This window comes from Schistocerca americana, chromosome 5 (assembly GCF_021461395.2).
Source record: "Schistocerca americana isolate TAMUIC-IGC-003095 chromosome 5, iqSchAmer2.1, whole genome shotgun sequence".
Classification (NCBI taxonomy): domain Eukaryota; kingdom Metazoa; phylum Arthropoda; class Insecta; order Orthoptera; family Acrididae; genus Schistocerca; species Schistocerca americana.
In genome coordinates, this window is record NC_060123.1 from 296,295,101 (window position 1) to 296,367,189 (window position 72,089).

The 72,089-nt window shown below is 43.4% G+C and overlaps 1 protein-coding gene and 1 pseudogene across 1 annotated transcript; one reads left to right on the forward strand and one right to left on the reverse strand.

Annotated features, from left to right (window-relative positions):
* Positions 1 to 15,451: 15,451 nt before the first annotated feature.
* Positions 15,452 to 45,544, forward strand: LOC124616051 (ejaculatory bulb-specific protein 3-like). Its single transcript, XM_047144285.1, has 2 exons — positions 15,452 to 15,657; positions 44,428 to 45,544. The coding sequence occupies exons 1-2, from the start codon at positions 15,453 to 15,455 to the stop codon at positions 44,658 to 44,660; spliced, it is 438 nt and encodes a 145-aa protein (XP_047000241.1). The 5' UTR covers position 15,452; the 3' UTR covers positions 44,661 to 45,544.
* Positions 45,545 to 56,322: 10,778 nt separating this feature from the next.
* Positions 56,323 to 56,439, reverse strand: LOC124617292 (annotated as a pseudogene).
* Between the last annotated feature and the right edge of the window lie 15,650 nt (positions 56,440 to 72,089).

The window sequence follows — 72,089 nt, forward strand, 5'->3', positions numbered from 1 at the left end:
TTGAGGAGGATCGAGCTTGCGTGAGGTGTACAGGATCCGTATCCTTTCAGGGAAAAGGAGGAGGTGGGGGAACGGAATGAGATCGTACAGGATCCGCGTGGGGGAGGGGAGACGGATGCGATAGGCGAGGCGGAGAGCATGGCGTTCAAGGATTTGGAGGGATTTATAAATGGTAGGGGGGGCGGAGATCCAGGCCGGATGGGCGTAACAAAGGATAGGGCGGATGAGGGATTTATAGGTGTGGAGTATGGTGGAGGGGTCCAGACCCCACATACGGCCGGAAAGGAGCTTGAGGAGACGGAGTCGGGAGCGAGACTTGGCTTGGATTGTCCGGAGATGGGGAGTCCAGGAGAGTCGACGGTCGAGGGTGACGCCAAGGTACTTAAGGGTGGGGGTGAGGGCGATAGGACGGCCATAGATGGTGAGATAGAAATCAAGGAGGCGGAAGGAAGGGGTGGTTTTGCCTACAATGATCGCCTGGATTTTGGAGGGATTGACCTTGAGCAACCACTGGTTGTACCAAGCGGTGAACCGGTCAAGATGGGTTTGGAGAAGATGTTGGGAGCGCTGCAGGGTGGGGGCAAGGGCAAGGAAAGCGGTGTCATCGGCAAACTGGAGGTTGACGGCGGCGGCATGTCCGCCGTATATAAAAGGTACAGAAGGGGGGAGAGGACGGAGCCTTGGGGCACACCGGCGGAGGGAAAAAAGGTGTAGGAATCCGTGTTATGGATGGTGACGTAGGAAGGACGGTGGGAGAGAAAGGAGCCGATCAGACGGACGTAATTAATGGGAAGGGCGAAGGTTTGGAGCTTGAAGAGGAGACCGGAATGTCATACGCGGTCATAAGCACGTTCGAGGTCCAGGGAGAGGAAGATTGCAGAGCGACGGGAATTAAGCTGTTCGGAAAGGAGATGAGTGAGGTGAAGGAGAAGGTCGTCGGAAGAGAAGGACGGCCGAAAGCCACACTGGGTAACGGGAAGGAGGCGGTGCTGGCGGAGATGCTGGTGGATGCGTCGGGTGAGGATAGATTCCAGGACCTTGCTGAAGACCGAGGTAAGGCTGATGGGACGGTAGGAGGAGACGGCGGACGGCGATTTACCGGGTTTAAGGAACATCAGGATACGGGAGGTTTTCCACAGGTCGTGGTAGTAACCGGTGGACAGGACTACACTGCAGAGTCTGGCCAGGGTGGAGAGGAAAGAGACAGGAGCTTCACAAACGTGACGGTAGGTGACTCGATCGTGACCAGGAGCGGTGTTGCGTTTCGTGCGGAGTGTCCGCGACCAGTTGGCAACTAGGAAGTAATAGCAGTCCAGCAAAGATACTAAGAGAGGGGATATATCGATACGCGCTGCTAACGCCGCTCAGGGCCAGGCAAAGCAGCAACTTAGTAACAGTAGTAATTTAGATTAACTTAGTGGGGGGGGGGGACGTCAAAAACAGGGTGTAGAATACATGATGGCGGGAAGAAGAGCCACGCACGGCTCAATTTCGTCGATATATATAAATGGGGACAGTAAAACTCAAAGAATAACCAGAACCCCAGCAGAGACAGCACAGCTCTAGCCGTCACTGACTGCTACAACTGAACAGCAGCACTACTGAGCCGCTACTGGATTACTGTTTATTCTTCGTGCTTTACTGTTCCCGTTAATATATATCGATAAAACGAATGACGGACTACACTAATTTGGAAGCACTCTATCGAATGGGAACGTTAAATTTTCATTTAAAAGTAATTTATTTCTAGTGGAAAACAAACCAACGCTTTCTGTTGACAGTGGACGTCGTATGAAAGACATGATGAGAAGTAATTATTTGAACTGAGTCAAACTACACAATGAAAAAACGAAATCTTAGGTAACACAGCCGATATATACTCAACATGCAACTATGAAGTACATGGCTGAGAGTATGTCGTACAAATATTAGCGACTCTGTTCGTTTCCGTTCCCATGGGGAGCGAATGAAAAATGTCTACCTACACAGTATATCTCAGCAGTTACTCTAATCCCGCTTATCCTGTTCCCTCGGTCTGTAAGTGCGACGTGCTGCGGCAGCAGCAGAAATAAATTGTCCTCTGATACAAATTCTCTGAGTATACCCAACAGGATTCCACGAACAAAGGAATGAAAACTTGTTTCACTTTCGTTTGGGCAGTGCCTAATGATCTCTGAGCCTCTTCTCGGAAGGAAGATAATGAGTACAAGGGCAGGTAGTACGCTGTATAACTAGAATATTGAGCTCTCCGCAAGCGGTTGGAGTCTTTCCCGTTCAGAATTAGAACATTCTCCTTCAGAGACTGTACTAGAAAATATAATAAGAAAGAGGAGTAAAAAGAGTTCAGTCAGAGGCAAAAAAAGACGAAGTGAATACATAGAATCAAGTGTAATAAATCACCCAAAAAGGAACCGAGGAAGTAATCAGTTCGAGAAGAAAAAGTGGGATGATGTTGTGAGAAAAAGATCAGTAATTACCGAAGGAATATAATGAGCCTTGTACAAGTCACCTTTGGACATTTGTTTTACACAGACATGTTTCAACACTTTTCGTGCTATCGTCAGTGGGTTACTTTATTCTCTTTCTTACGTGAAGCTACTAAATGTTTATGTCGGTAGCTGTGAGTCTACTACAGAGTCTGCAACTTGTCATAGCTCTGATGTTGTGGTGTTTTTTTCGTTTGTTTGTGATGTGTCAACAGACTGATTTCTACCACTTTCGTCGTTTCACAGGCATTTTCTGCTATTTTTCGAATTTGTACAGGGTCTTTGCCTGACATTTGATTTTACTGGAATAGGATCAGGTGTACTAGCCTGTATCTCTCGAAGTCCAGTACAAGACGCATCCACCACTACGTAAGAGGGCTACGGAGCGTGTCTGAATGCTGGTCTCCAAATGGGACGCAAAGTAGGCACTTCCGTCTCCTATGACAGCGACAAGGCCATTGTCAGAATATAAGTGACAGATGCTCCGGTCCAAGTCAACGAACTTTTAGCAAGATGTCACTTTACACAGGTCTTTCTTTATTTATTCTGCTTGTAAAATAAGTCACAAGGCAGCTAAAGTTTTTAAAGAGTGTATAAGAAAGAGTCCTGCTAAATAGGCAGCTGCGTTTGTGAGCAGTCTCTAAGAATGAGTACTGGCAAATACATTGCCGGACAAAAAGTGAAATGCCCACAAGGGGACGAGGTAAAAAAAAATAAATTCACTGGCTGAGAGGTTATGTGAGGTTACAAAACCGAGCAAAACTTACAAACAACTTGGTTCACCTTATCGGTATGATGTTGCACCCTCTCCAGCCTGGCTGATTCCATCAGACTGGGAGGGTGTAGTGCCGTTGTACCCTCTCCTGAGGTAACGTTCCGCTCATATTCTATCGGGCTTAGGTCTGGGGATCTTGCTCGCTAGTACCTCAATATCACCAGGACAGTTCATAGAGCCACATCCTACGTGTGGACGACTATTGTCATGTTGAAAACTGGCAACCCGATACTATCGCACGAGATATACCGCATGAGGATCCCTGTTGCCCGTCAAGTACTGTTGTGTACAACAGGGCCACAAGAGTTGCCTCAATCACGACCAGAAGTGATCTTCTGCCATAACCGATGGCTCCACACGCCAAGACGTCGATAGTAACTCCGCTACGCTTCCCTATAACACTGCAAGAATGGAACCTGTCATAAAGTCTCCGCCTCAATCTCCAACGATGGTCGTCCGGGAAAATGCATAACCGCGATTCATACTTCAACACAGTGCGACCCCATTCATCAACAGTCCCACCATCCCGGTCGTGGCTCCACGGCACCATTTATGTTGGGGTGTTAACGGCAAATTACTCATGGGAAGGTAATTGCCTACCATGGCTGCTGCTAGTCTCTGACCAGTAGTATGGAATGAGAATATAGCAAGGAGCTCATTCTTCGTCCTCGGATGCCGGGTGCAGAGGTTAAGGGACTGCGAAGTGTGGTTAGACTTGGTCGACGCGTTTGGGTACCCTCACCTCCCTGTGCAGCGCAGAATAGAGCCAATGTCACATCAGGATGCCCCATAAATGTGAATATTACATGATTCGACCAGTCGTCCGAATGGAGACCCCCAACCAGGTCCTTCCAATCTGTCAGGTGCTGTCAACGCTCTCTCACACGAGTCCACGGCATCTCCGTGTCCTTCACAGTGATCAATCAACATTTGACGCTTTTCTTCGCCCCTTACAGACCCTATCAGGCCTCGTAATAGCATTAAACAACAGCAACACTAATACAATTTGTTACACAGAATTTCAACGCTAATAATAATTTAATCGTAGCTGGTGTGTACGTGTACGAAGTTGCATTGATGTCGGACTATGACGGGCAATATGGTTGATATCGATCTGTTGTAGTATTATGGAACATATTTTATTCTCAAAATCAACGACGTATTTGAAATATGAAAATTTCCTCTATAAAAATCGACATGGATACTACAAAGAGAGATCTTGCGAAACTCATCTCGCTCCTTTCTCCCACGAGATCCACAGCGCTGTCATTAACGAAGCTCGCGTTTGTGCCGTGTCTTTGACTCCAGGAAGGCATTTGATGCCGTCCCGCACTGCCGTTTAGTGAAGAAAATAAATACGAGCTTACCGAGTATCGGACCAGATTTGCGACTGGATTCAAGACTTCCTTCCAGAGAGCACTCGACACGTCTTTCTTAACAAAACAAAATTGGCAGATGTTGTTCCCAGTGTATATATGTAATCTGGTAGAAAGCGTCGGATGATACTATTGTCTATAAGAAAGGAGCAACGCCAGAAGACAGTATCTATTTTCAGAATGACTTGCAGAGCTTAGGTCAATGGTGCGGGCTATGGCAGCTGATCCTGAGCGTAAATAAATTTAACATATTGCGCAATTATAGGAAAAGAAATCCACTACTCCACGACTGCACTACTATGAGAAATTGGAAACATCTCGCAAAAGACAACGATGAGCAGTTCCGATGAACTAGAGCTGATACAGCTCTTTCTTCCCACGCTCCTGGAACAGGGACGAGGATGATCAGTCAGTGGTACCAGAAATACCCTCCGCCACATACCGTTAGGCGGCTTGTGGAGTACGATGTTGATATACACTGAAGAACGAAAAACTGTTAGACCTTCCTAATGTGGCGTAGAGCCCGCAGAAGTACCGCAACACTAGTGTCATGGACTAGACTAATGTCTGAAATAGTGCTGGAGGGAACTGACACCACGAAATTCAGCAGGACTGTCCATAAATCCGTAAGAGTACGGGGGGGGGGGGGGGGGGGGGGAGGGATCTCTTCTTAACAGCACGTTGCAAGGCTTCCCACATTGCTCAATAATGTTCATATCTGGGGAGTTTGGTGGCCAGCGGAAGAGTTTAAACTCAAAAGAGTGTTCCTGGAGCCAGTTTGTAGCAGTTCTGGGCGTGTAGGATGTCGCATTGTCCTGCTGGAATCTCCCAAGTCCGTCGGAAAGCACAATGGACATGAATGGATGCAGGGTATCAGACAGGATGCTTACGTACGTGTCACCTGTCAGAGTCGTATCTAGAAGTAACAGGTGTCTCACTTCACTACAACTGCTCACGTCCCACACGATTACAGAACCTGCTTCCCCTTGACCAGTCCCCTGCTGACATGCAGAGTCCATGGACTCATGAGGTTGACACCATACCCGTGCACGTCCATCCACTCGGTACAATTTGATACGAGACTCGTCCGACCAGGCAACGTGTTCCCAGCCGTCAACAGTCCAGTGTCGGTACTGACGGGCCCAGGCGAGGCGTAAAGCTTTGTGTCGTGCAGTCATCAAGGGTACACGAATGGGCCTTCGGCTCCGAAAGCCCATATCGATGATGTTTCGTTGAATGGTTCTCACGCTGACACTTGTTGATGGCCGAGCACTGAAACTTGCAGCAATTTGCGGAAGGGTTGCACTTCTGTCACGTTGAACATTTCTCTTCTGTCTTCGCTGGTCCCGTCCTTGCAGGACCTTTTTGCGGCCGCAGCGATGACGGAGATTTGATGTTTTACCGCATTCCTGATATTCAGACTGAGCGAGGTGGTGCAGTCGTTAGCACACCGGACTCGCATTCGGGAGGACGACGGTTCAGTCCCGCGTCCGGCCATATTGATTTAGGTTTTCCGTGATTTCTCTAAATCACTTCAGACAAATGGGGATGGCTCCTTTGAAAGGGCACGGCCATCTTCCTTCCCCATCCTTCCCGAATCCGATGAGACCGATGACCTCGCAGTTTGGTCTCCTCCCCCAAATCAATCCAACCCTGATATTCGCGGTACACTAGTGAAATGGTCGTACGGCAAAATCCCCACTTCATCGGTACCTCGAAGATACAGTGTCCCATCGCTCGTGTGCCGACTATAACACCACGTTCAAACTCACATAAATCTCGATAACCTGCCATTGTAGCAGCAGTAACTGGTCCAACAACTGCGCCAAATAGTTGTTGTCTTATATGGGCGTTGCCGACCGCAGCGCCGTCTTCTGCCTGTTTACATATATCTGTGTTTGAATGCGCATGCCTATACCAGTTTCTTTGGCGCTTCAGGGTAGATATCTTCTGGCTGCTTCACTCTTTTGTCAGGCAATGTGTAAACAACAACTGAATTACATTTTTAATTCCCACAACTATCACATACGGCAGCAACTGCTCGCCACTCAATGCAATCCAAGAAGATTTGTTGGAGCATTGTTATACAGTGTTTTAAGACATTCAGTATGAGATATAACTTTGTTCTACTGACCTCTGTATTTTTTGCACATTTCCACCCATCAGAATGACGAGCCGCTGATTGCGTTTATTTTCAACTACCTGGGTACACGCACCCGGCTTCGCTCAGGGAGTGATATGAGATTGTGTGGTTGATGGAATAAAAGGGTAAATTTTAAAGTATAAGAGGTAAAAATTGTTTATTGAAGATATATTCTAACTATTTACAATACGTGTTTTTTTTGTTATCCAGGATATATGTGTACAAATTTTTTTAATTACCTACTCAGGAGCAAGATACGAATAGCTGACCGTGAAAGAAGCAGGGGTCTTTCAGGCTGACGCCGCAGTATTTTAAAGTGTGTCCTTACGCTTTGTTAATTGTAAAATTGTAGGCTAAATTTATTGGAAATTGTAGTCTTTTAAATTGGAATGGTAGTTCAGTAGAGATCAGTGATATTCTGGGGATAAAAAGTGTGTGTCCTCTGTACATTCCAGTCATAAGTTCGGCTTCGATGATGTTATTCGATAGCTGTTTGATGGTCATCTTTGTTCCATTACATAGTTTTGGTGAGTTGATATTTCTGAGAAGTATGATCGGAGATGCAGTTTTAAGTCGAAGGTAGCGTAACGGGATTCCTGGTACTTGCAACGGGTTTAGAAATTCTATACGGAAGTTCATGTTTGCTTCAACGTTTTCCATCATGTCGATCGATTTGTATATTTTCTCAACACCGAGAATGTTCTTTTGAATATCAAAGTTGATATCGTCGACAATATTATTTTTAGTTGTCAAAATTGCCCTTTCAAATAGCCTGTCCGGATTGGTATAGTTGTGAACAATGTTTGGATGAATTTGGTCGATGAGTTCGTTTTCAGCAGAGGGTATGTTGCAGAAATCACTGTTGAGTTTAATGAGGCCGGTCGTCTGGTCGGTAGGATGTGTGCCTTCGCCTATTTTTAAAAGGGCGTTGTTGAGCAAAATGTGCTGTTGTTTCGTCTGTCGACAGTTCAGCTATGCTTGACCAGAGAAGTGACTTTTTAGGCATGCGTTGATCTCGTCTGCTGCTGTTGACTTACGGATAATTGGAAGTGTTTGTCGAAAATCTCCTGAGAGTCCCATCGCTTCAGTTTCCCAGGAAATGTTCTGTCCGTGATTTCGAGTGATTTTTTATGTTCTATTGTGCATCGTCCCAGAAGATAATTTTAGCTTTCTTTAGAAGTTCACCCCGTCCAGATGTTCTTGAGATTTTACATACCAGAACTGTTCTTCGGCAATTCTCAACGGTAATTGTAGGGCGGAATTGGCAGTTCGTCCACCCTCTATATATGTGGCTGCAATGCCGAATGAAGCCAGAGAAAGTGTGATGTGTTGTTTAACACGCATTTCCGCCAGCTATGGATTTATTAGAAACGTTTTCTTCGTGCCGCCTGGGGCGTCCAAGTTAATAATTCCGCCAGTGTTGGTGTTGATCCTGTCCATAATAACGTAGTAAATTTCCTATGGATTGCCACTGAGAAGTGGTTTGTTGTGTGCAATGTATTGTAAATATTTTCCCTTGTAATTTTGAATTTTGGCACACTAATAGCATCTTTTCGTGGTGTTTGCATCCCGAGTTGTACTAAGGTTTATTGCTAAATATTTACGATCTACGCGAATGAGTGTTTCATTGATGATGTCGTCGTTGTATTCGATGGTCAGTTCAGGACGAGATTTCGAATTTGGTGCAGTATGCCATCACTCATACCACTCATACTCTTGAATAAGTCCTGTAACGGTTTTGGATTCGAAGGGTTACGTGTTGTTAGAATTAAGGCGAATAAGTGTCTCATATGTTCGGCTGAAGCTGTGAGTGAGGCTTCTTGTACTGTTAATTCCAAGTGGTTGTGAATCTCCAGTAGTCTTGGCGTTTTTTTACTGGATTTTTTCGCGTTGTAAAATTGGCAGATGTTATCTATTATTTCGATTACAACGTATTTGTTTATGTTATATTTTTTCGTCGGGCAGTTGTGAAATGCTTCATTTGTTAGGTTGTACTGTTTATTTGTCCTCGTCCGCTCTACTCGTAGGGCGATATTTTCACGGCTGGCTTGAGTTCTAAGTCTTTTATTATAAGATTTTTTCGCAATTCTTGATTCTTTAATCTTTCCATTTCGTTTTTCTTCGGTTTCTCTGCTGCTCATGGTGCTCATTCTCGTTCGTTGGAAACTTAAACGCGCTTTACGCTCTTTGTCTGTTTCGTTTTTTCGCTGTTCTTCTTGTTTTAGCCGTTTTGCTTCAGAACTGGCAGCATCTCCTCCTCTTTTACGTTTGGGCATTGTCTAAAATGTAAATGAAATCAACTTTTTATGAAGAAATACACTAAGTGCACATTACACATTTTTCACACGTATTTTCCGTTTTTATTCAGTCACTGTATCGCATTTACTGGTCACACTTCACTGTTTGCTTTTATTCAGCCACTGTACTATTTTTTCAGTTCCTCCCTTCGTCACTGATGCGAATGGTTCAAATGACTCTGAGCACTATGGGGCTTAACATCTGAGGTCATCAGTCCCCTAGAACTTAGAACTACTTAAACCTAACTAATAACCTAAGGACATCACACACATCCATGCCCGAGGCAGGATTCGAATCTGCGACCGTAGCAGAATGAAGCGCCTAGAACCGCTCGACCACAGCGGCCGGCCACTGATGAGAAACTGATGTTCGAACCAACGACGGATCTTGCTTTATATATCCCTACCAATGGGTAGCCCCAGCACTGGTTAATTCAAGAACATACCATAAAGGCTTTGAATGGTCCATAATGTTCGAGAACATTCCACAACATTGGAGAGTGTTCTGGATTGTCCCACAGTGATCTGAGATGTTCTGAAATATTCTATAATATCCTGGAATCTTTCTGAATTTTCCACACTATTACCGAACAGTCCAGAACATCCCAGATCATTGCGGAACATTCTGGAATGATGTGGGATGCTCTCGAATACTCTCGAATGTTCTGGAATATTCTCGAATACTCTCGAATGTTCTGGAATGTTCTAGAAATTTCTAGAGGGCGAAACTTCCCTACCCTTATATCTTCAGAAGCACGCCTTCAGGTAAAAACGGGGACGTTCATGTATGGGGGATAGGAGGGCTACCATACCATACAGCTCCCTTGATCCTACCAGGATTTCGTTTGTGAGTTTTAGCGCCACGCACTTTGTACACGTACTTTTATAATATTGGTGAAGAATTATGTGGCTTATAACGTATATAATAGTGACTGTAAGTGTTATGCTCCACGTATCTTACGCCGCTTTAAAGAGCTATCTACAAATGGTCGCTAAGACAACAGATACGACTTTAGTCAACGCCATCGCTCAGCAACGATCCAGTCGCAAGAATCCAAAGCTGTAATTATTATTATTGTAAACAGTCACAGCATCCATTTTGAAGTTCTCTGAAAGTTTTTTGGTAGGGACTCAAGCCCTAACGATCTCTTAGAATACGGTAACAAATAATATGCTGTATATTTATGTTGATACGAGGGATGGCAGGAAAAGGAGAACGTTTCTCAGTCGATGACGCGGTGTTTGAATATATTTCGCAAACTATTGTGTAAAATAATAGTGGGGAAGTTGAATGCAGGTAAGAAGGCAACGCCTGAAAAGGGCGAATTACGTTTTTTTGGTAGGTGTGTAAGTGCCAGAGCAACCTAGGGTTACCTCCTATTTTTGTTTTCTTCCTTTTTAGTTCAAAAAATGGTTCAAATGGCTCTGAGTACTATGGGACTTAACATCTATGGTCATCAGTCCCCTAGAACTTAGAACTACTTAAACCTAACTAACCTAAGGACATCACACAACACCCAGCCATCACGAGGCAGAGAAAATCCCTGACCCCGCCGGGAATCGAACCCGGGAACCCGGGCGTGGGAAGCGAGAATGCTACCGCACGACCACGAGGTGCGGGCCCTTTTTAGTAGGAAGCATCGGATGAAAATGTTAGATAATCACTGAGATTATCAGGTTCTCTTTAGGCTCAACACCATCCCAACCACTGTATTAATTTGGTTGTGTATATTACTAGTGGTCCAGTATACCGTGTTCCGTATTTGACACTTATGTTGAGTATTTGCGGAGTGTGGCTTCTAAGAGTCGTCGGACGCATTTTCTCTGGTATTTCAGCATAAAGGCTTTTAAAGATGATACTAATATTTAAATAAAAATAGAGTAATTTAACATAATTAAAATTTAGTCAGATGCGAAAGAAATTTTAAATAACAAAGGGTTCACACAGAGTGTTCCAGGTAGAATAATCAGTATTAAGAAATATGACACGAACGATCATTCGAAGCAAAATTGTCCAATAAAGATGGACTCTAAAAAGCGTACTTTAAGAACTACGAGCTCTTCGTCTTTGATACTGTGAAAGAAATCTCTTCTACTGCGAGTTCTTTGCTTTCCATACTTCGGGAGGTGATATGGTAGTATAGACGAAAACAGGAAAAATGTGTCCAATAAAGATGGGCTCTAGAGTGCATACTTTAAGAGCACTTGTTCATCTTCGCTACTACAAAATAAATTCCTTCTGAACAAGTCCTCCAAGTTCTTGAGGTTGCTGGAGTTGTTTTGCTTCGAATGAGCGTTCCTGTCACTCCCTAAATATTACGCATTCCTTCTGGGACACCCTCCATGTTCTTTCAGTGAAATAATAAGTGTTCCTTTTTGTGTGACTGGTTACGCTGAGATATCTCTCAAGGCAAAGATAACGCACAGGAGACAGCTGTATATTACAAATTAATTGTCATTCAAACTCTGATTAGTTTTTAAATTAGAAAGTATCATCTATTTACCTTTATAGATAGAACTCAGAGTCCTACATCTACATCTATGAATTTACTCTGCACCATTCACAATTAAGTGTTTGGCAGAGGGTTCATCGAACCACCTTTAAGCTACTTCTCTACCGCTCCATTCTCGAACAGCGCGTGGGAAAGACGAACACACATCTTTCCATGCAAGCTCTGATTTCCCTTATTTTATAGTGTTGATCACTTCTTCCTGTGTAGGTGGGTGCCAACAAAACATTATCGCACATTGAGGAGAAAGCTGGTGATTGAAATTCATGAGAAGGTTCTGTCGCAGCGAAAATCGCCTTTGTTTTAATGATTGCCACCACAATTCGTGTATCATATCCGTGACATTCTCTCCCTTATTTCGCGATAATAGAAAACGAGATCCGTTCTTTGAACTTTTTCGGTGTTCTCCGTCAATCCTGATGCTGATCCCATACTGCACAGCATTACTCCAGAAGAGGGCGGACAAGCGTAGCGTAAGCAGTTTTTTTAGGAGACCTGTTACATTCTCTAAGTGTTCTGCCAATAAATCTCAGTCTCTGGTTTGCTTTCCGCACAACGTTATCTACTACTTTATACGACAATAAATGGCAGCACCAACCAAAAAAAAAAAAAAAATGTAAGAGGACTGCTCAGATTGTCTGCTTTATCATTTATGGAGATCAGGAACAATAAAGAACCTATAACACTTACTTGAGGAACGCCCGATATTGCTTTTGTTTTACTCCATGACTTTCTCTCAGTTGTTACGAACTGCAACCTTTTTCAGCCGGCCGGAGTGGCCGAGCGGTTCTAGGCGCTACAGTCTGGAACCGCGCGGCCGCTACGGTCGCAGGTTCGAATCCTGCCTCGGACATGGATGTGTGTGATGTCCTTAGGTTAGTTAGGTTTAAGTAGTTCTAAGTTCTAGGGGACTAATGACCTCAGAAGTTAAGTCCCATAGTGCTCAGAGCCATTTGAACCATTTTTTTGCAACCTTTCTGACAGGAAATCACGAATCCAGTCACACAACTGAGACGATACTCCATGGGGATGCAATTTAATTATAAGTCACTAGTGTGAACGGTATCAAAAGCTGGAAATCGAAAAATATGGAATCAATTTGATGTCCTCCGTCGATAGTGCTCATTGCCCATGACAATAAAGAGCTTCAATTTGATGGAGATAGTGCTCATTACTTCGTGACAATAAAGAGCTATTTGTGTTTTCTGGATCCGAATTGGCTATTTGTCAATAAATCGGTTTCTTTGAAGTGATTCATCATGTTCGAGCACAGTATATGTTCCAAAATACTACTGCAAATCGACGTTAATGATATGGGTCTGCAATTCAGCGGATTATTTCTACTTCTTTCTTGGGTATTGGATTGACTTGTACAACTTTCTATTCTTTGGGTACGGATCTTTCTACGAATGAGCGTTTGTATATGACTGTAAAGTATGCAACTTTCTATCAACATACCCTTAAAGGAATCGAACTGTTCTACAATCTGGACCGGTATTCTAAGCCGCTTCGCAGCACCGAGGATATATACTTTTAAGTTACTCATGTTGGCTGTTGTTCTTTATTCCAGTTCTGAAATATTTCCTTCATGCAGGGATTTAGGAAAACCGAGTTTAGTAGCTCTGCTTTTGTGGCACTGTCCTCAATAGCACTGCTGTTGTTATCGCGCAGTAGGTGACAGTTTTAACAAGGTAGCACTTTGCATATATCATCAAAGACGTAACCAAAATCCGGGTGATTTGTCATAATATCTTTCAGCAGTTATCACTCGACTGTTCTTAGGAAACCATAAATTTTATTCGGCTGCGGTTACTGTAATCCCACCGGGTGTTTCAAATACCACTATCTTCTAACGATATTAATACACTACTGCCCATTAAAATTGCTACACCACGAAGATGACGTGCTACAGACACGAAATTTAACCGACAGGAAGAAAATGCTGTGATATGCAAATGATTAGCTTTTCAGAGCATTCACACAAGGTTCGCGCCGGTGACGACACCTACAACGTGCTGACATGAGGAAAGTTTCCAACCGATTTCTCATACACATACAGCAGTTGACCGGCGTTGCCTGGTGAAACGTTGTTGTGATGCCTCGTGTAAGGACGAGAAATGCGTACCATCACGTTTCCGACTTTGATAAATGTCGGATTGTAGCCTATCGCGATTGCGGTTTATCGTAACGCGACATTGCTGCTCGAGTTGGTCGAGATCAAATGACTCTTAGCAGAATATGGAATCGGTGAGTTCAGGAGGGTAATACGGAACGCCGTGCTGGATCCCAACGGCCTCGTATCACTAGCAGTCGAGATGACAGGCATCTTATCCCCATGGCTGTAATGGAACGTACAGCCACGTCTCGATCCCTGAATCAACAAATGGGGACGTTTGCAAGACAACAACCATCTCCACGAATAGTTCGACGACGTTTGCAGCAGCATGGACTGTCACCTCGGAGACCATGGCTGCGGTTACCCTTGAAGCTGCATCACAGACATGAGCGCCTGCGATGGTGTACTCAACGACGAACCTGGGTGCACGAATGGCAAAACGTCATTTTCTCGGATGAATCCAGGTTCTGTTTACAGCATCATGATGGTCGCATCCGTGTTGGCGACATCGCGGTGAACGCACATTTTAAGCTTGTATTCGTCATCGCCATACTGGCGTATCACCCGGCGTGATGGTATAGGCTGCTGTTGGTTACACGTCTCGGTCACCTCTTGTTCGCATTGACGGCACTTTGAACAGTGGACGTTACATTTCAGATGTGTTACGACCCCTGGCTCTACCCTCCACACGATCCCTGCGAAACCCTACATTTCAGCAGGATAATGCACGACCGCATGTTGCAGGTCCTGTACGGGCCTTTCTGAATACAGAAAATGTTCGACTGCTGCCCTAGTCAGCACATTCTCCAAATCTTCCACCAACTGAAAACGTCTGGTCAATGGTGGTCGAGCAACTGCCTCGTCACGATACGCCAGTCACTTCTCTTGATGAACTGTGGTATCGTGTTGAATCTGCATGGGCAGCTGTACCTGTACACGCCATCCAAGCTCTGTTTGACTCAATGCCCAGGCGTATCAAAGCCGTTATTACGGCCAGAGTTGGTTGTTCTGGGTACTGATTTCTCAGGATCTATGCACCCAAATTGCGTGAAAATGTAATCACATGTCAGTTCTAGTATAGTATGTTTGTCCAATGAATACCCGTTTATCATCTGCATTTCTTCTTGGTGTAGCAATTTTAATGGCCAGTAGTGTACTTTGTTAAGGGATTTCGGAAAATCGTGTTTCGTAACTTTGCATTAGTGGCACTGTCCTCGGTAAGACCGTCGTTGTTATCGCGCAGTAGAGTTTTAACAAGAAAGCATTGCACTTGGCTATCTCGTCAAAGACGTAACAAAAATTATATCTTTAAGCAGTTATCACTCGACTGTTCTTATGAAAAGATAAATTTTATTCGGCTGCGGTTACAATAGTCCCACAGGGTGTTCCAAATACCACTATTTTCAAACGATATTAATAGTTAATGCGACATATTTGACATTTTTCGTCACTGCGACATTACGCAGCCGGCAATACCGACGGAAACTACGGTATCTGGTACCGGACACAAGGAGATCAAACGTCACCAAGTTACCGCAAGCCAGTGACGTTCGATACTGAAGGGGATAGGAGAATTGCAAAAGTAGCACATGCCGTGGAGACCGTAAGCCCTGGGTTGTGGTGGAGGTGGGTGTTGTGTTTCCCGGAAAGGGAAGTGGGCTCGGCTGCCCCCTCCCAGCGAGCCCCGGCGCGGCTATAAGACGCGCGGCGCGCCGGCCGCCGTCGACCAGACAGTGCCGACCCACGAACATGAGGACCGCGACACTGTGCACCGTGGTGGCGGCGGCGCTGTTGCTGGCGCTGGCAGAGGCGGCCGGCCCGCAGGAGGCGCTCTACGCCAAGTACGAGAACCTGGACGTGGACCGCATGCTGCGCAACCAGCGCCTCGTCGCCGCCACCATCAAGTGTCTCATGGACGAGGCGCCTTGCACTCCAGAAGCCCGCGACCTCAAGAGTGAGTACCGACAACCGACGAGTTGATTCGAGCTCTTCTCTTTGTTTTCGTTGCCCTCGCCGCCGTCCTCATCCCGCTATTTGTAACCTTCGACCGTAGATACTAGTAGACTGTCCTTGCTGTGCAGATGCGCAAAACTATAGACCTATATCTCTGACGCCGATCTGTTGCAGAATTTTAGAACATGTTTTTTGCTCTCGTATCATGTCGTTTTTGGAAACCCAGAATTTGCTCTGTAGGAATCAACATGGATTCCGGAAACAGCGATCGTGTGAGACCCAACTCGCTTTATTTGTTCATGAGACCCAGAAAATATTAGATACAGGCTCACAGGTAGATGCTACTTTCCTTGACTTCCGGAAGGCGTTCGATACAGTTCCGCACTGTCGCCTGATAAACAAAGTAAGAGCCTACGGAATATCAGATCAGCTGTGTGGCTGGATTGAAGAGTTTTTAGCAAAATGAACACAGCATGTTGTTATCAATGGAGAGACGTCTACAGATGTTAAAGTAACCTGGCGTGCCACAGGGGAGTGTTATGGGACCATTGCTTTTCACAATATATATATAAATGACCTAGTAGATAGTGTCGGAAGTTCCATGCGGCTTTTCGCGGATGATGCTGCAGTATACAGAGAAGTTGCAGCATTAGAAAATTGTAGCGAAATGCAGGAAGATCTGCTGCGGATAGGCACTTGGTGCAGGGAGTGGCAACTGACCAGTAACATAGACAAATGTAATGTTTTGTGAATACATAGAAAGAAGGATCCTTTATTGTATGATTATATGATAGCGGAACAAACACTGGTAGCAGTTACTTCCGTAAAATATCTGGGAGTATGCGTGCGGAACGATTTGAAGTGGAATGATCATATAAAATTAATTGTTGGTAAGGCGGGTACCAGGTTGAGATTCATTGGGAGAGTCCTCAGAAAATGTAGTCCATCAACAAAGGAGATGGCTTACAAAACACTCGATCGACCTATACTTGAGTATTGCTCATCAGTGTGGGATCCGTACCAGATCGGTTTGACGGAGGAGATAGAGAAGATCCAAAGAAGAGCGGCGCGTTTCGTCATAGGGTTATTTGGTAAGCGTGATAGCGTTACGGAGATGTTTAGCAAACTCAAGTGGCAGACTCTGCAAGAGAGGCGCTCTGCATCGCGGTGTAGCTTGCTCGCCAGGTTTCGAGAGGGTGCGTTTCTGGATGAGGTATCGACTATATTGCTTCCCCCTACTTATACCTCTCGAGGAGATCAAGACTGTAAAATTAGAGAGATTCGAACGCGCACGGAGTCTTTCCGGCAGTCGTTCTTCCCGCGAACCATACGCGACTGGAACAGGAAAGGGAGGTAGTGACAGTGGCACGTAGAGTGCCCTCCGCCACACGCCGCTGGGTGGCTTGCGGAGTATAAATGTAGATGTAGATGTAGAAGCTATAGGGATGGTGTGGCTCCAACATAAACCACGTGACTGTTGGCAAAACGTTGCGGGATTTCAAATGAGCGGTCTGCCATCCTATGTTTGTATCGTATTTTACCCACATTTCTCAATTGACTGCCAAACGCTTCCAACAAAAATTACTTTTTTATTTGCGAAAAATTATGTCAGAACTACATTTGAACTGAATTTGTTCACAGTACCATTTATAAAATCCAACAAATACATCGAACGCCCCTCTGGTGGACAGCGGGACTAAATTACTATAAACTATCAATTAAAGTAAAATGTCGTTAAAATTCTTTTAAACAGTAAGAGTCGGCTCGTGTCAAAACTTTAAATATTGGATTCGCCGTGTTTTGAGCTCTTATAAAAGAAAATGGGATATGGGAATTATGTCAACTATAGGTGCCAAAATTGTCGACTTTGGGAGCAGGCCTATTTTAGAGTATCAACTTTAGGCGCACTTCAAAGGTTCAGTTCCTACTATTTTCACAAAAGTTTAAACCATCAGTTTAAAAAAATGATATTTTAGATGAAAGGTGAGACTTTGAAGTTTCAGAAAATAATTTTGCAGCCTACATTTATTTAATAGTATTAGAAGATAGAAAAAAATTCTCTCCATGTGTCGACTATAGGTGCTCTTACCTTATTATAATCTCACTTGTATATACAAAAAGGCACGTATGTGCAGATGGCCTAAAGTTTTTCCCTTTCAAGGCCTATATCCAAAGCTGCCTTCGGTTTTCATCCTTAGTGAACCTATGAGTAGGAACGCGAAACAGTTATACTTACTTCTGTAACCGAATTATCACAGATACTTTCAAAAATGTAATATGAGTCTGACTTCACAGGCATCACTTTCAACACTTTAATTTACGTGATACTCTATTTCAAGTGTAAAAAACATATAAAAGTCACTTCAGCGGATTTCAATAAACGCATCTGCACTATCATAGAGACATACGTGAAATGTAATGCCATTTCCCCCGACAAAACGCTGAGTACAGCCATAAGCGCAACACGAAACAACCATGTTTTCCCAACAATCACGTGACTTTAGCCCAGAGATGTTGGAGCCACGAAAATAACGTCAGGGCCAGTCTATTATATTTATGGTCGAAGTTTGTAACCCGATAAAGTGAATTATGGGAAAATACTGGCTATTTATCATTAAAGTGCAGTTGCAGACGTCGTGTGTTGTCTATGACTACCATATGGCAGCGGAACGTGATGGATATTCCAATGCATTAGTGCGGAACCAGTTCACGCCGGGAAAAAAGTTAGTTTCAATTTTGGCCATCAGGTGCAAATCTGGCGCTGTGAATGCAAGAAAGATGTATAGGAATGTTTCCATATGTAGTTGATTAGGAACGTGATGTGGACAGAAAACGTCAAACAAGTGAGAAAGACTTAATGTTGTTTTTATTATTAACTGCCACTTACACAGTTTGTTCGATATGAGCACCAGAGATGTCGACGAGATGCTCTACAGCACCTGGTGGCCAAAATTGGAACTAATTTTTTTCAGCGTAAATCTGTTCGGCATTAATGCATTACCACAGCTAACAAGTTTCACTGCCACGCGATAGTTACAGCTCACACTGGTCCTCCGTGATTGGCTGTACTTTAATTATAACCCATCCAGGCCGCCATGCGCTGTTGTCATTTTTCGGGGTGCACTCAGCCTCGTGATGCCAATTGAGGAGCTACTAAGCCGAATAGTAGCGGTTTCGGTCAAGAATACCATCATAACGACCGGGAGAGCAGTGTGCTGACCCCACGTCCCTCCTATCCGCATCCTACAATGAGGATGACACGGCGGTCGGATGGTCCAAGTAGGCCACTCGTGGCCTGAAGACGGAGTGTTTTTTTTTTAATTATAACCACCTGGTACTACATCTACAAATACAGTGTGTTACACAATTTCTAGTACAGTCTTTTAGGGGCTATAGAGGGTACTTAGTAGATAAAGTTCTGAGAAGGAACCAACGTCCGAGAATGTACTGTCTGGATATAAAATAAGTTTGAAGGCCAGACTCTTTTCAAATCTCCCATTTAACGCTACGCACACAAACTGAGAAGAGGGTGCCGTTGTCGGTCCCAGTTGTAATTATGACCTCAAAAACCATTTTCGTCCTGCTTTAACAACAGCAGCGAGAAAATGGTAAGTTGGCAGCGAGGAGGATCGACTATGGTGTTCCACGGACGAACCACGGTCTCGACTTGGAGGACGTTCTTCATCGCGTAGAAGAGAACACGACCACCCGAAGCATTGCTCATGCGTAGGATACCGTAGAACAAACAGGTCATTGTCTCCACTGTGTGCGCACCGTGGAGAGAGATGTGAAAGTATTACGATCTTCGAACTTGTTTTACATCCAAACGGTACATTTCCAGACATGCGTTCGTTACCAAAACTTTATCAGTAAGTCCACTCTACAATCACTATAAGTGTGCAGTAGGAACTGTGAATCACCCTGTGACTCCGGAAGCCACCGTACAATGCATGGTGGAGGGAACATCGTACCAAGTTTCAGCCATTTTCCTTCTTCTTCCACTACCGTGTTGAGACTCTGTAAGTGCTCTAATCTCTATTGACTTACTCTCATGATCCCTAAAGAATGTACGGAATCAGTCATATGAGACGTAATATCCTTTTCACTTAGCGAACGGTTCAAGATATCGAAACGAGGTGTTTAGCAAATGTTAGTACGCAGAACAGCACATTATTATGTTGCACTTGTAGTCCCGTTAACTGTTCTATGCACAGAAATATTCAAGCAAGTATTTTTTTATGTTTGTTCCAGTTAATGGGCTACAATATTTTACACCAGATAGTTAACTTCGGCCTGTCATGGCCACATTCGAGACCTGAGTACAAATGATTTTTCAGTCACATCGAGCAAACGTATATAAAAATGATATAATCAGAAGGTAGTTACATTTTCATGTAAAACGGTGAAGTTCTTGTAGCTTGTTACGTTCTGACTGTATCACATTTACATAAGTTGCCTCAATATCACGGAAAAATAGTTTGTACTCAAGTTCTGAATGTGGTCGTCATGTTGCAATCTTCAGTCCGAAGACTAGTTTGCTGCAGTTCTCCAAGCTAGTCTAGCCAGTGAAGCCCTCCTCATCTATGCATAACTACCACAACTACATCCATTTTAATTTCCGTAAGGTATTCAAGATTTGGTCCTAATTTTTTACCTCCACACTTCCTTTTATTACATAATTGTCCGCTACGGTCGCAGGTTCGAATCCTGCCTCGGGCATGGATGTGTGTGATGTACTTAGGTTAGTTAGGTTTAAGTAGTTCTAAGTTCTAGGGGACTGATGACCTCAGATGTTAAGTCCCATAGTGTTCAGAACCATTTGAACCATTTGAACCATAATTGTCAGTTCCTTGGCGCCTTAGGATCTGCCCTTTCAAACAAACCCCGCTTTTAGTCAAGTTGTAGCATAAAGCTGTTTTTCCCTCGGTTCTGTTAAGTACTTTCTCACTTGTTGCTCGATACACCCATCTAATATGCAGCATTCTCCTACAGCATAACATTTCAAACGCTTCTAACTTCTTCTTGTCCGGACTGGCTATCATCCACGTTTCATTTGCATACAAGTCTACACTCCAGACAAATAGCTTCAGAAAAGACTTCTTAACGTTTAAACTTATATTAGACGTTTACAAATTTCGCTTTTTCGGAAATGCTTGCTCATACCACTCTGCATTTCAAGTCCTCGCTACCTCAGCTATCATCAGTTGTTTTGCTGCCCAAATAATAACACTCATCTACTACTTTTAGTGTAATTTCCTAATCTAATTCCCTCAGCATCGTCTGATTTAGCTGGACTATACTAAATTCCCTTGGTTTACTTTTACTTAGACCTTATTCCATTCCATAGGTTTACTTTTATTGATGTTCATATTACAAACTCTTTTCAAAATACTATCTATTCCATTCAACTGTTCTTCCAAGTCTTTAGCCGTCTCTGACAGACTTCGGTCATTCGTAAATCGCAAATGTTTTATTTCTTCTCCCTGAACTTCAGTTCCATTTCTAAATTGTTCCTTTTTCCTTGATAGTTTGCATAGTGTACTGATTGAAGAACATCGGGAACAAGCTACAACCTCGTGTCACCCCCTTCTCAACTAGCGCTTTCCTTTCTATCCATCGCCGGCCGGTGTGGCCGTGCGGTTCTAGGCGCTTCAGTCTGGAACCGCGTGACCACTACGGTCGCAGGTTCGAATCCTGCCTCGGGCATGGATGTGTGTGATGTCCTTAGGTTAGTTAGGTTTAAGTAGTTCTAAGCTCTAGGGGACTGATGACCACAGATGTTAAGTCCCATAGTGCTCAGAGCCATTTGAACCATTTAGCCTTTCTATCCATCGACTTTTATAAACGCAGTCTGATTTCTGTAAAAGTTGTAAATAACATTTCGCTTCCTGTATTTTATACCTGCTACCTTCAGAATTTCAGAGTTTGGTCGAGTCCACTTTGCCAAAAGCTTGCTCTAAATCTACAAGTGCAAATGCTCATCAGAGACAGAAGTTAATCACCTAGTGTGAAATATGATGGTCTGCAACCATCACAAACATAAAAAAAAAACATTTTCTGGACATTTGGAATTTTGTTTAGACTATGTTGCAGCTCGTCAAGCAAGTATGTGGTCTTTTTAATGGAACGATATTCTTTTTTGCGGCATTGGAAAGTTCTTGAAAAGACGAGAACGAGGCTTGTTAATGTTGGCGTCCAACTTTCCGCAAAAATTGAAAGACACGGTGACTGGTATTGGGTGCTGTGGTGTAAACACCGTCAAAAAACGAATGTAATCCTGTTACCAAGAGCACATGACCTAAGGGCATGGGTATTTAACTTCACATTGTGAATGTAAGCAGCACCCGAAATGGAAACAGATTTTTGCAGAATCTCTTAAACCAAGGTTTTTTATTTTTGATTTTGTGCGATAACAATAAACAAGATTTTTTTTTAATAGAGGGCGTTAGTGTGCTCTGCAGCACTTTAGTTCATTATATATGAACACAATCTGATGTGGTCTGACACACATATAACATATGTGGAAGTCATTTTGATGAAAGCAGCCTCTCTGTCACCAATTAAATCCCCAAACACAACGACCGCTTCCAATTAAACAAGAAAAAATCGACAATGATAACTTAGCTCACCATTTTAAGGCGTTAAATATGTATGCGACGAGATACTAGTTTAATAGTTTCGGCGCAACTAGAAAACGTGAGCCGTTCTTTCCTATGACCGTAAAAATTGCATCAAACGATCAAGCAATTACAACAGTAGTGTAGGAGATCTACGGCTATCTTCTGCCACCAGCACAGTTAATGGAGTAAAATCCATGGTTTAGTATTGATGGTGCCTAAGCGCGTAATCCGCGGAATACCAAACAGAAGTTACAACATGACAACACTGCATACAGCTTAAACCTCAAATATAAAATAATTAGAGAGGAATCCCTCATTAAAACGGATCATGAAATTTACATCTACAACTAAAATGAAATAACGAGGGTAATTCAAGCCGTAGTTTAAACAGACTTCCCGCCAGTGTCGGAATGGTTCTGTCATTGAATGAATGCTTCGTCTCTACTAATCTGTGTTGTGATGCAGTGTATTCTAGGGGGCCGGCCGCTGTGGCCGAGTGGTTCTAGGTGCTTCAGTTCGAAACCGCTCTGCTGCTACGGTCGTAGGTTCGAATCCTGCCTCGGGCGTGGATGTGTGTGATGTTCTTAGGTCAGTTAGGTTTAAGTAGTTCTAAGTCTAGGGGACTGATAACCTCAGATGTTAAGGCCCATAGTGCTTAGAGTCATTTGAACCATTTTCTTGTATCCTAACGCCCCTTCTTTGTCTCTCTCTCTCTCCCTCTAGTACATACGACACCATCGGGGCCTCAAAACTTCGTCATGTGTATGCGAATGAGATACGATGATAATAAAAAGTATTTAAATAGTATGGAGACGCTATGGATGGATTAGTAAGAAGTCAGAGTATCTCAGTGTCTAAGGCTACTTATTCGCAATTCGTACGCCTCCGTTCCTGCTAGACTTATTTCTTGCTACCACTTGAACGAAAATAGGGGAACTTGTTCCGACAAAAGTGAATGAACATTTAATAGGCAGAAAAGGAAGAAAGAAATGTCACAAGAATCAACATTCGCAAAATAAGAAGAGAAAAGCTGAGACGAAGCTTTCCTGTAGGTACTTCCACATATTCTTCCGGGTATCTGTTTTCTTTTGGTATTGTTGCTGGCTTGGGATACTGGGCAAGTTCCGTGAAGCTGCCCGACCGGGAAAGGAGGCCACCTGCCGGCGCCTTCAACTGGGACTGCTGGCGTAACACTCTCCCGAGACGTGGACCGCTTTCTCCGACACCACTTTCGCTTTCAATAGCCGCCTAAGCCGTACCGTCGTCGTTTTAAGGCTACAGTTTAACATAATTTTGAGCCTGGTTTTCTTTAATAAATACCATCACTTTTAGTCCGTGTTTACACTCAGAAACGTATATACACTGATGAGCCAAAACATTACGACCATGCTACTGGTCCACTTTTGGAGCGCTTCATACACTCTAAAGAGAAAAAAAAAAAACGTCTCACCACGAAGGAATTATCCTAATGGGACGGAAATCAGTAGATGTGATATACATGTACAGACCATCAAAATGGTTACGATTTCGGAAACATAGGATGATTTATTCTAGAGAAAACTGATCAAATCAATAACGCAATGGTCTACCTCTGACCCTTACGCAGATAGTTATTCGGCCTGAAATTGATTGACAGAATTGTTGCATGTCCTCCTGAGGGATATCTTGCCAAGTCCTGTCCAGTTGGAGCGATAGATTTTCAAAATCACGAGTTGGTTGGAGGGCCCTGCCCATAAGGCTCCAAACGTTCTCAATTGAGGAGAGATCTAGAGGGCCTTGCTGGCTGGAATCTCACTGACTAGAGTAGAATTATCATCAGTGATGAGTCCCGCTTAGAACTGAGCCCCGATGACTAGCGAAGAAGTGCCTGGAGACGCTCCAGACAGCGGTGGGATACCAACCTGAGAGTCGCCCGCCATGCAGACCTAAAACCAGGAGTGACGGCCTGAGGTGCCATTTCTTTTCATAGCAGGACCCCTTTGGTTCTCATCTGCAGCATACTAGCGGTACATCGGCGATATTCTGCTCCCCGTTTGGTTACCCTTCGTGGAAAAGAATTCCGGGTTTACATTTCAGCAAGGTGACGCCCGCCCGCACATGTCAAGCGTTTCTGCTATTTGTCTTCAAGCTTGACAAATCCTGCCTTGGCCAGCAATGAGTGTTCCAGCGATTGTCCATGGCTTGGATTAAACAAGTCCTTGGTGGGTTTCGGAGATAGGCGGCCCCAGATGCCTACGCACAGGTCAAGCAGTTCCCCTAAATTACGGACCGGTGGTTGTGATCACGGAACTGCCGCCCGAAAGCGATCCAGGTGTGTTCCATCGGTTCGCGTAAGGTGAACTTGACGGCCAGGACATCAAGGGGAGCACACGATCCTACTCCGAAAATGGTTGTAGAACCATTCTGGCATTGTGACACGGTCACTTTTCCTGCTGGAAAACGCCATCGATGTCGGGTAAGAAGTGAAGCGTGAAGCATGTGGCCCGCAATAACGTCCACGTAGTCTACAGCTGTCAACGTGCCTCGATTACAGTCACAGGCTCCACGAAAGCCTAAGTGATATCTCCCATTACTCAATACCTGAACCTGTGGCGCAGTGCATGTTTCGAGCAGCTGTTCGCCTCGGGCCGGCCGCTGTGAACGAGAGGTTCTATGCGCTTCAGTCTGGAACCGCGCGACCGCTACGGTCGCAAGTTCGAATCCTGGGCGTGGACGTGTGTGATGTCCTTACGTTGGTTAGGTTTAAGTAGTTCTAAGTCTAGGGGACTGATGACCTCAGATGTTAAGTCCCACAGTGCTCAGAGCCATTTGAACCATTTTTTTGTTCGCCTGGGTGATGTCGATATCTCGACACGACCATCGAACTGATGTAAGTAGAAGCGTGATTACACGACCAGGTGACACGTTTCCATTGACCCACAATCCAGTATCAATGATCCCGTGATCGTTGCAGTTGTAATTGACACTGTCATTGGGTCGATATGGGAACATATAGGTGCCGTCTGTTGCGGAGCAACATATTTAACGATGTATCTTCCACCAACACTCTACTTACTCGTCAGATCTGCCGCTGATTGCCTCTTGTCCTTCTTTACAGAAGAGATAAGTCTCCGACCCCCACGTTTTGTGATGAGCCAGGGACGTTCGACACTCTGCCGTGTACTCACTGTTTCACCGTCCTTCAACTACTTTGCATATATACTCACGACAACAGCACGCCGACAGGCGATCGGCTTTGCAATTTCCTACATGCTCCTTCCCAAGCATATTTCATCTGCCTTTGCTAAAGCCGCTTTTGTCAGTGTATTTTCCCACTTGCGACCCGTATCGACGCTAGAATGATTCTCCATTCGTCTTTTGTTCCGCCGTAGGTAACACAAAAATGTGGTAACATTTGAAAATCCAATACTTCACGGAATAAAGTAGGTAGATAGGTAAAAACTGACACAAATGCTTGAAATGACATGAGGTTTCATTGAAACCAAAGAAAAGTGCACAAAATCACCAACAGATGCCATTTCATATGATACAAAGGCAATGATTAGCATAACAATTGATTTTTAGCAAAGACAATGTTCCTAATAACAAATGCTGAACGTGACAATGTGTCGGCCGTCCTTCATCAACACGTGTAGTGGAGAAAAATATGAACAGAACTGTAGAGCATATCAGGCATGCTGAGAAATTGGCGTCAGAAACTGTCTTTTAGCTTTCATAATGACGTCGGTCGACCGCGATAGACTTGCGACTTCTCGTAACACCACAACTAATAAGTACCAGTATTGAGGTCTGGGGACCTGGGAGGCCAAGCATGACGGACGTAGTGACCCAGCACGCAATCCCCGCACACATCTTCAACACGTGTATCAATACTGGGTGTAGAGCCACACTGCATAAAAGTCGTACCTTCCAGCAGGTTTTTATCAGCCAGGCTGGGAATGATACGACATCCTCTCTCACTACAGCTCATCTGATACACGATTCTCATGCTGCGTCACTAACGTGTCGCTGCCCAGCGCCACCCATTGGCCATTTTTTTTACACTCTGTTTTGGTTTCAATAAAATCCCATATTGTTTCAGGCACACATGTCAATTCTTACCTCTCTACGTACATTATTCCGTGAATTAGTGCGTTTTCAGATGTTAACTGACTTTTGGGTCACCCTGTACTTTCCTTGCCGCGTCACCATGCCCACAATTTCTCCAGACGACATTCCATCTCGTGGTGGGCGATGGTTACATTGTTTTGGCTCTTCGATGTATATGTCATCTCCTTTATCATCCACACATGTTTCTCTGAAATTTCACGATCTGGAGTGATAAATTTTATTCTCTTAATCGCACATACTGATGTTCACGTAGCTTTCTGCCATCTACAGTGCAGCTGATATTTTCTACTGTTTCTCATGAGAAATTTTTGTGGTTTCTACGTTATCAAGACCCTATGGAACTGTACTCGCAAACACGCGTAATGTAAACACTGACATAGTGTGTACTGCAAAAATCAGATCGTTAGGTTTGTATCAACATTTAACTTGCAAGTGCGTAAAGGTTTCAGAGCATTTAAACTACAGAGTGTATACTAGAGCACACTACTGCTCTTCTGAGGTGATGAACCTAGCACACTAGAAATATTATACAGAATCGGTTTTACTTATACTTTAAACATCCTGGTTACGCTAGCAGATTAACTAATAAAGTTTGAAAAGTTCGAAATAACACGAGGACAATTCAGCAAATCTTCGCTTACACTAACTTGCTGCGCAAAATACTGTGTCCAACGGCATCGAGATTTGACTTACAAGGGGCACGCGCCTACTCTTCATCACCGATTTCGTCCAGAAATGTCGTTTGAATAGGGCCTGTCCTCGGGTAGACCGTTCGCCGGGTGCAAGTCTTTCGATTTGCGCGTCGATGGGGATGAAATGATGACGATTAGGACAAGGCAACAACCAGTCCCTGAGCAGAGAAAATCTCCGACCCAGCCGGGAATCGAACCCTTGCCCTTAGGACTGACATTCTGTCGCGCTGACCACTCAGCTACCGGGAGCGGACATCCAGAAATGAAAGTGACAGAACTGAAACTTCCAGATGGCCAAGCGTTTTGAAAGAATAGCAGTTCTGTTATCGTAGTTTCTCGGCAGCGGTTAGCGCAGAGGAAAGAGTGCACGAGGGCAATCCGAGGGCCTTGAGGTCTAGCACCTATGCGAGAACTTTTTTATTTTATTTTCACGTTTTACGTTACTTACACTGCAAATGAACCGAAATATGAACAAAGTAACCCACTCGTATTCAGCCCAATATACTACAACCCTCTCTGGGAAATTTTTGCAAGGAATGTCGTCATTACCTCTTCAAACTCTAGGAAATCTACAGTAACTACAAACAAAAAATTTTTCACTTGTATGATGAAGCGCTATGTGCAGGAGAAAAAAATGTCTTCTCTTAATTGACTCGTAGGAAAGACAAGAAAATCCACAAGTATACGACGAGATTTTTCAAGATGAAGAAGGATAGAAGGATTGCCATCGTGCGGTATTAAAGTGATTCCGCCCAAACGCACTCCGCTAGTGCCACCGTGCGGTTTCTGTTTTTACTATCAGGTAAAAAATTTGATGAAAAACCTGCTTTTATCGAAAAAGAGAAAGAAATCGCATCCCTAGAAGACTGTATTAAAATTCATTCCACTGTACATCATTATCTGTCCTCGCCAGTATTTTTGTCGAGATGATGCGTTACGCGTGGTTTACTGCCAAATCGTGCGATGAGAGTAAATTTTTCAAGAATGTAAACCAAGCTAGTTTTCCTGTACAAACTTTAAAACAACCAAAGAACTGTAAAAAGTGCGACATTTATAAAGTGTACAAGTTGCCGAGTTAATTACTGCTTTCCATATCATTTTTCGATTAATATCATCCCAGCACGTGTAAATCATAAGCCTTAATATAATAAAAGTATGTAATGTAATATAGGGAATTCTCATGTACACTTTAAAATGGTTCAAATGGCTCTAAGCATTGTCGGACTTAACATCTGAGCCGGCCGAGGTGGCCGAGCGGTTCTAGGCGCTACAGTCAGGAGACGCGCGACCGCTACGGTCGCAGGTTCGAATCCTGCCTCGGGCATGGATGTGGGTGATGTCCTTAGGTTAGTTAGGTTTAAGTAGTTCTAAGTTCTAGGGGACTGATGACCTCAGATGTTAGTCCCATAGTGTTCAGATCAATTTGAACCATTCTGAACTTAACATCTGAGGTCATCAGTCCCCTAGACTTAGAACTACTTAAACCTAACTAACCTAAGGACATCACACACATCCATGACCGAGGCAGGCTTCGAACCTGCGATCGCAGCAGCTGCGCGGTTCCGGACTGAAGCGCCTAGAACAGCTCGGTCACAGCGGCCGTCTGTACACTTTAAAATTTGTTCCTATAAATTTATTTCCAATCCTAAATTTGCATTCGGCTTTTCTTTACATGCCATTTATGAAAAATATTAATAAATATCGTATACTGAACACTACTTCGTTTTATTTGCAGTGAAAGAAACGCAAAAATTGAAAATAGAAAGAAAATTGTTTTCCGTATAGGGACTCAACACCACGACCCTCCGATTACCGTTCTGCAGACTTTCCACTGCGGCAATCGCAGCCTGGATCTTAACATAAATGATTGATGTTGCACTCGGCGAGCGTCAAAAATGCTATTTCCTCTAAACGCTTGGCCATCTGTAGCTCCCATTTCGTCTCACATTACCGGCCCAGGCCCTTCATATACCATAAATGTGGTCCAAATCGTCAATGTCGATTAGGTCTGGACTCCTAGTTAATCTGTCACACGTGGTTGTCCCTTATGTAACGGTTTTTGGTTTGAAAAGAAAAATTAGTTAATGTGATCTCTTATAAAGAGACCCTATACATCGTATTACTCAGTACAATGTGATTCAGGTGGTATTATAAATATAGCAACCAGTCACGTTTCTTGGAAGACCCTAAATTAATTAAATCAATAACAATTCCAACATTTCCTACTAATTCCAGAAAATCGAAATTCAGTTTCGATGCATCATGCAGATGGTACACGTTTTGGTTACAGTAGACTGCAAATTAACACCTTGAACACCTTGTTACGAAAATTTGTGACGTGACGTCGTTATATAATATTGAGGTCGACCTTACTGTGAGTAACAAATAGAAAATGACGACGTTAAAAAACTGGTAAACTACTCTTTTCTATTTAAGTACTTCAATGTTATCTCGATCAAACTGGCATTAGCTACAAATGAAGCACTGTGTGCTGGTCGTCTGTAGAGTGTCAAAGAGGCGTAAAAGAAACAAGTCGTGCAGCAGTAATGACAAGGAAAGTTAACTGCTGAGCACTGTTCCATACTAGTCAAAGATTATGTAAATGAACCAACGAAGAGAATTTTGCTGCCAGAGTGTCTTTCGTTCCCTTTCACCTATCCACGACAGACAGCCATATCTGTGCCACTTCATGTTTCTAACAAGGGAAACTCCCCCCCGCCCCCCCCCCCCCTCCCCTTTTCCCTCAGATTCACTTGTAAAATGGCCTAGCGGACAGCCCATCAAAAACGGAATAGAGATAAAGCATGGAAACAGGAAGAAGGTGTACTGAACTGCGAAGAAAGAAGCAAAACAGAAACATTGAATGGTCCGAGATCAAGATGTGCAGATCGAGCAGACTGCAAGAACCTTGGTGTCATGGTTGTGCGGTCAAGGCATTGGACTGCAATCTGGGAGGTCAATGTTAAAATCTTCTTCGGGCCCGTTGACGTGTCTGTTCTCCTTCAATAGTCTTGGCAATTGTCATACTGTGGTGTGCGTACTGTAAGACCTTCGGTACACACACCATCAGATTATTTGACTTGTCGCTCTAACGAAGTAGGCGAGTGTCAGCAATAAGTCTCGTGGTCTTATCGTGGCGTGTTTATCTTCTGCCGTTAGGTCAGATGATAGAAATGCCACTTGCACACTTAGAGTAGCAGATTGACGGTGACCAAGTTTAAACAGAACTTGATTAATTTTTACACACATTTATTAAAATAATAACAAACATAAAAATTATGTAACTTGGGTCTGGATGCTATTTACAATTGACAATCTGAAGTTCTTTTGGTATTGGTAGGTTAATCTTATTCTCACACATATCTCTGATACTTGACAAAAGTGTCTATACATTTATCTTCATGGCTATGTACAGGAATCTGGTAATCTTTTTAGGCGCAGACTGAAACTTGACTATAGACTGGTACAGACAAATGTAGAACTCGTACAGACTGTTGCAAACAAATGCAGATTGACTAATCGGAGGTCTGTACACTTGTTATAATACCTCGCGCGTTCATGTATCACTGCGCGAGTGTGATCCACGAGGAGAAAAGGTTCTACGTTAGCAGCAATCTCACTGGCTGAATTACATTTTAATACGCGGATCGGCGGAAGCAGAATTTGGTCCGTCTCTATGGCAGCACCTTCTCGTAGTGCGGAGACGGACGAGCGCTGAGCCTGCGCTGTTGTGCTTAGCGGGGCGCGCTCTAGTGGGAAAGTTGTGTAGGCGCTGACTACGCGGAACTATGTACACAACACATACTATACAGAACATGACTAAAATAAGAATATACGAGGGGCGTTCAGAAAGTAAGCTCCGATCGGTCGCGAAATGGAAACGACTATGAAAATCCGATAAAGCTTTGCACAGATGTGTTGGGTAGTGTCTCTAGTATAACCCCAGTTAGCATCACGTCGCTCTTCTCATTTCTGAGCTCGCAGTGAGTGCGTAAAGATGTCTAGAAAACAGTGTCTGCCGCCAAGTACGAGGGCCTGGTGAGAAATTTCGCCTGAAGCTATGCAGCTAACATTACATAACTGTCGTGCTGTTTCTTCATCAAGGCAATTCTCAGCCGCATTCTGCAGGGGCAATGAAGATGCTCCTGCATTGTTTTCAAATGGAAATGTGAGATTACCCACAATACAGTCCGCAATTGTCTCCCCCTGAGTTTCATCTCTGGTCACATGAACCGCTGTCTTTGAAGACAACATTTTGACACAGACAACGAGGTGTAGGCCAGCGTGGAGAATTGGCGGAAAGCACTGGCGGCTGCCTTCTATGATGAGGCTATTGAAAAGTTGGTACAACGCTATGACAAAAGTCTAAGTCAGAACGGCGACTACGTAGAGAAGTAGCTGAAAGGTGTAGCTAATTGTTACAAGTAAAACATTTCTGATGTTCACTGTGGTTTAAATTTGGCTATCAATCGGAGCTTACTTTCTGAATAGACCTCGTATTACGTTCACAAGTAAACGTGATGAATAGTGCGAGCAGGCGAGTGCCGCATCGACCTCTCACAGAAATGAAAGCAACAAATAAACGGGTGTGTACCATGTTACAATACAGGAACTCAAGATTCAAAACTTCCAAAACGGAATGTAAGAGTCATAACATGTGGTACTCGTGTACAAGAAATAGGCGGTCCCTTCCTTACACCTAGCTGTTGAAAATGGACGTTACACCACAACACAACACAAATTTGAATACAGTGAAAACAGGTGTCAAGGATCAGAAGGACAATTCATAATTTTATGAAAAAAAAGAAGGCAAGAGGGAGATTTGAAGACTGATCTGTGTTTAGTTTTAGACGGACTGTCCGCTGGGACAACTTACCACTATATCCGAGGCCGTTGATGGGGAGTTTCCGTTGTACGATGTACATCTGTAATGTTCAGAAACATCATTTTCCATTAATTCTCCCCGCAGCCAGCATTAAAAGTTCTGGAAGTAGAGAAGTAAGTTTTCCCCAAATAATCTATTTTTTGTCAGTTGACTTGTTTCCTGCTTGTCACCTAGCTGTTGGTGTAAATAGCAAAATTTGGTGTCCTCTTGGTATCGGTGAGCATCGACGTTAAAACGTTTCCTTTAGCTATGTTCATATTGCTACGTTTGCATGTAACTGTTAGGCAACGGCCAACCATCGTTCTAATAACTGAATTAGGATAATTTCTGACAAAAATGGAGGTTTTTAGTTTGCGTTACTGTATCTGAGTAAATGAATTGCTTCTTTCAGGTTGTACGAGTAGTATGTTGTGTAACTTCCATAGTTCTAGCAACCTGTATGAAACCATTATATAAGACTACACGAAAGTTCATTACTTCTACATCCAATGTGTACAGTTGTGTATGCGTTGTGCAATCTCTGTGAAACATTTGTAGAAGGAATTGCTGCATAACTAACTCTATTAACTTTATTTGCAATCTTTATATTTGAACTTCTAATACAAAACATTTATAAAATCTTTAGTTGAGCAACATCGGTACGTATGTTAACCAAACGAACATTTACATACGTAGCTGTCGACGATTCTTGTATCATGAGTGAATTGATCACTGATTATAAAGTGTACCTTCCCACTTTTGTGAGTAAGAACAAAACAATATTTTTTAACACAGCACTCTAAATACGATAGTCGTTTGGACTAATAATTGGCGACAAACTGTAGCTGTACGTAATTTGAATCTGCATAAAATGAATAAACAATCACTGTTCCTTAAGCGCACGTAATAATGTGTGAGACTGAGCTTAAGAATGATATGGCTTACCAGAGCATCAACGGAAACATAGCTCTACTCAACAGTGCATGCCATCTTTGATTGTAATCACTGCAACAAAATGAACTGGAAGAAATTCCGCTGCTTTTGTGTTACATAAACAAATATCACTAGGTGCAATGTGAGTAAGCCAAAATCCATTGAATTATTCACTAATTATCGGATCACGCAGGCTGTAATGTGCGTCCAGGTAACGGTACTTAAAAACTTTTGAAGAAGCAAGTGGGATGTGAAGGCTCGGTAAGGACTAACTTGAAAACTATTGTGATTTTGCAGTGTATTTACCATGAACGCAGACTAACACAGACAGAATTAGATAATATTAACACGTCTACATTGATGGTCATTGTTATTAATAAGTGCTGTCATTTAGATATAAAACAAAAAGCTTATTCAGTACTTTGAAAAAGAGAAAAGGTAAAGAGCGATGTGATGCTTTCCTGAGTTCATGCATACTAGAAATGAAGTGCTTAAACCGACAATCCTCTAATAGTCAAAACAAAACTTACAATTTTGCAAAACCTTAAACTGAAATCGCTCCCTAAACATGACATTCTGTTTCCTGCAGTATTAGTGCACGCGAATGCATAGCCAAATATTACCTATTTGATATGTTCGAAGCTGCAACAGCTGCATGCCGAAATCAAGGCTCCAACAAGCACAGACAAGACAACACGTCCGATTCTACCAACAGACGACAAAGAAGTGTTAGTTGGCGCGTGCTGACTACGCAAAATATAAACTTTGGTATCCAAAGGGTCTCCTCTGTATATGTACTTGGGAAATACGCTCTCTGCGGCGAATCTTACGAGAAAAACTGCAACGTAATATAGTAACCTCACAGTTGAACGAGATCCAGTTGCAGAAACGTTTGCAGTGTCGGTATTTTCTTCGACGCCTCGCTTCTACCGTAATACGAAAAATGGTTCAAATGGCTCTGAGCACTATGGGACTTAACATCGGAGCTCATCAGTCCCCTAGAACTTAGAACTAATCAAACCTAACTAACTTAAGGACATCACAAACTACCTCCCCAGAGACATCCTATTTTCCTCAGCTATTTATATTGATTCTTCGTCTGCTGTTTCAATCGCGGGTGACAGTGCCGGCTCTTTGTTACAGTTTATACCGATTGATTTTGTTACAAATTTTAGTTTTCTCATCCACCGAAATATCTCTCATGCAGTGTCACCACAAACTTTTTTTTGCATGGTACATGGCACATGTAGTTCTTAATTTCACATAAGCAAAAGCAGACTGACCATGTCTCTGTGATTACATGAAAACTTGAAATCACTGTGTGTAGATCTGAAAACATAGCGGAGATTTGTTAGAAATGAAGCACGATAGCCGTTGTTGAAGGATATTATTCGTAAGCTGTTCCAAAGAATGTGCGTTTCCGTCCCTATTCGGATAATGGCGAGGGCGTTGTTGAAGTTGCTTTCGAATATTGTAGTTTTATTGCTGCCGACGCGACGCTTTGTACTACACTCCTGGAAATGGAAAAAAGAACACATTGACACCGGTGTGTCAGACCCACCATACTTGCTCCGGACACTGCGAGAGGGCTGTACAAGCAATGATCACACGCACGGCACAGCGGACACACCAGGAACCGCGGTGTTGGCCGTCGAATGGCGCTAGCTGCACAGCATTTGTGCACCGCCGCCGTCAGTGTCAGCCAGTTTGCCGTGGCATACGGAGCTCCATCGCAGTCTTTAACACTGGTAGCATGCCGCGACAGCGTGGACGTGAACCGTATGTGCAGTTGACGGACTTTGAGCGAGGGCGTATGGTGGGCATGCGGGAGGTCGGGTGGACGTACCGCCGAATTGCTCAACACGTGGGGCGTGAGGTCTCCACAGTATTTCGATGTTGTCGCCAGTGGTCGGCGGAAGGTGCACGTGCCCGTCGACCTGGGACCGGACCGAAGCGACGCACGGATGCACGCCAAGACCGTAGGATACTACGCAGTGCCGTAGGGGACCGCACCGCCACTTCCCAGCAAATTAGGGACACTGTTGCTCCTGGGGTATCGGCGAGGACCATTCGCAACCGTCTCCATGAAGCTGGGCTACGGTCCCGCACACCGTTAGGCCGTCTTCCGCTCACGCCCCAACATCGTCCAGCCCGCCTCCAGTGGTGTCGCGACCGGCGTGAATGGAGGGACGAATGGAGACGTGTCGTCTTCAGCGATGAGAGTCGCTTCTGCCTTGGTGCCAATGATGGTCGTATGCGTGTTTGGCGCCGTGCAGGTGAGCGCCACACTCAGGACTGCATACGACCGAGGCACACAGGGCCAACACCCGGCATCATGGTGTGGGGAGCGATCTCCTACACTGGCCGTACACCACTGGTGATCGTCGAGGGGACACTGAATAGTGCACCGTACATCCAAACCGTCATCGAACCCATCGTTCCACCATTCCTAGACCGGTAAGGGAACTTGCTGTTCCAACAGGACAATGCACGCCCGCATGTATCCCGTGCCACCCAACGTGCTCTAGAAGGTGTAAGTCAACTACCCTGGCCAGCAAGATCTCCGGATCTGTCCCCCATTGAGCATGTTTGGGACTGGATGAAGCGTCGTCTCACGCGGTCTGCACGTCCAGCACGAACGCTGGTCCAACTTAGGCGCCAGGTGGAAATGGCATGGCAAGCCGTTCCACAGGACTACATCCAGCATCTCTACGATCGTCTCCATGGGAGAATAGCAGCCTGCATTGCTGCGAAAGGTGGATATACACTGTACTAGTGCCGACATTGTGCATGCTCTGTTGCCTGTGTCTATGTGCCTGTGGTTCTGTCAGTGTGATCATGTGATGTATCTGACCCCAGGAATGTGTCAATAAAGTTTCCCCTTCCTGGGACAATGAATTCACAGTGTTCTTATTTCAATTTCCAGGAGTGTAGATATAGCTTGTAAGCAATCTACGTTCTTCCGCTTGTCAAATACAACAGCATTCGTCCGCAAATTCCTTGGTACGATACATTGATCCTTAAAGGAGTTCTTAACGCTAGGAAGCAGACGTACGAGGGTTTGAACTTTAATAGTGGTAACTATTTATTTACAGCTCGTAGAAAATAGATACTTTGTTTCAAAGTTTTACTGACCTTCAAAGTAGTCACTAGCATTGTGCAGAACCCGTTTCCAGCGATGTGGAAGTCGTAGGATACTCTTAGCAGATCCAGTTGTGCTGACAGTTCCTTCAGGTTAGAAATCGTGTTGAACTCACGAGGACTTAAGTCAGGAGAGTAAAGTAGGTGGCATAGCACTTAGCAGCCCCATCAGTCAAACAAATCAGTAACAGCTTGCACTGTACGTGCTTGAGCATTGTCGTGCAAAATGATGGTCAGTTCCTGCAGAAAGTGTCATCCCTTCTGTCTCTATGGTGCTCATTTTTGGAACACAACCTACGACCACTGCTAAGAGTATCCTACAACTTCCACATCGCTGAAAACGGGTTATACACAATCCTGGTGGCTACTTTGAAGGTCAGTAAAACTTTTAAACCCTTATCTATTTTATACGAGCTGTAAATAAATAGTTGGCACTATTACAGTTCCAACCCTCGTACTTGGATGAACACGAAAAACCAACAGCGACACTTTCAGTGGCGTAGATGATGTCTGCTATGAAGTACTACAGAAGGGTCTTACCATATTATGTCTCCAATGTCCAAGAGGGACTGGATATACATGCACGTGGTTGAATGTACAATTATCACACTACTGATTATTGGTCACTGTGAAAGAACTAATTATCGTGGTGGATCGGCTACCGCTGTTCAGCAACCTCTGTTTCACAACCAGATTGGCTACAAAAACATGAAGAACGAAACCAAAGAACCTGTTCCAGCAGAGAAGGCATTGGCAGTAATCCAGGACGGGTTTGTTTCTGCTTCTGAGAGACTTATAGACACAAGAGGCAGCATTCTGATAACGTTAATAACGAAAGATTTTGCTAGTATTGCTAAATTAATGTTGTGTCAAGACTGAGAACCGATGTGTCTGCATACATATTTCAATCTTTTAACTGTAACTGGCTTTGTTATTTCGATGACAATTTTTTGTCAGTTGGAAAGATCTGGTAGGAAGTCCGTTCAGCCTTGTGTTCACAGAATTTCTCGGGGTTTATTTTCCATCCTGCAATTTCATTTCTATACGACCAAACATGTGAAGTTTTTGCAAAGCTGGTATTTCCTTGTATCGTTCGTAATGTGGCAGAAATTGTTACCTAATAACACATTTATCAATATCATCAACGAGATACTAATTTTGTGCATTTCAATTATTCTACTTTGTGAGAGATGCTCGATTCTTGCTCCACTGAGGCCTTACTGTTGTGTTCCTGTTTGTTCCCTTGTCGCTTTCTGGGATTTTTGTTGGTCTGTGTGAGGTTTTGCATTTCTGCATTGCCTGAGAGAGGAATTATTATTAGCACTGATCTTACTAACTTTCTCTTGTGCTTGTGTACACTGATGTAACTGTTTATGAACAACGGCCTCGGCAGGTATGATTATTTTTATCATCATCATCATCGTCATCATCATCGGCTGCATGACATACACTGCTAGAAAAAGGCCACCTCTAAACTTTTCCAGTGCAGTACGCCCTTCATCTACAGGTACAACCATCCACTTCTCTCCTGTATGTGCTCAAACGTCAGCCACTCGTCTTACATTAGCTCGTCACTTTGCTACCTCCAGAAATCCGGCAAAGAATTTACTTGACCCATCTACAGTCCATAAGTGCATCCCTCTCCTGAAACCTCCATTTCATTTCTATTATACCACAATTACGTCTTTCCCTGTATCTGTTCACCCTCCGTTTGTTTGTTTCCCTGCCTCTTATAGTAATTCACATCATGTAATTCCGAATTTCTCGCTGATCCACCCTTAATTTTCAATGTTTTCGCATTAAAAGTCCATGTCTCACTGTCATCAGCCAAAAATATTTATACGCACAAGTTGTAAACTTCTCTTTTCGGGTCGGCCGGTGTGGCCGAGCGTTTCTAGGCGCTTCAGTCCGGAACTGCGCTGCTGCTACGGTCGCAGGTTCCAATCCTGCCTCGGGCATGGATGTGTGTGATGTCCTTATGTTAGTTAGGTTTAAGTAGTTCTAAGTCTAGGGGACTGATGAACTCAGATGTTAAGTCCCATAGTGCTTAGAGCCATCTGAATCATCTCTTTTCGGTGCTGAAAACACTGTTTTATTCACGAACAGTGTTGTACCAGGGGAGGTCATAAAGTTTCAATTACCGCCTCGAGAAAATAAAGTTACTTGATCAGTATTTGGTTTGTTTCCAGATAAATGTCTATAGTCCTGAAACAGCCATGTCATAGTACCGTAGCACGCCGCTACAGGAGCCAAAACAAGATGGACCAACTCATCTCATTCCCACTTCACCCTTTTTTTCCTTCCAACAACGAGCTCCGCAAACAAACACTCAAGTGCCTTTTACACTGTCGGAAAAGAAACCACAACAACAACAAATAATTAATGTAGGGCAATGAAATTTCTGGAATACATTTGTGTAGGTAACATATTTAATGAATTACATTGTAAGATCACACGTTAATGTAAGAGCGAGATAAGCCATTGCATATGTGCAATGCTGGTACATTAATAACCGGTGTAGCAGCCAAAAGGTTGAATGCAAGGACATGGACATGTATGCATTGTGTTGTACAGATGACGGTTGCCAGTCTGCAGGATGGAGTTCCATGTCTGTTGCACTTGGCCGGTCAATACAAGAACAGTTAATGCTGCTTGTGGATGAAGCTGAAGTTGTTGTCCGATGATATCCAATATGTGCTCGATTGGAGGCAGATCTGGTGATCGAGCAGGCCAAGACAAGATATCGACACTCTGTACAGCAACTTGGGTTACAACAGCGGTATGTGGGCGAGCGTTATCCTGTTGGAAAACACTCCCAGGAATGCTATTTATGAATGGCAGCTCAGCAGGTCGGATGGCCAGACTGACGTACAGATTGGCAGTCAGGGTGCGTGGGGTAACCACAAAAGTAGTGTTGCTGTCATATGAAATCTCATCCCAACCATAGCTCGAGTTGCAGATCAAGCGTGTCTAGCACACAGACAGGTTAGTTGCAGGCTTCAACTGGCCTCCTTCGAACCAACACTTAGCCATCACTGGCACCGAGGAAGAAACAGCTTTCATCAGAAAATACAGCAAACCTCCACCCTGCCTTCCAACGAGCTCTCGCTTGACGCCACTGAAGTGTTGCTACCAGCAAGATTTTAAAAAGGCTCTGAGCCCTATGGGACTTAACTGCTGGGGTCATCAGTCCCCTAGAACTTAGAACTACTTAAACCTAACTAACCTAAGTACATCACGCACATCCATGACCGGGGCAGGATTCGAACCTGCGAACGTAGCGATCGCGCGGCTCCAGACTGTAGCGACTAGAACCTGATTTGCACCCTCGTAGTGACGCTACTAGCGTGACTCTTATGGGACAGTAGCGAAATTTAAATAGATATCATCTTTCAGGTGGAAAAACACGCCTGCCAACTTTCATTTATGTCGAACTACACCTTGGTGTTGCGATTTGCCGACCGGTGGGGCCGAGCGGTTCTAGTGCTCAGAGCCATTTGAACCATTTTTTTGTTGCGATTTGTTTTCCGTCAGTGTATTTTTCGAGGTGATAACTACCACTCTCGTAGGCCTATCTTACTCCGTTGTTTGTATTATCTTGCTGTCTACCCAGTTGCCGTCTTCAATAGTGATACTGTTTTCTTTCTGTATGTTGGTCATATGCGTTACACTGTCTGAGAAGGAAAAGGGGAGCTGCCAGAAGGGGCGCAGAAAACAAAGTCAAAATCCACCAGTTGAGAGTGATTACAAAATCGAGTCAAATTCACAAAAAAAAAAATCTCGGCATTATGAGCCCACTTATAAATATGACGTAGTTCCTCTGGCGGGATGTATACACTGATTTGACTCTGTGGGAAGGGTTTCGAAAGCCACTGTATCCTATCCTTCGGCAAGCGGCCTACAACTTTTGTAATAGTCCTTGATATCATGGTTACTGGCAACGGTCTCACACACGTTCTATTACAGACAGATCTGGGGATCTTACCAGCCACGGCAGAATCTTAACATCATGTAGAGAGCTCGTGAAAACACGTACTATTTATGGGCCAGCACTGAACTCTCTTGTTGAAAAATGGCAACTCCCCCCCACCCCGCATAAGAGGTACCACTTGAGTGTGTAACATACCGTTGCGCCGTCTGAGTATCCTTAGTCACTACCAGTCTTGACCTGTGTCATACCCAATGGCTCCCTACACCATGACGCTGGAATAGCACCTTTGAGTCTCCCTAAAGCATTGGAAGGATACGATCTCTCCCCATGTCACCGACATACTCTCTGACGATGGTCATCCGAGTAGTGAAGAACTTTGATTGATGGTTGAGCACAGTGGAACTTCATTCATCAGCAGCCCATGCTTCGTGGTCACACTACCAGTGCAAACGCAACCATTTATGTTGTGGTGGTAGCCGTCTTACATATAGGACGGTAATTCCGTAGTGCGGTTCCTGCTAATGTCCAACCAATAGTGTGAAAAGACACAGGGTGTCACAGGGAGCATACTTTTATTTATTTATTTATTTGAGTCATCAGTCTTCTGACTGGTTTGACGCAACCCGCCACTAATTTCTCTCCTGTGCCAACCTCTTCGTCTCATAGTTGCACTTGCAACCTACGTTCTCAGTTATCCGCTGCGTATATCCCAATCTCTGTCTTCCTATATAGTTTTTTCCCTCTACAGCTCCCTGCAGTACCATGGAAGTCAGTCCCTGATATCTTAACAGATGCCCCATGATCGTGTCCCTTCTCCGTGTCGTTGTTTTCCACGTATTGATTTCCTCTCTGATTCTGCGCAGAACGTTCTCATTCCTTACCCTATCAGTCCACCTATTTTTCAACATTCGTCTGTAGCACCACATCTCAAATGCATCGATTCTCTTCTGGTCCGGTTTTCCCACAGTCCATGTTTCGCTATAATAGAATGCTGTGCTCCAAACATAAATTCTCAGAAATTTCTTCCTCAAATTAAGGCCTATGTTTGATACTAGTAGACTTCTCTTGGTCAGGAATGCCATTTTTGCCAGTGCTGGTCTGCTTTTGATGTCCTCCTTGCTCTGTCCGTTATTGGTTATTTTGCTTGACTTCATCTACTTCGTGACCATCAATCCTGATGTTAACTTTCTCGGTGTTCTCATTTCTGCTACTTCTCATTACTCTCAGTTAAAATACTGTACTCATTAGACTGTCCATTCCATTCAGCAGATCACGTAATTCTTCTTCACTTTCGCTCAGGATAGCAGTGTCATCAACAAATCGTATCATTGATATCCTTTCACCTTGAATATTAATTCCACTCTTGAAACTTTCTTTTATTTTCATCATTGCTTCTTCGATGTACTGACTGAATAGTAGGGGCGAAAGACTACATCCCTGTCTTACACCCTTTTTAATCCTAGTATTTCGTTCCTGGTCGTCCACTCTTATTATTCCTTCTTGGTTCTTGCACATATTGTATGTTACCCGTCTCATCCTATTGCTTACCCCTACTCTTCTCAGAATTTCGAACAGCTTGCACCATTTTATATTATCGAACACGTTTTCTTGATCGACAATCCTATTAACGTATCTTGATTTTTCTTTAGTCTTGCTTCAATTATCGACCGCAACGTCAGAATTGCCTCTCTGGTGCCTTTGCCTTTCCTAAAGCCAAAGTGATTGTCATCTAACACATCCTCAATTTTCTTTTCCATTCTTCTGTTTATTATTCTTGTCAGCAACTTGGATGCATGAGCTGTTAAGGAGATTGTACAATCATTCTCACACTTGTCAGCTCTTGTAGTCGTCGGAATCGTGTGAATGATATTTTTCCGAAAATCAGACGGTATATTGCCAGACTTATACATTCTACACACCAACGTGAATAGTCGTCTTTTTGCCACTTCCCCCAATGATTTTAGAAATTCTGATGGAATGTTATACATCCCTTCTCCCTTACTTGTTCTTGAGTCCTCCAAAGCGCTCTTAAATTCTGATTCTAATACTGGATCCCCTATCTCCTCTAAATCGACTCCTGTTTTTTCTTCTATCACACCAGACAAATCTTCCCCCTCACAGAGGCCTTCAATATACTCTTTCCACCTAGGCGCTCTCTCCTCTGCATTTAACAATGGAATTCCGGTGCACTCTGGAGTCTATTATTTATACTCAAATGGAGGCGCAAAAGTGAGGGTATCACGACGTGCTTGGCGCACAAGACGGCGATCCTCTCCTGTGGTGATCAGACGTGGACATCGGAGCCTGGACGACGGGTACGCTTCTCCTCACTTCCCTATGCAGTCCAACATTGTGGCCCTGTCACATACCAATACCCCATCAATCTGGATATTGCGCGATTCGACCAGCCAGCCAAATGGAGACCACAGTGAGGCGTCTTTCAAATTACGCCAGGTGCTCATAACATTATCTCGCACGAGTGCTGGCATCTCTGTGTCCTTGAAGGTGGTCACTTTACGTCTGATGCTTTTTACGACCCTTATATAACCTATCAGTAATAAACGCAAAAAACACTAACGCAATCTCGGGCCGTTCTACTATCACCAACAATTGCAGCTCTTAATCACTTATATACTCGCCGATGGTCTGTACGTATAAGAATTTCCATTGATATCCGGCCATGTCTTCTTGTTGCTCCACTTTTTTTTTGTCAGGCAGTATATTTTACTCTTATTCAAAATGATTTTAAAAAACTACTTTTAAATCAGCAAGCTCAATTTGTTCCATTCGTTGACGAAATTTATTAGTACTTGAGATAAGCTTTACGGTACCATCCGCAAAACGATGGTAGCTCAGGCACATTACACTAACACGTATTCAGTCTTCCTTTAACGATGCGAAAACTTCATCCAGCACTGCTAAGAATGTTTTTTGTGATGTGAAAGGTCATTACATGAATCCACTTTCAATTCTGAATTTCTTGTTATCCTCGTGAAGTCTGATGGACGCTGTAGCAATAACGTATGCAGGGCGTCTCAAACCTTTTGGGTCAAACTAAAGCGATTATATTGACATAGGGAACCAATGGTCAGAAATATGTATTTGTAGTGTTATGAACATATACAGCACACATCGCGTAACAATAACGTAACTCGTAATAATTGTTCAAAGTGACGACCGCCAGTCTCAATGTATGTATTGCAATGGCGCAGACAGTTCTGCCGTACTCTCACAAAGATCCTGGGTGTCTGTTGTACCTTGAAGAGGCAGCGGGTGATAAACAGCGTATACCCCTGAACGACCTTGTACTCTCCACAGATGAGGCCTCAGTCACCTGTGATGGTGTTTCCCTCAGGCGCAACAGCCATGTCTTGAGTGAGCGGTGGCCACCAGTAACGATTCTCTGTCAACGTATGGGCGGGCATTGTCCAAAATGGACTAATAAGACCTTATTTGCTGCCTACCAGTCTGACCAGTCCACGTTACCTGGCGTTCCTGCGAGATGTGGTTCGAAAATGGCTCTGAGCACTATGGGATTTAACTTCTGAGGTCATCAGTCCCCTAGAACTTAGAACTACTTAAACCTAACTAACCTAAGGACATCACACACACCCATGCCCGGGACAGGATTCTAACCTGCGACCGTAGCAGTCTTGCGGTTCCGGACTGAGCGCCTAGAACCGCTAGACCACCGCGGCCGGCCGAGCACTATGAGATTTAACTTCTGAGGTCATCAGTCCCCTAGAACTTAGAACTACTTAAACCTAACTAACCTAAGGACATCACACACACCCATGCCCGAGGCAGGATTCTAACCTGAGACCGTAGCGGTCGCGCGGTTCCAGACTGTGCGAGATGTGGTGCCACAGTTCTTCGAGACTGTAACACTTGTCTGCGAAAGGATGTGGTTTCAACACGACGGTGCATCAGCCTTAATGTTGATGTCCACGAGCACCTGAACAACACGTACCCTCATCGTTGGATTGGAAGTGGAGGTCCTGTCCCATGGCCTGCGCGATAGCCATCTCACATCTCTGGACTTTTTCCTCTGTGTTTACGTCAAGAAACTGGTGTATCAAACCCCCACAGAGACGGACGAAGACCTACTTGCTAGGCCAAGTTATCTATCTTCTGGTACAATAAGTACTAGGGTCTTTGAGAGAGTGCGGTAGAACTTCATGAGCCATTGTCATGCATGCACTAGACCGGCGGTCGTTGCTTTGAATATTTACTGTGACTTATGCTGTTGTCATGCAGTGTAAACTGTGTATGATCATAACAGAATAAATATGGATTTCCCACCATGGTTCCCTACCTCAGTATAATCGCTTGTGGATTCACTATCACCTATTTCAATTTGGCCCAACAGAGACACTCCGTAGAGCCCTCAGTATAATAAAATGGACAGAATCGACAACTTCTCTCTAAAGGTTTTGTTTTAACACACCACGAATGTGACACGTTTCATGTGTGTTCACAGAGGTGCTGCCAGACGCGCTCAAGTCGGATTGCTCCAAGTGCTCGGCCAAGCAGAAGGAGAACGTGCGGAAGGTGTTCGAGTTCATGATGAAGGAGCGCAGTGCTGATTGGCAGCGCCTCTCTCGCAAGTACGACCCGGACGGCGAGCACAAGAAGCGGCTGGAGGCGAAGCTGAAGGAAGCTCAGCAGCAGCAGCAGCAGAAGCCAGCGGAGGCGGCGACGGCGGCTGCCTAGGCACCAGCGCACCATCCCAGTTTCAATCACGTGATTCCCTACTTGTTAACAGAGGCCCGTCTTGCCCGAGCCATTAAGGAATTTCACTCAGCAGGGGAGTTACCCAAAGTGATGCCATTCTCTGTCCATACACTGATAAACGTTCACAGTAGCAGTATTACATGCAAACATCCTTCCAACTGACCAGTCTGTAGTGAAGAAGGCTCAGTCATCTGATGATTCTATTAATAGTGTTATTTTTTTGTCACTTTAGATGCAATTCCCGGTGGTGTTGCATTCGAGTAACAATGTCGCACGGTAGTTGCAAACCTTAAACACAGACTAATTCCCTGTATTTCTGTGCATTCACCTATAGCAGATTAGCCAAGAATAGTTTTAGGAAGGAAGTGTCAATAGAAAAATGCAAGTGGTACGAGAATAAACGGTTTAGCTTTGTTTGTTATTGATAACTGAGAAAGATAGTAGTCTCGCCACTGTAGTTAAACTCAAGGAGCTAGGAATCAAACTTCGGTAGTAAATCAGTTTCAGAGTAGTTGGAACACCACTAGCCCTCTTGCTCAAAATGACATCAACCGTAATGGACAACTTTCAAACGAAAAGTCTCAGCAGCTATTTGCATTCGAAACACCTTAAAACACATTTTTCATGCTTATTACTCTGTCATGCCATCGAAAAGGGAATTCCTGTTTCTTAGTCTGAAGTGAAATTAACCTACATGGGTTATTGAAATTTTTGTTGCTTTCTGTTTATACCCTTCCCTCAATTCTATTTTACATGAAATTTACTTCTGCCTGCACTGTCAACGATACATTTATTTAAGCAAGGCAGTGGTATGTATGTGTCCTACTATTACCCATTGGGGTGCAAAGACTGATCCTAAAAGTATCTGTAGTCCTAAATGTTCTAATAAATAAAATCCGAAAAACATCTAGCTCGTTTACTTTATTGCTGTGGTTGTTCTTCCTAGAGGACAGTCAGCGCTCAGTAGGTAAGTGTGGACGGCCTTGAGAGTAAGGCTTCGATGGACGTGCCAGCACTACTGTTCCTATTTGGCATGCAGCCTTGTCTCGTGGAAAAGCGATTCCTTTCTAACTTGTTACACGAGACAGGACATGGTATTACAAATGAACTAATGCTAAGTCACATTAGACAGAGTCACAAACGTAGGTGAAATGAGAGCAGCGCTCTGGACGATTGCTGGCGCCGTCATTATCTATTCTTTTCTGTTTGCTGTCTCACCAATGAGGAATAACAAGAATCTCAGAACTTGATGTGTCAATAAATGACGAGGTACTGTCTAAGCTCATTTGCAAACAGATCAGCTGTGTTTAATTCAGTAACAATATTTTTCAAAGCAGAACTTACAACCGCAACAACCGACTTCACAAACGAATTAAATGCAAGGAATGTTCCTGAAATTGCCATGCAATTGTAATGAAATTACACAGACCTTCATCCATTACCACCCTGCATTAAACAGATACTGTACCAAACTTTTTCTCACTTTCCAGAACACATATGAAATTGAGGGAAGTGGGAAGAGATGCGATGTTCCAACTCTGCCACCTCTAGGGCCATCCTCCAGTAGAGGATTCTACACAAAGTACTTTGAGATAAAGAATTAGTTAACATCTTATACGTTGTAGCTATAGCTTAGGTTCATAACTGCTGTTGGTGACGATCACCTGTCCCACTGCCTGCACTGAGCTCTGGTTTTAGAATCATATGACTCCATTGCTTTCATACATTGTTTATTAAAGGGGCGTAACTGATGCTCCACCACCTTCTATATTGTACATTAACTGATGAATGACTTTTGATATAATCTAACACCATCCCCTCTAATTCTACTGTGCAACACTGTTTTGCTAGCACTCTGTGACTTAAAAGCCCCATTTTGTCTTAAATTTCAGACAGACAAATTTCCTCCAATTATTTTATTTATTATTTATGGATTTACACTACCTGACCAAAAAGTTGAATCACCCAGAAAGGGTTATTGCAGTAATTAGAAAATAGAGTCAAATCTATGAGCCGGTAGCGGGGAAAAGGCAAAATGGCCCACTCTAAATTGTTACCAGATCTCCTTATGTAAAGAGCACATATCACATTCAGAGTCATCCCCTCTCCCCCCTCCCCTCACCAACCATACCTAATCCCTTTGCCCATCCCCAATATTCTAGACCAGTTGGGTGAATTATAAATTTTGGGGAATGCAAACGGGCATTATCCTGCTGACCAGGACACATTGTTGCCAGATCTTCATAACACTCACTTGTACTCTTAAGATGTGTTTATGTAAGTCTATTTTATGATCAGAATGTAAATAAACTGCTCACTTGGTTGTGGCCATTATGTAAACAAAACGGCTCAAAGATGCTTTTATCCTTACATAAACAAACCACTCAGTTGTGCTCTTAAATTACGTTTATGTAAACCAAATTTACGACCCAAAAACTGACATCATGTCTACCAAGGCACTTTGACATCGAGACTCAAATGTCACAGTTTTAGGGCAATTTGTTACAATTCTGGGGCACTTTGTTGCATTTTTGTAGAAACCTTGCCGATTTTCTCCCAATATTCCAAATAATCATGTTCGACATCGTCAGCCAAAGACACACGTACTCAACATTTTGTTATCAGTATCATTCTATCGCTTAGACAAGCTGATGGCACGCAGCAGCCGACTATATCTATCCTCAAAACATTATCCGGAGTCCAGTGCAATTATTCACTAATCGAGAAGAGTACTGTTTCGGAAAGTTTCAAGTTTTTCTTTGTGGGAAGAAATTTCATGTTATCGCAATTAATAAGCACCGTGCAACACAGTTTGTCCACATTCCTGTCTCCTGGATACGACGGCACAGCGGCTGCAACAATGGGCTCAATTTCTTAGTAATTACTAGTATTTGATCGATTGCAGACCCATCATGCAGCACGCCAATGCGGACACTCTTTGTTACCTGTCTTGCTGACAGGACGCAGACTTCGAAAGGCAGAAAGCTGTGTGTTTTGCCGTAGACGTCAATCAGCACCACATGCTCGACGTATTTTTAATTGTGGCGTGCGTACGTAGTGTCGGCGGAAACTAAGTGCAATCCGTTACTTGGCAAGGTGTGAAACGAGGCTGACCACAGCCCCACACACTTGGCATCAGAACACTCCTTTTGTTGAGGCACTGCCTCGGTACATAATGTTTCACGGTTAATGTTGTACTGTTCTAGATGTTGTACAGCGGACTTAGTAGGTCAAGGTTTACGTAGGAATACATGTCTGAAAACGATTCGTTTCCATGTTATAAGGAAAACAAGAGCTACTCGGTCGCACTCTAGATGTTTCTTACGCAGTTCGATTGTTACGATGGGCTACCGACTTTCGTGAAATGCACGATGGCGTATTGTCACATGTTTTGTGCCTTGTTTTCGTGCTTACTAGTGATGCGTCAGTTTACGTTAAGGTGGCTAATACTGCAGTAACAGGATGCCCGAGTGCAAACTCTGAGTACAACGACATGTTGTTTAATTACGGTGCAGCTCGCCGTAATGGAAGAGAAACTGAGTGTCTATACCACGAATACTATCCAAATCTTCTGACTTGGTGGTAAATTCACTGGTGATAGAGCAAACTGTGGAGCTCGAAGAAGGGAGCACAGTGTCGTAATTGAAGACAAAGGGCCTCATCAAGCTGAATAGAACCCATCGACGAATACTCGAGCTATTGCACGTGATTTGGATGTGTCTCACTCGTCTCTTTTGCGTATTCTGCGTGAATATCAACTCCACCCAGATCCTCCTCAGAAGGTAGACGCCACACTTCCGGCGGATTTTGCGCCGCTCTGTAATTGGTTATTACACCGGTGTGTGAATTTACCTCAATTTTCAAGATGTCTTTTGTTTATCGAAGAAGTGCGTTTCAACAGGGAAGGTGGTTTCAATGTTCGAAATAGCCGCATTTGAGATCAAGAAAACAACCAAAGCCACCTGTGTGCGATGATTTCAATACACCTTCGGCATCAGTGATAGGACAGGTATCTGTGATGGTCGTGTGATAGGACTATGCATCTTTCCTCTCCACCTAATAAGTGCCAGGTACTTGATACTCCTGCAACAAGTGCTGGCGGAGTTTTTGGAAGATGTGCCACTGGATATACTGCACGAACTGTGGTTCCAGTATGATGGTGCGCCAGTACATTTTGCAGTTCGCCTCCGAAACCGTTTGAACGTAGTCTACAGAATCAGATGGATTGTTTGAGGTGTGCCGTATGCTGGGCCACCAAGATCCCTAGATTTAACCCTTTTGGATTTTTCTTGTCTGACCACTTGAAAATCTTGTTTACGAAACTGCTGTCCAGTCGGAGGAAGATCTTGTCGCACTGTTCATTGCTGTGGCAGAAGTGATGAACCATACACCACGCATGTTACACAGAGTTTATACGAACTTACTGGGTAGATACACTGTGTGTACCTAACTTGGTGGTCGTCATATCGAGAAACCGTAGTAATATCACAGTAAATTGGAATGAAATCTGTACTTCTTTTTTTCTTCGTAATATGGAAACGAACTGTTTTCGGACGTGGGTTCCCTTTTATACTAAATCCCCTCTACAGCCTCTAGAAGTGTGTAACATGAATTGTGGAACACCTTGTATAGCGACAGTATAATGATATTAACTACCGACGACTGTGAAGACTGGTCTGTGATTCCGTCTATAGTCTGCCCGCATTTAAACTCCTGCGTGCTCCACATTTAGGTATGTGAGCGATGAAATCATTAGCGTGATTTCTGTTTGTTGGTCTGGTATAATGCCGGGAACAGCCATATCTGCGCTCACGTTCAATCGGCTGTAGAGCAGTGCTTTAGCCACTGGCCCTATCCGGAACAACATTGTCAAAGAGGGCACGTCAATTTCCCGACGGTTTCGGGAACAATGGGGTTACTCGCTATCGATGACTTATAAACTTCCTGTGCATCGTATGTATGGCAACTGCAACAACATCGGCTACTGTTCACGATTTGTCTACTATCTTTGTCGTCGACAGGGTGCCCACCTCAGTTTGTAACAACGGCCTTCGGTTACAGTGTACGCGTTTCAGCCGTTCTGCCAGCACAACAGTATCGAGAATCTCTTTCCAGCTCCGTTCCACCCATTGCCAATTTCAGAATTGGAGGGATTGGTCGGGATATTCAGAACGCAAATACGCGAAGTTATGTTGATAGACAGGTTGACAAAGAAGTGCAATGATGAAGAGTACAGAATGAGATTTTCACCATGCAGCGGAGTGTGCGCTGATATGGAAGTTTCATTAAGAGTTCAATCTACTCAGTAACTCATCACTTGATGGAATAAAATGTTTCAGACAATCATTTTAAGCCTCACAGAGAAAAAGATTGTTTTGACGCCAAACTGAGAATGCAACAGAGACAAAGCTTTGTTTGGTGTAACTTTGTGATCTTTTACCTTTGTTAAAAGCTTTATTATTATTTTTATTATTGTTGCTGTAAGTAAAACTTACGCAAAACTTCGTAAATCTTATTCTAGTTCAAAGGTTTAAAAATTATTATGGTGATACGTAAAATGTAGTACACTTTCCTTCTTTCTTTTGCTTGTGCATTTTTCCCGCAATGACGCAGGGTCGGCATGGTTAATCGGAGTTGGCAAGGTTAACTTAAGGGGTGGCTGGATGCCCTTCCTGCTGCCACCCCGTACCCCCCCCCCCCCACCCCCCCCCCCACCCCCCCAGGACGGAATTAGTGTACCCCAACTGTCTGCGTCGAGTGTAATTCATGGAATATTGCGAATGTGTTCAGATGTCTGCGAGCCGTGTAACTGAGGCGGGACGTGGGGACCAGCCCGATAATCATCTAGTGGGATGTGGAAAACCGTCTACAAACCACACCCAGGCTGGCTGGCACACCGGCCTCCGTCGTTAAGCCACCGGGCGGATTCGATCCGGCGCCGGCGCGCCTACCCGCGTCCAGGAAGCGGCGCATTAGCGCTCTCGGCTAAGCTGGCGGGTCGCAAAATGAAATACAGTGACGGACAAAAATTAGCAACACCAAGAAGCAGTTGTGCGACATCAAGGAAAGCTGATAGGTGGGGTTTCTACATTTGAAAGATGATGTCTATTCAGATTATGCACCAGTCGCATAACAGTAGCGCTAATAGCGCCGCTATGAGGACGCAATTCTGATTCTATTTAAATACAGGCTGTAAAGATCGTGAGCCTTACGTACCTTTGAGACGGGATGTGGTTAGTTGTTGTTAGTCAAGAATGCCTTTAAGGCGACGAAGACGTCGTTATCAACAGCTCGCTGAGTTTGAACGAGATTGTGTAATAAGTCTACGAGAAGTTGAATGTTCCTTCAGCGTTACTGCAGAAAAACTTGTCAGTAATGTAGCCACTGTACATGATTGCTGGCAGCGGTGGTTGCGAGAATGTTCGGTCACAAGAAGACCGGGCTCCGGATGGCCACGCGACACTTCCGAGAGGGAAGACCGTCGTGTTCGGTGTATGAGTCTGGCGCATCGTGCTGCATCTTCAGCAGCAATTTGAGCAGCAGTTGGCATCACTGTGACACAACTAACTGCTATAAATCGAGCCAGACTCCCACTACCACACATTCCTCTATCCCGAAACTGCCACCATTTCTGACTTCAACTGTGTCGAGCGATAGCTCATTGGAGGCCAGGATGGACGTTTTCTGATGAAAACCTGCTTCGGTATCAGTGGCGACCGTGTGTTGGTCAGAAGGAGGCCAACTGAGAGCTTGCAACCAACCTGTCTATGTGCTAGACTGAATCTACACTGGGAGTTACGGTCTGGTGTGCGATTTCGTATGACAGCAGGAACTCTCTCGTTGTTGTCCCACGGACCCTACTGCAAATTTGTATGTCAATATGGTGATTAGACCTGTCAGGGGCTTATATTCTTAGCCAATAAACAGATTTCAATAATACGTAGAAAGTGTATTTTTGTGCAACCATGGACTTTTCTAGAAAAATAGGGTAACTTAGATCGTCATTGATGTTTCTTGCAGGATTCTAGTACGAGTCGATTACGACATATCGTATTTTGAAAAATTTCGACACCGATACTTGATTGTGCCATTCACACTGCGTAGTTGCTACGTATGATGTTGTCGTTTTTGCTTACAGTGCGCTTGTGTGCTTCTTGAGTGCACTGCGACTTGGTAGTCAGTTAGTGTGCGACAGTCGAAGCAGTAGGGCGTGAATAGGAGACGAGATTTACCAATTCAGAAAAAACCAACATGCTCGTGGTATGTGAAGAGTGTAGGAAGAATGCAGTTCGTTCTTGTACGGTGTATGCGTTAGGATATCCAAATAGATGTCGACAGGTACTCGTATTTATCAACCTCTTCAAACAGTACATGGAAGTGGTAGTGTAAATCCTAGATAGTGTAATACAAGGAAACAAGTGAAGACAGAAGAGAGGGAAACTAATGTTCTTGCTGCTGTTGCAGTTGATCAACACGCTATATCCCCCACAGTGGCACGAGGAAATGGCATGTATCAGTCAAGAGTCATACGCATTCTTTATAGAAATGGATTCCATCTGCCGTGAGAGCCTGTTCATACAGTATACCTCCTACGAGTTGGTGGCTTCTAATAGGTGTCGCAGTACAATATCCCACTGCTGCTATCTCCTCTCTCACTTACGCTGTCTCCTTTTGTCTGTCTTTCCTACTGTCGCTATCTCCACCATCCTGCCTTGGACATGGACATGTGTAATGTCCTTAGGTTAGTTAGGTTTAAGTAGTTCTAAGTTCTTGGGGACTGATGACCTCAGATGTCAAGTCCCATAGTGCTCAGAGCCATTTGAACCATCTCCACCATACCTCAGCAGCTCAAAAATTCTTGGTGGGCGAGGAGGGGGGGGAGGGGGGACGAGGGGGAGGAAGAGTTTCAATTTATTTTCCCCCCTGTACCAACGTGTTTAAAGTTTTGGTCTGAAATGCACCCTCTACTATTACTATGGAGCAAAGTTCGCCAGTCTGGGAACGTCCATACCCCCTTCCCCATCAATGCTATCTTCATTCTCCATTCATCCTTATTTTTCGTTTTCAGTCAAGAGCTGAATGGCAACGATTATGAGACTCGTGTTAACTTCTGTACATGGGAATTAAGGCAGGATACTCCAGATGTATCGAGTATCTTGTTTAATGGTGAAAATGGAAATGTGCGTTTGGCGTCATTGGCCGGGAGGCCCCTTGTGGGGCGGGTCCGCCTGCCTTGGTTCAGGTCTTATTACATTCGACGCCACATTGGGCGATCTGCGAGCCGGATGGGGATGAAATGATGATGAAGACAGCACAACACCCAGTCTCTGAGCGGAGAAAATCCCCGACCCAGCCGGGAATAGAACCAGGGCCCGTAGGACGGTAATCTGTCATGCTGACCACTCAGCTGTCATGGCGGACTTGTTAAATGATGAAGCCACATTTACCAACAGCAGGCAGGTAACCAGCCAAAACATGAACTACTGGTTTGCTGAAACCCCCAGTCCGCCTAGTCAAGTGGAACGTCAACGTCCATGGAATGTGAACGTGTATGGGATAGTGAACCTTCTACTCATAGGTTCATTTTTTATACACAGAACACTGAACGTGCGCAAGCACTGCAGCCTCCTAATAGAGCATCTTTCGCTGATTCTAGAAGACGTTCCTCTGCAGACTAGGGGGAACCTGTGGTACCAACATGATGCCTGTCCAGCCTATAGTGCACCAGGTACTACTGGATGTCTTCAGGAATTGTTTCCAAAACGTTGGATCGGACGTGTACACTGGCTAGTCCGTTCCCCGGATTTGACCGTTGTAGACTTTTTCTGAGGGGAAAGCTCGCTGCCTTCAAGGATGTGCCAACGACACCCAACGATATACAACCAAGTATTACTGCAGCCTGCTCGGACATCTTTGATGAATTGCTAGCCCGTGTGCAGCACACGCTTCGTACCAGACTGGAAGTGTGTGTTGCTGTTTTACCTGCAATCGTTTTGAACACAACGTGTGATGGTCGGTTGTCTCTTTACTGTCAGAATCCACATAACTAGAGCACGGACCTGTGTTGTTCTTTAGTGCGCGTTACCACAATCCCATCCGATCACCGAAGTTGTCGGGCTTGTCTAGGACTTGGATGGATAACTGCCCGGGTCTGCCGAGCAAGACGAGTGCAGTCAGCCCTTGTATGGCCAGTTGATAAGCTACCTCATTCAGAAGTAGTGACGGCACTGGTCAAGAAAACTGGAAACCGTCAGGGGAGTGGTTGCTGACCACATGCCCCTCTGTATCCGCATCCGGTGACGACTAAGGGCTGAAGATGACACGGCGGCCGGTCGGTACCATTGGGCCTTCAAGGGATCTTCAGAAGGTGTCGTTTTTTGTGTTACTACAGGTATTCGACTAGTGTCGGTATGGGAACTATTCAAAATACGGTATCTTGTAAATGACTCGCACTAGAATGCTACAACAAACAACACCCACATTCGAATTTACACTATTGTTAGTTTGTTAACTTCAGTATCTGGGCATTGTGTCACTTAAAAAGGTATATGCTTATACAAAGAATACAATTTCTACGTAATATTACAATCTGTTGAACCGGCCGGGGTGGCCGAGCGGTTCTAGGTGCTGCAGTCTGGAACCGCGACCGCTACGGTCGCAGGTTCGAATCCTGCCTGGGGCATGGTTGTGTGTGATGTCATTAGGTTAGTTAGGTTTAAGTAGTTCTAAGTTCTAGGGGACTGATGACCTCAGAAGTTAAGTCTCATTGTGCTCAGAGCCATTTGAACCATTTGAACAATCTGCTGATTCGCTAACAATACGAGCCTCAAGTATCAATCCATTCCGTGGAAAAAAAAAAATCGATAGCACCTTCCATTTCAGAAATATTTCCGGTGCACGTTTTAATGATTCTCCCTATATATATACCCTATGACATCTCACCACTGTCTGGGGTGAAGACAGTTCTATTCCAGTCAATGAAATTCGAGGCCAATGACATGTCTCGAGACGTCCCAGTGGCCGGATGCCAACCTCTAGTTCGCCCGCCATATGGCCCAACATTCAGGAGTGATGGTCTAGGACGCCATTTCATTTCATAGCAGGACCTCTTTGGTTGTCATCTGCGTCACTCTTGCAGCACGTATGTATGTCGACGATACTTTACGTCCCATTTCGTTGCTCTTCATGATAAGCCATCCTGGGCTTGTAATTTTAGCAAGATAATACACACACACACTCACACACACACACACACACACACACACATGACAAGAGTTTTTACTGTCTGTATCCAAGCTTGCCAAACCCTACCTTGGCCAGCAAGGTCGCTGGCTCGCTCCCCAATGGAAAACATATGGTGCGTTATGGGCAGGACTCTCCAATTGGCTAGGGATTTTAACGCGCCAATTGTACCAATGCGTTATTGATTTTCTCAATTGGTGAAGCTCTTTCTCTTGAACTAATCATCCAATTTTTCTGAAATTGTACTCATTTGTTTGTCTGTACATGTACATCATATCTACCGTCTTCCACTCCATTATCTTGAAAAAAGTAGAATAGATAGTGAGGTAATGAAAGACAAACAGGCACCTATCACGAGAAACCACTACCAAACTTTCTCGTCACTTATCAGTCCATCCTGTCAATGGACGAATCCTGGCCGAAATACGACAGGAGCACAGGTCGCGTACTTCATACCATCTTCCGACCCAGCGGGCCACGGCCCAGCCACCCGTCCTTACTAGAGTGTTGTGGCTCCTGTATGGACCCGCACTTTCGGCCGGAACCTAGAGAAGACTTGAGGAGTCGTCGTCGTGAGTATTTGATATCGCGGCTGGCCGTGAGCACATCATCTGCCATCGATCCCCAGCTTCACCAGTCCGCAGCGCCTCTCCCCCATAGCCGACTAGGGAAATGTTGTTCAGCCACAGCTGTAACAAGCTTGTCATCAGCATGATCCCAGCCTCAGTCAACACCTACGACACGCTAGCGGATCCATGTCAGCCAGTAATGGGAGCCAGTAGAGGTCGAAACATTTCCATCCTTTACCCACTTCCAGCACCTACCAACGTCACTTGTGGTAAATCACGAATCTAACGTAGTGGTGAAAATGAATACGCATATGGATACGCATATATCTGGGGATGGAGCCACATTCATCCTTTGCACGACCTCTGGCAGCCAGTCACCCGCTGACTGGTCCAGAAACCACGACGATGGCGTATGATTGATGAGTGCAGATATCTGAGCCACTTGTTCCGGAAGCGGCCGATAATGGCGTAGAGAGGCCATGGGAAACTTTGGCGAAAATTCCCGTACCTACATGCAGCATGGATGGACAACAGATAACATATTTAGAGCCAACTCCAAGGATACTAATCTGTGAACCAGCCCCAACGCAGCCATTGCCATCTTGCATGTGAGACGTATACGGAAGAAGCACTCCGTCGTCAGGCCGCAAGCGGCCCAACTGGACCATCCGACCGCTGTATCATCCTCAGCTGAGGATGCGGATACGAGGGGCGTGTGGTCAGCACACCATTCTCCCGGTCGTCATGATGGTTTTCTTTGACCGGAGCCGCTACTATTCGGTCAAGTAGCTCCTCAATTGGCATCAAGAGGCTGAGCTCACCCTGAAAAATGGCAACAGCTCATGGCGGCCCGGGTGGTCACCCATCCAGTGCCGGCCACGCCCGACAGCGCTTAACTTCGGTGATCTTAGGGGAACCGGTGTATCCACTGCGGCAAGGCCGTTGCCAGACGTATACAGAGGGTGAAACAAAAATGGAAAACCAATAACACGATACATTACCATTCCATTACCACGTAGCAGAACCGTTGGTATTCAAAACAACAGTCAGTCGTCCATAAATGGATAAATATAGGTCCTGTATGATTTTCAAGGGAACCTTACGTCGTTTATACTGCAAAATAGAGACAAGTTCAGGTAACGTGATGGAGGTGGACAGCGACCACACACCCTTCTCTCCAAAGAAGACCACAAACGCTAAATATTATTTAGATCTTTTGACATTGTTGGCTAGAGGAGATGCGACAGTTTATCCTCGGCCTCACAAAACCAAACCTGGATGATGCGAACTTTGCGAATAACTGCCCTATCGTCTTGGGAAACAGCGTCACCATTGAGGATCAAACATTGTACCATGCGATGGACCCAATCAACCAAAATACGACCTTGCAGAGTAAACTTGGGGTCCGTGCAATACCACGATATGTTTCACTGTTCGCACTTAAACTCAGCGAGAAGTTGAGAACAGTGTGGAACAAGATTCATCATAACAAATGACTTTCTTCCATCTCTCCAGAGCCAAGGTTTAATGGATTCAGCACCACATTTTAGTATTGCGGGCATTGCATCAATGATGAGTAGTTCTGGAATTCCAGCTCACCCTTCAATGCCCTGCTTGTGGACCTGACGTCAGTTCTGCAGTGCCTTTGCTGCTGTCATCCTCTTAATTTTCGTCATGACCGTCTTGAAAAATGGTCTGTCATAATCATTCATCACACATTTCTTGCAGCGTTGTGATTTAGCCTTTTACGTTTTTCATTTTCCCTCCGTGTGATATAAATCTTCTTCGATACCATTCCTCTTGAAACATGAAAAACTTTGGGTACCCTAGCTACGGAAACAACGACCCTATGGGCACCAACAATTTGTCCTCATTCGAATTAGTCTGAATTCACTCATGACTACGCACTTGAAATGTAATGAGTTGCCGTTTGTGGGCAGATGCAACAGTTCAACTTGCAGGCTAGGATAGCATCTTGGTTTATTTTCAAGCAAGTATTTCTCGCGTTGTTTCCATATTTTTGTCCAAGCGAATTTTAAGCCAATTCAACTCACAATCATGCTTTCGTTTGCAGTGTTAATAAACAAAGCGTATGATCAGGGAGTTGGTGCAGGGGGAGATGGACAGAGGGAGGGGGCAATGAAATGATCATAGAGAGGGGAAGTAGGAGAGGAACAGAGAGACAGAAAGGAGCAAATGGAGAGATAGTGGGGGAGGAGGTTATTGACAGAGAGATGGGGAGAACAAGATGAATAAAAAGAAGGATGAGGAAGAGATGGACAGAGAAAGGGGACAGAAGGAGATTAGGATGTATACCCAATTCCCAAAGGTGCTTAGCAATTTTGAACAGATGCCTGGTTTGCTAGTAATATACATATTCATGTACAATATATATTAAAATAATGTGTTGCCTTCATCCAGCCAAGCAGTTATTAGAGTGTTGTTGAACTTTTTGGGAACTTTGCAAACAAAGTTTGCCTTTATGTACTGTTCATATATATTCATAAATTGTATGTATTAAAAATATATAGCCAACGTCTGCCCAAATGTTTATTAAGGTATTGTGTAAAAATCTGAAATAAATCTGTTACTTATTTCTCAGTATTTTTAACAACATTTCCTCTTTTATAAATGGTTTGTGTTGGTCCAAACATTTGATAAATATTTGTTAGAAAATTTGAAATACATCAATCAAGAATTTTTTAAGATTTTTGGTAATAATGGTTCCCTATTACATATACATTTGTATGCCATATATATCAAGAACATGCACAGTTAATGTCTGTTGGAACTTTCATTAGAACATCATGTAAATGTTTCAAGTAAATTAGCAACGAACTTTTCATGATCTTTAGTAATTATGTTAAATGTTATATGATATATTTATAGTTACATATTATATATATTAACAAAATACTATGTCCATTCCAATGTTTACTAAGCACTGCGTAAAAATCTGAAGTAAATTGATCAGGAATTTTCGAGATTTCTGCTGACAGTTTCATCTTTATATAGTATATACATACTTTACACCACATGCAATAAAAATATATTTAGCCTATGTCTATCTAAAAGTTTAATATACTAATATGCAAAACTCTGAAGCAAATTAGTCCAGAAGTTTTCCAGAGTTTTATCGACTACACTGAAAAATATGCAGCATATATCTTTCTGAACATTTATTAGAGCACTGAGAAAAACTTTGAAACAAGTCACTGATAAATAATTCGAAACTTTTGCTAACAGTGTTTCCCTTTTATATGGTATATATATATATTTAAATACAATATATATTTCAAAAATGTGAAGCCTATGTCCAACAGAACGTTTATTAGGAAATCATCAAAAAATGTCAAGTAAATCGGTCAAGAACTTTTCAGAGTTTTTGGTAAAAATATATTTATAGCCTATTACATTCTTTATTTGTGAGGCCATATTGTCCATAGCCGCTTTATAGTTCTTGAGGAAATTTTTGTGCTGCCATTGCAACTACAAAAATGCGTGTCTTTTTCACCAGATGCGTTCTGCTTTATTGAGGTAAAGCATCATCAGTGGTCTGTCATTAAGTTATTTACATTTTGATTTACTTTAAGATCTAAAATAGTTCATTAACAATATTTTGGTTTGTGCTTTCTCTTGATTTCTACTTACATCTGGAAATGTCCTCTGCTAGCACATCATTGATTTTCTCTGATTTAGACAATGACAGTTTTGGTCTAATTTTTTGTTGTTCTGCAGCACTGTGCACATCTTACGTTTTCCATAGCACACTTTTTCACACACCACTGTTTTCTGTTTGTTTTTATACTTCTAAGTGTGTGTTGTGGTTCCTGTTTCATAGTGTTGCCAACATAACCTTGCCACTAGTTTGTCTTTGACCAACTATCTCTTTTTAATTAGATTATTGTATCGATTTAATTCTATTTAATTATATTGCTGTGTATGTATATACCATGTAAGAGTGGGGAAGGAATGGTGATGAGTTCTCTTTCTCTTTTTTGTGGGTAAGGAAGGGGAAAACATGATAAGTGGACATAAGTTATAGTAGTGTGATGGAGTGTGAGTTGATAGAGAAGGTGAGGAGAAAAAAGTGAAATGAAACTGGGGGGGGGGGGGGGGTGAGAGAGTGGGAGGAGCTGAAGGATAGAAAAGCCTCTTTTCTTTTTTAAGCAATTTCATCAATTATTTTATATAGAGTCTGATTTTCAATATTTATTTGGTCATCAAGCAACTGTTTATTTTGTGTTAGTGCTTTGTGTAAGAGGAAATTTTCTTGGAATTGGACAAGGTGTCTGTGTTAACTGATTCTTATAATTTCATAACTTTTTTCAATATTGCTTGGTCTATGGTGTTCTTGTTTAAGATGATCTGCAAATGTTGAATCGTTTGTACCGTATTTAAATGCTCTGCCATGTTCTTTGTGTCTTGCGTCGAATGTTCTGCCAGTCATTCCATTGTATACCTTTTCACAATCTCTGCAAGTGAGCTGATAGATACCAAATTGATGGTATCTGTCTGGTTCTGATTACAGTTTTGGGATGTACTTTTTTATTGATCTGTTTGTTTTGTAAGCAACGTTTATGCCTTGTGTTTTAAATATGTTACCTGTTTTATTTGTTGATTTGTTGTAGTAGGATGTTGTGTGCCATTTTTGGTAGTAGTGCAGTTTTTGTGTCTATTTTTAATGCTATTTGTCTTATAATGGCTAGCTCTTTCTGATAATCGGATGTGTTTAGTGAGATCCTGTTCAGTCTGTTTAACATGAATCTGATTGCTGCCTGCTTGTGATTCTACAGGTCGTTTGAGATTGCATTTAAGACAATGTCACTTGTTGTGGGTTTTCCGAATATGTCAAATGTGTGTTTGTTGTTGTCTTTCCTTATAGTTGTGTCTAAAACGTTGTGTTACTCTTCTTGTTCTTCTTCTATCATGAACTTTATGTTTTTGTGCAGTTGCTGTAGTCTGCTTTTAGGTTCATCTACTATGCATATTATGACATCCATGTATCTGCACCATTAAAAGTTGTTGTAGCTTTTCTTTATTACTATGTCTTCAAATATTACTTTTCCGGTATGTTTCATGGAAATGTTGGCTAATATTCCTGAAATAGGTGAACCCATGAGTAAAACTTCCTCTTGTATGCAGTATTATTGATTGAATACAAAATAATTTTGTTATGTTGTAAGATGTCAGGCAAATCCAACACCTTCCATGAAAACCCTGACATGATAGCAAATCCGGCAGTATATCACATAGCTCCAAATAAATCCTGACATTAAATTAACCAAAGTAATATGATCAATGAGTGAGCAAATGTAATACCACAGACTAACACAAGAACACCTAAATGCATGTCATACCTTCCCACCGTGAAACAGGCGCAGTTCCAAGGGGAGAAACAAGAACAGAAGCCGAGAGCAGAATCGTGTAGCCTAGGAGGCCCTACGATAAGGGACGTACACCCACATTGGCAGCCGACTGCCAAAATCACCCCCAGCCCATGTTAAAATATAGAGCCCTCCAGCCCATGTTAAAAGATAGAGCCCTCCAGAAGAACAGTATAGATCTTACGATAACACTAAAAGGGCCATACCAGCTGCAAGTTTTAGTGTGAGACTTTTCCGCATCTCTGTTACGTTGCAAACGTTAAAAACATTGCCCCACCACGAAAAGTATAACGTTTCTCATTGGATAGACAGAATTTTTGCAGGCGGAGCTTAAGATTAACATTGAGACCCTGATTGGTCAGTTGAATACACAGCCAGATAGCTATTTTTTAAACCAACTTCGGTAAATTGTAGTAAGGAGAAGTTAGGAGAGAGTTGCTTCCGAGACGGCGAGATGTGAGGAGCTGTGCCGCCCGCCGCCCCCTGACGCTGCCTAAACACCGACAAGGTGATGAACGCACACGCTGCCGCATTTTTGAGCGCATAAGGCTTCACTCAAAACTGCAGAAGTCTCATCTATTACATCCCCTCTGTACGTAATACTAGTGTCTATCATCAAATAGATCTCATCGTGTTCACATTTGCTACTTGAAAAAAATCTGAAACGCGATGATTTTTCTGTTACATAATTATTGGGAAGCCACATCAGCCACTGTAATTTACGACAAGTTAGATAAGTAATTATAGATAATTGAGGGTCACTGTAGATCATTTTGATAGTTTTCTCTTTTGTGAAACTTAATTTAAACCTAGATTATAGATGTGATATGGCATAGGTCATCCTTCGATCCATTGTAGAACTTGGAAACCCATTCAGGGAATATTCGTTCACATTTTTGGTGAACGCAGTTGGTTTTTATCATCCTGTATTAAAATATTTTCTTTTATCAATAGTGCAATTTATAAACAATGTTTTGTGAGTAGAATAAAATTTCCAATGGTAAACTTAACTGCTTTTCCGACGTTGTTTTACCAGCTAACTTAAAATAGGAAAGCCTTGAACCCCTTCCATTAAATTTAGTTAGTGTTAAGATTCTTTTACAGGGAGTGCAGTGGAGCTGACACTGAAATCATTAAGTATTTGATTATATCATCGCTAGTCTCACTGAACTCTTCTGAACTCTACATGTCATGTGTGGTCTGGCGTCTCCTTACCAGCAACAGGTTCCAGGTTCAAACTAGCCAATTTCCTAAAAAAACACGCTCAGAGCGTCGTTGCGCAAAAGTGGTAGGGAGACACGACTTAGAACAAACAGACACCATGCAGAATGTTAGAGAATGGTGACCCTGTCAGGAAGATAAAGTACCATGATTGAAGGTCGACCACATGCCCAACTAGATCAGAAAAATATACTGTTAAAAATTTTTCGTAATAATTTTTTTTATAGGCATAAATAGTTGAAAACAGTAGCTGCAGCGATAGATAGTAAGAAAGTATTCAAAAGAAAGTGAGACATTCTAGCAGAGACAATAGCATAATTAAGTTACGAATTTTAATATTGTTAGAATTAAGTTTTCTCTCCAATGCAAGTGCGCAGGTGGCGGGTACATCGTTGTCAAGTTGGTTCTGACCCAACAAGTAAGTGAATGGATTGTCAGTCTTGGTTATAATAAGTGTCAAGTCGTGTGAGCAAAAAGTTTATGAAACCTGTGAGATCGTATGAGCCCATGTTGACGCGAAGTAGGGCGCGTCAATTGCTTTTAAAACAGAAAATAAGGGATTCGGAAAGATTAGCAATGGCAGATCAAGACCTTGACCGAATTGAGGTAGAGACCCAGCATGAAGACGGACAGAAAATAGAGGACAGTACAACAGACGATGCAGTATCGCGAGAAACAGGACAGATAACGCACCATAACGAGGATAATGCACGCCAAGGCACAGAAAACGTAGGTTAGCATACGACAGAGGAGCAGGAAAGTAGAGAGACAGTCGACGAGGATTCTAACTTACGTCTTGAATACGTAGAACCCATAGTACAAGTAATCAGAGCTCCCTCACCATAGAGCACAAGGAATGTGAGAAGAAACGTGTCACCGCACAGTTCAATGCAATCGGTTGCAAACCAACACTTGGGCAAAAACACAGAGCGTAGGAACTCGGAAGAAAACGCAATAGGACCCACTAATCTGGCAGAATTATTACAACAAATTACGGAAATCATGACAAGGCAAAATAAAGAAATAGCGAACCAAATTAAAATTCAGAATGCAGAAACGACGACACAAATTGCAGAAACTTCGAGACAAATGCGTGAGATAAAAGAACAAAACAAAAAAATTCAGTTACACCTAAGTCATATTGAAGACGAGGCAAAAGAATCTCGAGAAGTGATAGGAAACTTAATAACAGGTCACAATCAATTGAGAACAGACACCGACAAGATACAAGTGGACGTACAAACATTGCATAATGACACTCAGGACGAGATCAAAACATTACGTAACAACACCCAGGGAGAAGTCAAGAAAGTAGAGAAACAGATAAACGTAGTTACTAGACAAGCAGCAGGTACAGCGCGTGAAATTGTTGAAAACAGTGTGTTACACAAACGCATCACAAAAGCAGGGCTGAAAAAATATGATAATCGCATAGTCAAAATAGAAGCGTAAACGAAGCAACAATTTCAGAAATTGCGAACAGAGTTGTTGCAAACTATTGAAGAGCGTAGTGAACAGGATCGAACAAGCACTGAGTCTGCAACCACCTCTGTATCTGTAACAGCACCGGAAAAACAAGCAATCAACGAAGATATTAAGATTTGCGATTCCAATCACAGGCGGAAAGTAACATACGTGAAATCAGACAGACTGCACAGCAACAAACACGTTTCGAAATTCTTGATGAACAAACGGCACCAAAAACACATGCAGAACCACAAATGTATGTTTCAAGACAGTCTGGATCGTGCAATGAAGCGGCAAGGTTAGCCAGACTAGATACCGAACCAATACGTGACAATGGAAAGCCAGGTCGCGAAGAGCACAGTGCAATGCATTCAGCTACACGTTCACAACCGATGGAAGAAAATTATTGCGTACCACTCCAACGATACTGCGCAAGGGTAGGCGGAAGTTACAGTGGACAATATCCAATGGATCTACCACAACCGGAAAGAACGACGGGAGAAATGATCAGAAACAAAAGTGGCGAAGAATCGCGAATTTCATATGGAACCATGACGAAGTACGACGACGATCATTTCCTCACAGTCAGAAAATTTCAACACATTCTAGAAGGAAACTCATCACATCCACGAACTTTTATTGATAAATTCCGAGTAGGATTACCAGAACACTGGACGATAGCACACAAATTAGACTTTATATGTGCACACATGTCAGGAACAGTCACAGAAACGATGCAGAATGTTGCAGCGACATGCCGATCGTACGAAGAATTCAGAGAGAAGTTTGTCTCACGATATTTGTCTCGCGAAGCACAGAACAGAGTGAAGTACGGATTATTACAGATCCCATATTTTGAAAATTCAGGAGAGAAGAGTCCCGTGAAATTTTTCGAAGTAATGGCAAAGAAAAATCAATGCTTAGATGTACTAAACAGTAACGGAGAGTTGATTAAATTATGCGCGATGAAGTTACCATTGAAATACCAGAAATCATTAGTAGGTCGCGAAGGCAATGATGTCGAAGCATTTAAAGGAATTCTAAGGGAACTAGAGTTTATATTTTCGGAAGATGACGCAAGAAAAAGACGAAGCGCACGTGAAAACGATGGCAAAAAGCAGTGGAATCCACAAGACACAGTATGAAGAAACAACAATTACGAAACACGTGATAACTTTGCACCAAGAAACGACAACAGATTTCAACAAAGAAACAGTTATGGATTTGGAAGAGAATACGGCAATAACTATAATTCTCCCAGGAACGGCAACAACTATTACAGAGGGAACAATGACAACCGGAACGGATATTGGAGAACCAATAGACCGACAAATTATCAACAAAGAAACCAATATCAACAAGCTGAGCAAGAAAAGAGAATACAGATAGAAGAGATAGCGGTAAGACCACCAAACCCCGAAAAACGTTCGAATTGACAGCTAAGCGCCCGTGCCAAAGAGAATGACGCACCGACCCAGAATAATTGCAGCACCTTGAACAGAGAAATAAATACCTTATCACGAGAAGAGAAGAGGGAAGAAACAAAACCGCAGGGACCAGATGAAAACGAAGACAAGAAAATAACAACATCGTGTTGGGACGAAATTAATTGGGAGAATACTGACGAGGAAGATGAGTTACCAGAGGCATGCACAACGAATGTAGGAGGAAAGGACGAAGTAATGAGTATTGCAGAGCTATTTGAGATGGAAACCAGGGAAAGCGAATTCAATGAGGATAATGTGCAGTCGACAGAAGTTGAAAATAAGTTACTAGTGGGCACACATATATAATGAAGGAAGTTATGAAGCGATAATTAGAGCATTTAAATGCGATTATGTGGAAGTATCGATGAAGAAGGAGAAGATAGACGAAGATGAGGAAAAAGTAGAGGATGTTGAAGAAAGCGTAAATGAAGGAAGAAATAGAGAAGAGGAAATAAAAGAAAGAGAAGTAGCAGTCGAAGCTTATCCTACAGAAAGTTCGAATTCACAAGGGAAATTCCTGAAAAGACTCATGTATGATTCAGTGGAGGATTCGTTGATGCAAGAAGAAGAACAGAACCAACCCTTTCAAATTCAACCAACTGTGAAGGCCATGGTAAAGCATATCCCAATCAATATTGTAATTGATAGCGGAAGTGAACTGACCGTGATCTCAGAAAATTTATTCATGCAGTGTAATGCCAATAAAGAATTGCCAGTTCTGAAAACATGTAAGATTAAAGTAAGAGGTCTTATTAGAAACAATGCTGCGGTAGTTACGAGACAAACAAGGTTAACTCTTTCGTGCCAAGGTCAAAAGATCGAAGCCAACTTCGTGATTATACCTAAACTAACTGTAGATTTGATTATAGGTGCAGATTTTTTAAATGAGAGAAGAGCGATAATAGATATGGGGAAAGGTAGCGTAACATTCGGGAATGTCACACTTCTCTTTGAGCAAAAGCTAAAATTAGAAGAAATACCAGTTACAAACAAACAGTTAAGAATGATGCAAGATAAAGAGGATCAAAAAGTAGAATGGTATGCACAAAAGCGGGAATCGCCTCAACTCATGTTAGAAGTCGATAAAGAAAGTGACGAAAAATTGCAAGAAGTTCAGGTAAAGAATCAGCACAGCATTTGAAGTTTATGTTGCAGATAAGATCGTCAGGGGAAAGAAGAATGAAGAAAGAGGAAGGTGGGGAAAAGAAAGTAGTTTCAATAAAAACAAAAACAAAAATAACACCAATACTAGCATAGATTAAGGTGAAGGGATAAAGCGTAGATAGTCTAACAGCATGAAATACTAAAATGCTATACACCACGACAATACACAAAAATAAAAAACGAATTTGAGGATTCTTGTAGAAGTTAAGACTCAAAATATCTTAGAACTGTAACATGGAAAGGGCGCAGAAATTTGTAAAGCTTTTTAAAAAGGCATAAAGCAATGTAGGTACTAGACATATGTTAGATGAATATAAGTAAAACTTTTGTAAGAACCATTGTGAAAACTCCAGCAACAACCAGATGCAACGACCCACAAGTTGCAACGAGAGAAGTATCAAGAAAGAAAAGGACGTAATTAGCAAGACACGATTCCTACAAGGCAGAAGCGTCGAGAGGAGGGAAAGGACAGCGAGACCAACAAAGTATCAGAAGTGGGCAGTAAATCTGCTGCTAAGCGGAACCACAGAGTGGCGGAACCTTGCTGGGACAGAACACGGAAGGCCAAGAGGGCCCCAGGACGCCCTGAATGAGCAGAGCGAGCAAAAAACGGCCCCACGAGAAGACCGCTTGGGCAAGCCACCACTGGCAAAAAAATATGTGTAAAAGTCACACTACTGCTATCAGTGCCATTTGTTGCATTGTAAAAAGTTAACTACATCCAGAGATATTGTAACCCAAAGTTGACGCTTGAGTACCACTCCTCCGCTGTTCGATAGTGTGTATCGGAGACCACCGAATTACCTAGGGATCCGAAGGGAATGGCGATGGACCTTAGGTACAGAAGAGACTGGAACAGCACATTACGTCCACATGCTAACACCTTTTTATTGGTCTTTTTCACTGACGCACATGTACATTACCATGATGAGTGAGGTACACGTACACACGTGGTTTCCGTTTTCAATTACGGAGTGGAATAGAGTGTGTCCCGATGTGTCAGGCCAATAGATGTCCAATGTGGTGGCCATCATTTGCTGCACACAATTGCAATCTCTGGCGTAATGAATGTCGTACACGCCGCAGTACATCTGGTGTAATGGCACTGCAGGCTGCCACAATACGTTGTTTCATATCCTCTGGGGTTGTAGGCACATCACGGTACACATTCTCCTTTAACGTTCCCCACAGAAAGAAGTCCAGAGGTGTAAGATCAGGAGAACGGGCTGGCCAATTTATGTGTCCTCCACATCCTATGAAACGCCCGTCGAACATCCTGTCAAGGGTCAGCCTAGTGTTAATTGCGGAATGTGCAGGTGCACCATCATGCTGATACCACATACGTTGACACGTTTCCAGTGGGACATTTTCGAGCAACGTTGGCAAATCATTCTGTAGAAACGCGAAGTATGTTGCAGCTGTTTGGGCCCCTACAATGAAGTGAGGACCAATGAGGTGGTCGCCAATGATTCCGCACCATACATTTACAGTCTACAGTCGCTGTCGCTCTACCTGTGTGAGCCAACGAGGATTGTCCACGGACCAGTAATGCATGTTCCGTAGATTCACTGCCACACGGTTTGTGAAACCCGCTTCATCGGTAAACAGGTAGAACTGCAACGCATTCTCTGTTAATGCCCATTGACAGAATTGCACTCGATGATTAAAGTCATCACCATGTAATTGCTGATGTAGTGACACATGAAATGGGTGAAAGCAGTGACGATGCAGTATGCGCATGACACTACTTTGACTCAGTCCACCGGCTCCCGCAATGTCCCGAGTACTCATGTGTGGGTTCATGGCAACAGCAGCTAACACACCAACTGCACCCGCTTCTCCTGTGATGGGCCTGTTACGGACCCGTTTGCGTGCTACGGCCATACCTGTTGCATACAGTTGGCGGTAGATGTTTTTCAATGTGCGGCATGTTGTATGCTCTCTGCCTGGGTACCGTTCTGCATACACCCTCAGGCTTCAGCTGCATTTCGTCGACACTCGCCATAGATGAGTATCATATCCGCCTTTTCAGAGTTCGAATACACCATGATCACAGTTCCTACAACACTACACTATCACAGACTTCTGATAACACGGTGTACTACAGCTGGTCTGCGTGCGGAGACGAATGCAGAATAACAATAGCACCAAGCACTACATGCGGACACTGCGACAGCTAGACCAAACCACAACAGTGCACTACAGCCATACTCGTAAACATGGTCGTCATCGTAAACATGTCCCTGCAGATGCTGCTCGCCGACCGTGGCCCGTGTTTGTTACAACACGCAACTGAACGTCGGAGGTTTCAAGCGTCAACTTTAGGTTACAATATCTCCGGATGTAATTAACATTTTACAATGCAACAAACGGCACTGATTACGTATTTGTTTATATGTTCAGATGTGCTAACAAAACTAACGTGGTTCCATTTAAAAAACGTAGGTTTGTGTTAAAAAACATACTTCTGTGCATTTTTGTACGGTTTGTATTAAACAATTACACTAGCCCCTCTCCTCACATTCGTTCTGTAGAATCGGTTCGTCATTATTTGATGTGGTTTACGAAATATATCCAGCGGTAACGTTAGGTGACTCACCCTGTATATGGTGTCTCACCTAACTCTGCCACCTCAAAAATCTCTGGAACAACAATATATATTCAAAAGCGGTTTTCACCAGCATGAACGTACGGCAGGGCCTTAGGAAACCAAATACTATGCGAAATTTTAAAACGTACACAAATACTATTTTCAACACAAACTTGTGTATTTTTAAATGGACACCCTTATTATTTCGTACACAATCAATAGCATGAAAAATCACAAAAATAATGGCTTTGGTTGCATCGCAATACGTCAATTACATCCCGAGAAATTGCGAAGCTAAGTTGACGCTTGAAATAAATGAAGCGCACAACTAGCGCACGTCCTGAGACTCAAGCGTGCACTCCACGCTGCCGGTAATCGTGATGTGATTAACGTACTACGTCAGTGGAGTGTTAATATATAGTGTAGTATTGTATGACAACACATCATTGGCCCATGTTTCACTGCTGGCACTCCTAAAGGTGTATAGTTTAGCCCCTTCTTGAGCTGTACCTTACTTGCACCGGTTCACCTCTTATAATGTGTTAAATAATACGGTATATTGTTGCGAAATGACAACTAGAGGTATAATTAGTGGTAACACTTGGTTTCACGTTTCTAAACCTCATAATTTCGGAAATATGTGGCTTGTAAAGGGTAGCAACTGCGTCAAAGTTTCTCATGTAACGCATCGCATGTATTACTGTGCTCAGAGCAGATGTTGCCTGCACTGGCGCCTGTATCCTGCCGTCAACACACCAATGTCACCACGGCACACACTACCTTCAGTGTACAAGTTCCCGTAATTTGGTCTGCTGAACTGCTCTCATACTGTAACGTAATTCACATACGTTTCCACATTAAAACCTGTTTTCTTGTGGCTTGTTACATTTGCGTCAACTAGTCGATATGCCGGGCTTCAGTAATGAAAAAAACTAGATATTATTTTAATTTATGGTGAATGTCACAGAAATGCAACCGCAGCTGTGACACTGTATGATGAAAGCTACCCAGATTGGTGGTGTCCGTCACGTCGAACCACTGGCAACATCTCCAAGACACTCACGGAAACAGGAAGCTGGGCTCCCACAAAACGTCGACGTAAAACGCCAACAACTGGCAATGGAAATGAAATTGCTGTTCTGGCTGCTGTAGCGCAAAATCCTCAGGTGGGTGTACTATAAATTGCATGAGGTGTATGAATAAGCCACAGTAGTGTGTGCAGAATCTTGCGTCGGCATCGTTTTCATCCGTTCCACATCTCACTGCACCAAGAACTGTACGGGAATGACTTTGAATCCCGTATTGCGTTCTGTCGTCTTACACTTCGGCAGCTGCAAGGTAAACCAGTATTCCTAAGCAATACGTTGTTTACGGACGAGGCTTCATTTACAAATCAGGGCAATGTGAATCTGCGGAACACGCACTACTGGTCCTTGGAAAATCCCCACTGGATTCGCCAAGTTGCTCATCAACGACAGTGGAATGTCAGTGTTTGGTGCGGTATCATTGATAACTGTATTGTAGGTCCCTATTTTTACCGTGGAACATTGAATGGACAGCGCTATGCATCATTTCTTCAACACACACTAGCGCTCCTCGTGGAGGATCTAGAATTGAAAACTCATCTATCAAAGTGGTTCCAACATGATGGATGTCCCGTACACAATGCAAAAGTTGCAGGGATGTTCTAGATGCGACATTTCCAAGTAGGTGGATGGGGCGGAGAGGTACTGTGCGATGGCCAGTACGGTCCTCCGACTTGACGCCATTAGGCTTCATTCTCTGGGGCGCAATGAGAGACAGAGTGTATAAAGAACCCCCAACAACAGTAGATGATATGCAACATCGTATTATTGCTGTGTGTGCGGCAATATCTGTAGAAACTCTACAATCTGTGCAACAGTCTCTCGTTACCCTTCTGCAAATGGAGGGCACTTAGAACATATGTTGACGTGACATAGTTTCACTGGTCATGATGTGGGTGTATTTTCTATGCTGGATGTAATGCACAACAGTACAGTTTCTGTGGGTGAAAGGACACTAGTAAATGTGTTTAGCAATGTCAATTCAAGCGTGTTATCTCTAATTGTAGCTCTAGTTGTCATTTCGCTAGAATAAACATACATTTACAATTTGAAAAACGTAACTCTTCGTAGGACGTGTTACTTGTTTATTTTTGTGGATTATTCATACCTTCCCATTGTGTGAGCCCCTGACACAGGCAACCTGAGGTGCACGCTTGAGTCTCAGGACGTGCGCTAGCCGTGCGCTTCATGATTTCAAGCATCAACTTCGCTTCGCAATTCCTCGGGATGTAATTGACGTATTGCGATGTTGCCAACGCCATTATTTTTATGATTTTTCATGCCATTGATTGCTTACGAAATAATTGGAGGTGTCTATTTAATAATACACAATTTTGTGTTGAAAATAGTATTTGTTTACGTTTTAAAATTTCGCATAGTATTTGGTTTCCTAAACCTCTGCCGTACGTTCATGCTAGTGAAAGCCGTTTTTGAACATCTATTGTTGTTCCAGAGATATTTGAGGTGGCAGAATATATGAAAAACATGTAGACTCTGTCCGTTCGATAAGTTATCTGTGTATCGTGTAAGATTTGAAGTAAATCTGTCAAGATCTTTTCGAGATTTTTGGTAACAAAGTTAAACGACTTAACCTTATACAGTAGTATAGATAATAATGTTATTTGATGATTTGTTTTCCTTTTAATGGATGTTTTATGGGTTTATATAGAGAGCCAACATTTTATGTGTACAGGAATTAAACCAAACTTCATATTGCATGCTAGTGGGATGGTACAGGGTCCGTGACGCACGGTATGTTCGTCACCATTTTTGGTTTTTTCTAAAACCTCATTGCATTTTTCCACAGAGTGAGGGGGTATATGGGGAACGTAGTAGTCCCCGTTCTTTTTAAAGAAATCATCCAAGCAATCACTTGGGAGATTTTGAAGTTCTCGGAAAACCTAATTTTTGAATGACCAAACGAAATCTGCACCCGCCTTTTCTCATCAGGCAGCCGAAAATGATAATTACGTTCGGCAGACCCCTCTGTACTGATCCACAGTAATAAGCTGTAAGCCACCATTACACCACTACATTTAAGCATCTCCCTTTCAAGCTGATAAATTATCCGCGTTAACAAAAGTACTGCGTTACGGTGCACAAGTTGTTTTCCAGAAGAGGGGAGGATGAGTTTGTATGCCCTGTGAATAATCGTAACACGTTTCAGGTTTATCTTATGGCCAGCCAACGGTATTC

Excerpts from the sequence above, each read along its gene's own strand:
- LOC124616051 (XM_047144285.1), top strand. The coding sequence starts at position 15,453 with ATGAGGACCGCGACACTGTGCACCGTGGTGGCGGCGGCGCTGTTGCTG. Across the intron at positions 15,658-44,427 it reads AGAAGCCCGCGACCTCAAGA|AGGTGCTGCCAGACGCGCTC; the intron begins GTGAGTACCGAC and ends GTGTGTTCACAG.